General features: G+C 45.5%; 1 protein-coding gene and 1 long non-coding RNA gene across 3 annotated transcripts; one reads left to right on the forward strand and one right to left on the reverse strand.

Annotated features, from left to right (window-relative positions):
* Nucleotides 1-6,473: 6,473 nt before the first annotated feature.
* LOC142563952 (uncharacterized) lies at nucleotides 6,474-30,306 on the reverse strand. Of its 2 annotated transcripts, none has more exons than XM_075674706.1 (8): nucleotides 29,971-30,306; nucleotides 27,685-27,849; nucleotides 18,675-18,776; nucleotides 15,948-16,100; nucleotides 15,664-15,863; nucleotides 12,043-12,217; nucleotides 10,634-10,710; nucleotides 6,474-6,814 (listed from the first exon to the last, which is right to left on the reverse strand). In XM_075674706.1, the coding sequence occupies exons 1-6, from the start codon at nucleotides 29,989-29,991 to the stop codon at nucleotides 12,193-12,195; spliced, it is 666 nt and encodes a 221-aa protein (XP_075530821.1). In that variant the 5' UTR covers nucleotides 29,992-30,306; the 3' UTR covers nucleotides 6,474-6,814; nucleotides 10,634-10,710; nucleotides 12,043-12,192. The 2 variants fall into 2 exon arrangements, with proteins under 2 accessions (XP_075530821.1, XP_075530819.1); XM_075674704.1 differs by lacking the exon at nucleotides 29,971-30,306 and adding an exon at nucleotides 28,387-28,534.
* Nucleotides 30,307-30,385: 79 nt separating this feature from the next.
* On the forward strand, nucleotides 30,386-37,427 carry LOC142563954 (uncharacterized). Its single transcript, XR_012824450.1, has 3 exons — nucleotides 30,386-30,561; nucleotides 33,284-33,410; nucleotides 37,156-37,427. It is a non-coding gene; the product is annotated as an uncharacterized LOC142563954 (long non-coding RNA).
* Nucleotides 37,428-72,089: the final 34,662 nt, after the last annotated feature.

Raw genomic sequence — 72,089 nt, forward strand, 5'->3', positions numbered from 1 at the left:
CAAGTTCATTGGCTGCTGGTTGGTCTGTTCTCCCAGAGCTCTTCAAGCCGAGTCCTGCAGGTGCTTCTTTGCTTCTAAAGAGTGTACCAACTTCAACAAGATAATCGTGGTCACCGGCAAAGTCAAAACTGAGTTTCTCAATATAGCAATCCAACCCTCAGCCGGTGTACTTTTGCAGCTCTTTGTGGAGAGCGGTAATGACACGCTCCTCACAGCGCGTGATAACGCGCACTATCATCAGCTACCGTGAATGCTCAACGTGCCTTCAGATAACGTCGTTCTCCAATGACGTGGTTCCAGGACTTGTGGCCATGACGCAGGAGTACACGACACCTTCCCTTTCGTTCATCGTGTACTTGGTTTGGCAGCCCATCACCTCGAAACCCCTCGCCAGTTGCTCGTGCAAAGGGCAACAGCCTCTAAGCGTCGCATTTGCAACGGCCTGACCAGTGACTTGATAAGAATGCCACGTGCGGAGTGCTTGTCGCTCCGCGAGGCAGCAGTAGAGAATGGCCACGTAGCAGGTACGGTCCTCATAGTCTTCGAAACCTTCTATGGCACGTCGGATGGAATGGATGGCCTCCATATATGTGTGTTCACTCAGGTCTGGTAGCCACCACAGATACGCATCCTTCACGGACCGAAGTTTTTCCATGGGTGTTTGCATGAGGACGCCACACAGCACGTCCAAGTCTATTGCGGCCATCATAGACTTCGAGAAGGTCTGGGGTGAACTTTCTGGAGTATCGGGATCGTCCGTCGCTATAGCAGGCCTTGCCACAGTTCCTCCCCACAGTATCGGTTGGAGCTCTGGTGGTGTTTACCAGGTGACTTGAGTTGCCCTGTCGCAGCTGGTGCTCAGCGCGGTATGCAAAAATGTGAAGGACCCAGCGCTATTGAGCGAGAAATAGTTATGTGTCAGGAAGGGAAAAGATGGAGGGAACACGGCTGAACGCCAAAGCGGAAGGAAATAGATGGAGAGGAGAAGATGAGGGCGTCGCCATGGAATGGACTAAGCAAACCGGGAAGTGGAGTGCATTGCGGGCTGGCCGGGATTGGTGGCCTAGTCCGCGGACGTCAGGCCACTGGGACAGCCCAGCAAATGCTGTCAGTCCATTCCAGAGGTGTGAAGAGTGGAATGGAGAAAGAATGGAGAGGAGAAGATGTCCTCCTCTCTGCCTGAGAGGACATCAATCTGCCTCGCTCAACGCGGTACGGGGAAGAGCCGTTTGTCGCTTGTCGCAATATGCTTGTATGCACATGAGCATTTGCAGTCACAGTTTTGCTGTGAGAGGCACTAAAGAAACGTGGCAAATGAGTTACGTACTGACAAGAAGGAAAACATGGCAGTAATGCGTTCCGGCTGCGATTTACGTGCTCTTTTGCCGTAGGTGGCTAGAGGAGTGTAACTGCGTAGACGTAATACTGCTGCCTAGTTCGCGAGAGAACAATGCACGCTGACATTCTTGTATCTGCAGAGTGTTGCAGATGTTTCGATTAGTCACTCGCACGTTGTACAGTTCAGAACTGTGCCTGCAGCTTTGTATATGAAGTATGTTATTGCAGATGTTTGCAGCGGTCACTCGAGCGTGGTAAAATTCAGAACTGTGCCCGAACACTCGCGTGCAGTTGGTGCAAACTTATTTTCCCACTTTGTAAACAGTGCGTATATCTCTTCGCGGTCCTTGCTCGCATTCTTTCTGCCGGTCAAAGCTTCTGTGCGCAAAACCTCAAATATAAACTGCCGTGGCCGGCAGCCTCTTTTCCTTTTGTTTTATACTGAAATAAAACCACTACCGTATCTCCTGTATGCGACTGTTTCAATATTAAACAATAGCTTAACTAAGAGATTTTAAGTATGATGTCACACTGCGCCGTTGCGCGTCATTCACGCTGAGGGACGCACCCATGATCACAAAGTCAAATTGGCCGTTTATAGCCTAATATTATTAGCGCTATTCAGATTGACGCATGGCTTTCTGCGCTATTGAGACTGAGTTGTCCTATCCGTGAACTTATTATGCGTAGATCGTTGCCTTGATTCGAACAATGAAACATTGCTGCAGCTGGCACCAAGAAGCGTCTGGAAAGGTACGCTGACTTCCAGCAAAGAGCGACCGATATACACAAGTCACCTTCGCTGGAAATCTGTAGCCGACACAACTGCACAAGCAAGAAAACAAGCCTGCTAGCGTCGTTGAACTCAGCGGCTGGACTGGCCCAGAAGAACATGGCGGACTGAAGCAGCTCCCAGCCAGAAGGGGACGCTGTGCAGGAAAAAGCATTGGCGGCGCCGCAAACATGTTCGGTACCTTGCTCTTAAAACTCATAACTTGACTTTACGTGACCAGCGCAAAACGTACAGGGGGCCACCAGACGAGAAGACGACACCACTAGCGCCGATATTAAACAACGTTTATTTGAAATAAACAAGGCTTCTTGTCCATTTGCCCACAGGAATCTCTTGTGTCACAGACACGTTATTGCACTTTGTGTGACACATAAAATTCTGCGAACTCAAGACAATGATCGCACGTTCAAAACCTCGAGATCATTCTTTGCTGGCAACCAGGTCGGCGTGATAGCACACTGGTCACCAAATTTCGCAATCTCGACTTCCTGAATAATCTCCTGAACCAGCTGGTTATTGTGCTTTTCCAGCGCGTTACAGCATCTGAATTCTGCGGCAAAAACTTTGGAGTGGCAGTCTTTGACGTGTATGCCTAAATAGCATCGTGTAAAATGATCGATCGAGTTACTGTTGAAGCTTTCGCGATGGTTTCTGCTTGTGAGGGTGAAAGCATTAACGCGAATCTGGAGCGTAATGATACGTAAAGGAATAGACAATATTAACTGAAACTCTTGAATATGCTGGCACCGATTACCACGAAGAATTTCGGCGATGAACATTACTTCTCTGGATGCGCCTTTACATTCACGCATGTTTGCCCTTAAGCTCATAAGAAGCCGTTTTATGGCAGTCGCTTTCCTCTATGCCTGAAGGGCCATTGTCTGTAATGTCGGACGCTATTTTTCAGAGTACATTATAGGAAAACTTCTGGTGCTTCGTACTCTACGTGAAAGGTAAGAAAATCCTAGATCGCAATAAAGAATTTGTCGCTCCGTACTACAGCGCATTTCATAATGAGATGTTTTATTGCGATAGCAAGTATATGGACACTCCAGGCGCGTTTCTGCAGTCGACGTGATGGTCCGTATAAAATTCAACGGTGCTAAAATCGTCGTCCCGCACCGTATGTTGTATGCGCGAGTGAAGGCGTGTGAGGGTAAACCGGTGATCACGAATCTCGCGATTACAAGCGGGCAAATCGGAGTGGAAGCCCGCCATCTTTCATCGCACGCAAAGCTCCGGAAGCGGGAAGCGGTGGTGAACTACAGCGCTTACCTCGAGTGGTACGTGCTGTCGTCATTCTGCGAAAAATAGATGCGTGCAAGACTGATGGCGAATGTACTGTTTGGCGGGCAAGATAAAATCCCATATGGGAGTAAATTCTTCACAGCGTTGGCTTTATTGTATAAGTCAGGACATCTAATTTTACCCTGCCTACCGACCTCACGAGAGCACTTGAGATCAACAAATTATGTTGTTTGGTTTTTAGTATCGAAAATACGGAGAGAGTCTGTGAGGGCCGCCGCCCACTGTAAATCAGTTTACACCAAAAATATCTTGAGGTTGTAAATCGGTCGGTTTTATCCGCCTTTCTTCATTTTTCATTGTTGCCCTCTGCCGCACGTCGCTGGAAGCGTTTTGGAACTGTGCAAGGGGCTTTCACGGCTTGCGTTCTTGTTTACTCTGCGCTGGTTGTGCGTTTCTTGGATCGCGATTAGTTATTTTTGGTTTTCTGGGGCAGCATGTATTTTCTCGACGCCATGCAGCACCCACCGACTACAGGACGAGTAGAACCGAGTCCGCTATTGTGCCAAAAGCTGCGGCCGATAAAACCATGACGAGCCACATCTGCTGATACAGCGGTCTTTTAATTTGGTGTCGCTCATTTCTGCACTTGCACCTCGCTTTTTCTATTTCTGTTTACGTAGTCTTTAGACAGTTCGCATATTCAAGAAGTCTTCAAGCGCAGCCATCCACGTGTGATTTACCAAAGCGGCGCGTATTTTTTACATCGACATCCACAAGCGCATGTTGTTAGGTTCAAATATTGCGCAAAAAGCACGTCGTTGATATGAAATAATATCAACACGTAGCAAAGCATGCATATCTATGCAGTTCAGCCGCGTTGTTTCAACCTGAGAGTATTCAATATGAGTGGCGCCAAGCCTCCTAAACAAAGGCAACAACAAAGAACATGGCCATTGGATCTAAAAAAAAGTCAGATCCATTTATTACCGGCTGCTATTACGGAGTCTACTTCTCTTTACCTTCATCAAATGGGGGATTTTCACTCCCTGCGGTTCTGTACCGTTCCTTTCAACCTATAATAACAAAGCATAGAAGCATTGCGTTTCCACAGTAATGCTGCAGACCCTGATAAGAATTTAACACGGAACCTGACGCACAAGGAAACCGAGAGGAATGCATCGACTAAGTAAAACGTCGGAACATCGAGTTCCAAACTGAGAACTCTACCTTCAACGCACTATTTGCGGCGTTTACGTGAAGCCGACCGTAGAGAGGCACCCTACACCGGAGTGACTGTGCAGCATTGCTGACAGTAACGTTGCGGGCTATACGTGCATAAACGAAGCCAGAGAAGCGTTCCATTCCACGGAAAAGCGTCAGCTTTCGTTGCTACAAGTTTGTCGTCCACTGAAACCACAGTATGCACCGCGGTGTCGTGAGTACAGATAGCTGAGCGACTCATCATGGAAGTAGCAGCCCAGCCGTTTCTGCGTTGACCGGCGGCGTCCCTCGGTGTGACCGCGTGAACGCGTTCGTGCGACTGCTCGCGCTCTCGTTGTCGTCGTCTTCCACAGTTGGATCCGAGGCGGCTCATCATGCCAGTGTTCCCGAACTGCCCCGCCCTCGGCGAAGGCGCTGGCGGCACTGGCCCACTGCCAGTCGGTGCGGTGAAATCGGTCTCAAATTCATTGCCTCAATCGACGCTGTGAGAGCCCGACGTCGCCATGACCGATGGCGCGAGAACACCTCCACTGTCCCCATAAATGTTATTGTAATATTTCTGCCCCATCGTTTCCAATGTAATTGCGCGTGTCTTATACAACCGCCCATCGTGTCGTACAGAGATATTGGATTCATCTTGAAAGTCTTAGCGCATCAGGAGAAGGATAGAAGAACACAAACGACACGCACCTTCGGCGCGTCATTCAACAACGAGTATTTATTGCGGGGTCTCCGGATATATATATATATATATATATATATATATATATATATATATATATATATATATATATATATATATATATATATATATATATATATACCCTTCTCTTGCGTGCATAGAACACGTGCTCCGGGCAACCTGGTAGCGTCTCTCGTGGCAAGACGGGCAGCCTGTGTTCAAGAATCGCGTTAAGCGCATAAATTCAACCTTTCCGGCCACCACCACGACCATCACTGTGGTTGCCACAAAACTGGATATTTAAGTTCAAGGTGCTGTACGACACGCTTCTGATAAATGAACGCCGTGGAAATTCTGGCAGCGGGCGCCGCGTCAACAGGTGCAAAGACGCATCAGTGCACCGTAGGGTCTACACTCTAAGAAGAAAAGGAGGAAATGGGGTATTGAGGTTACTCCTTTAGGGGAGCAACTGATCTGCCACAGCCATTCCTCCCTTTAGGGGGTAACTGACGGGATGAACTGTTACTCCCCATGGAGTTACTCCCTTCAGGAGTAACAGTTCCTCTTGTCCAATACTCCTCAAGGGAGCAACGGTTTATCTTGCCCAATGCTCCTCATAGGATCAACGGTTAGTCTTTCCCGATACTCTTCAATGGAGTAACCGTTGCTCTCTCCCGATAATCTTCAATGCAGCAACGCTTGCCCTCTCCCGTTACTATTCAAGGGAGCAACGGTTGCCCTCTCCTTATACTCTTCAAGGGAGCAACGGTCGCCCTCTCCCGGTACTCTTCAAGGGAGCAACGGTTGCCCTCTCCCGATACTCTTCAAGGGAGCAACGGATGCTCTCTTCCGATACTCTTCAAGGGAGCAACGGTTACTCTTTGCGAATACTCCTCACAGGATCAACAATTACCCTTTCCCAACACTTCCCTAGAGAGCAATAGCTGCTTTTCCCTGATGCCTTTCAAAGAGGCAACAGTATATATTTTACAATGCTTGCTAAGGAAGCAATGGTTGCTTGCTTCGAGTGCTCCCCAAGCGACCACCAGATCTCCGAAGTGGCAACCGAAAAAATGTTTCAAGGATCGTGACGGCCCCCATTCAAACTGCTTGATTGATTTTTCATCAGGTTGTGTAATGGAGAGAGCAGTAATAACATCCAGTTGTGCAAAGACAGTCCAAAAAGTGCCAAAATACTTTATTATGACTAGTATGACTATGACCACTTATAGAAATCTGGCATTGGCATGAGAGGCTCACTGGCTCAAAAGTGTGTGAGCTACACGGACGAGTGGTGTAGCCCGTAAACCACTTGGAACTCCCAGTAGTTCACACAAAAGATGAAAAGTTCTTTGCGCTTTCTTGTGGAAAACAATGTTTAGCACCCAGTACAGGGTCATTTGGGTCGCAATGGCTGTCAACAGGATATTTTCTTGAATGGAAATGCCCTCCAGACGCACGGTAAATTTTTGCGCAGTCAACAAGCTCCCAAGAAATGTCACTGTAGGCACATAATGTACCTTGGCAGGGTACTGCAAGAAAGAACGCATATTTAAATACAATGATTGTAATACAAGGCTTGCTGCTTCGTTATTAGAGCAGCTGCTACAAGCAGCAACAGACTATCTGGAAGGAAGAGCCGTGGGGCGTTCAAACCAGTCTCAAACCTAATGCTTTGCAACGCACCCACAATTAAGGGGAGACGCTCCTCCAAAGAACTTTTTTTCATTACTTGTACTAGAGGTTTCAAAGTTCAGCCAATGATAAGAGTTCGCTATGCAGATTTCAAATAAGTCATTACTTCTGGTGTAGCTGTCATTTTTTATGAGCTATGTGATGTACCATGGCAAAATATACTCACCTTTGTTAGTACTTCTTTACGTATTAAATTTTCGCAAAAAACATCGTGCTGTAGCTTCTTTAGCTCTTTGTAGATATCAAAGTGCCGATATCTAGCCAAACAGCATGTGCAATTACTAGAACTATGCAAAAAGATTTGAACATTTCAAGTAACTTTTTTTCCTCAGTTCCCTGAAACAGAACTTAGATTCTGTGGTGCGAAGGGGGACAGGGGACACAAGAAAGAATGAGGACAAGCGATTACTGCCACCTGAAATTTTATTGCCTGTTGCAAGGTGTAATGTAGAAAAAAGAGGTAAACAACATATATATATATATATATATATATATATATATATATATATATATATATATATATATATATATATATGTGTGTGTGTGTGTGTGTGTGTGTGTGTGTGTGTGTGTGTGTAAAAAACAAACAATACAGAAGAAAACAATCGCGAAGTAAAATGTTATAAAGATGCCATCAGTGCTCACTGTACGGGCAGGCCTTGTCTAAGAATGCCAACTCGCTTCATGATAAGGCCAGCGAGGGCTTGCTTACGCACAGGCATTATTCATGTGCCATGCTAGCCGATTCAATGATGATGCGCATTCAATCATCTCTGTATGTGAATATTGCTTCTGTTTTTTCGTAGAGGTGCAACCGCATGCGCTACAATGCAGGGCTAAAAAACCTTCCTTTCCATGCATAACATTATTTGCATGTTCACGCAGACAATCTTTGAGGTACCTGCCTGCCTGACCTAGGTAGCATGCGCCGCATTTCAAGGGGATTCTGTACACAACCCTCTGCACACAATCCACGTAACGGTTTCGAACTTCACACAGTGCTTTGTTTCTTGATAGGGGTGCTTTTTCTTGATGACGACTAAAGGTTGTGTGGGGCAGAAAACAACGCATCCGCCAACCCGCGCACCGATGTTTAAAGACGATGGCCGATTTGATGCTTGTATGTAATCGCCGCAACCTTACGGTCCTTTTCTTTGGACTGCTGTTCCGCGGCCATGGCTTCATTCTTAGTTTTCTTTTTCTGCGGATTGCCTCAGCTACAGAGACGAGTAATCCGTCAGGATAGCCCGAAGCTTTCAGGCGTGTAACTTGTGCTTGAAAACTGCCATTTAGGCTGTGGCGGCGGGACCAACCTTAGAGAAGCAGGCTTCAACAATAGCCCTCTTTACTAGTTTACCGTGTGCTGATAAGAAGGGCAGGAGTGGTTCGAGCGCACAGGGTCCATATGTCCAGCAAACATGATCATTAGAGAACACGAGCTTGAGGTCGAGGAAACGGAGGGTATCGTCTTCCTTGACCTCAAGCCCGTGTTCTCTAATGATCATGTTTGCTGGACATATGAACCCTGTGTACACAAACCACTCCTGCCCCTCTTATCAGCACACGGTAAACTAGTAAAGAGGGGAGGGCTATTGTTCAGGGCTGCTTCTCGAACGCTTTAGACTGGCCCTGCCCCCACAAACTTAAATGGCACTTTTCAAGTGCAAGTTACACGCCTGAAAGCATCGGGTTATCCTGATGGATTACGCGTCTCAGCTGCTGAGGAAATCCGCAGAAAAAGAAAACCTAAGAGTGAAGCCATGGCCACGGAACAGCAGTCCAAAGAAAAGGACCGTGAGTTTGCGGTGATTACATACAAGCATCAAATCGGCCATCGTCTTTAAATATAATAATAATATTTGGGGTTTTACGTGCCAAAACCACTTTCTGATTATGAGGCACGCCGTAGTGGAGGACTCCGGAAATTTTGACCACCCGGGGTTCTTTAACGTGCACCTAAATCTAAGCACACGGGTGTTTTCGCATTTCGCCCCCATCGAAATGCGGCCGCCATGGCCGGGATTCGATCCCGCGACCTCGTGCTCAGCAGCCCAACACCATAGCCACTGAGCAACCACGGCGGGTGTCTTTAAATATCGGTGGGCGGGTTGGTGGACGCGTTGTTTTCTGCCCCACACAAGCTTTAGTCGTCATCAAGAAAAAGCACCCCTATCAATAAACGAAGCCCAGTGTGAAGTTCGCAACCATTACGTGGAATGTGTGCAGAGGCTTGTGTACAGAATCCCCTTGAAATGCGGCGCATTCTACCTAGGTCAGGCAGGCAGGTACCTGAAAGATCGTCCGCGTGAACATGCACATAATCTTATGAATGGAAAGGAAGGTTTCTTAGCCCTGCATTGTAGCGCATGTGGTTGCACGTCTCCGTTTGAAAAACAGAAGCAATCTTCACACACACAGGGATGAACGAATGTGCATCATCGTTGAATTGGCTAGCATGACACGTGAAGAATGCCCGGGCATAAGCAAGCCATCCCTGGCCTTATCACGAAGCGAGTTGGTATTCCTGGACATGGCAGCGCGTGCAGTGAGCAGTGATGGCATCTTCATGTTTTACTTCTTGATTGTTTTCATCGTTATTTTTTACATATATATATTTGTGTCGTTTTCCATGTGTTTTTTTTTTTCTATTAACACCTTGCAGCAGGCAATTTCAGTTGGCAGTGAGCACTTGTCCTCGGTTTTTCCTGTTCTCCGTCCCGCTTCGCACCGTACCACCGAATTGAAAATGAAAAACAAACTAGCCCAAACCAATACCCTTCTGTGAAACATAACCTTGTACTTTTGCAACTAATGCAGGAAGATATTGCAATTTCAATTAAATATGAGCACTGTACATATCCTCAACAGTGTGTTTGCCAAATTTCGCTAGTATAAGACAATTAGAAGTGCACAAGGTTATTTTCATGTGATTGTGGAAAAAGTCAGTTGAAATGTCCGAATTTTTTCCATAGTTGCACTAATTGTAGATGCTGTCTGAATATATATTGGCACTTAGCAGTCTTCGAAGAGTTAAATAAGCTACAGCACAACGTTTCTAGCAAAAATTTATTACACAATATATGTCCTCACAATGTGATACTACTTTGCCACTGTGTAGGACATAACTCAACTATAGCGGCTACACAAAAAACTACGGACATATTCGAAATATGCGTGTAATGCCCTATAAGTAGATGAATTTTCATATCTCTACTACAAATATTTAAAAATTGTTTTGAGCAGCGTGTCCCCTTAAATACACTTGAAACATAATCTGCATACTGTATATCGACAATAGTCAACAGCTTAATTTTTGTCACATTGGAGGGAACTTGCTCAATTTAAACACTGCTCGCAAGAACGCCACAAACTTATCCACAGGTTAGCGACTGTCTTGTTTATGAAACCCTGTGAAAAGCTAGAGATTTTCTGTTTTCAGGCAATATTTCATGCTTCATGCTAGCATTTTACAAACTAGGTAACCTGTGCACTGTACATTTTTAAAACTCATCCTGGACATGGATGTACCGTTGAATGCTTTTCGATAACTTACATTGGAAAGAGATTGTAAAAATGTAATACAGCGAGCATCCTCATAATTACAGTTCATATGGCCAGCAATCTACAAGCTATGAATTATATGGTGATGGACTTACAGAATGGCAGGTCAATGCATCAACTCTCTCTTTCACCAGTGTAGGGAGCACACAAAGAGCAGCATTGAGCGTCAGCTCTGAAAGAGACATGAATTACACTGTCTCAAAAAGCAGATAGAGTTGAACTAAAAGTGAATGCTGCTTGCTTCAGTTTGAAAGCCTTGTTTTAGCCACTATTCACTGTAGTCAGCATATAGAGGCCTTTCAAAGCCCACAACTCATGATGTTTTGTGGGGCAGTCACGGTAACTACACCCAGCCAAGCAATATTCACTGCCACAGCCCCCCACGGACCTGCTCCTGACACAACATGTGAAGTGAGAAAGTATACATGGACTTATGACCATACATGTGAACAAATTTCTGCAGCTCACTGCAGTGAAAGCGGCAGGACCAATCCACACGTGCGATAGCAATACGAGACATAGCTCAAATTTTACTGCATCTTGAAATGACGCGGTCGGGTCCCACTTTAATATTTTCAGATGTGAAAAAATTGCGCACGAATATTCATCCCTGCTATTGCCCCAAAACTGTAATGCACCAAAATAATGTGGAAACTCAAGAACAAGTTCAGGAAACATTGTGACACCCACTCTTGCCTGCTTCAATGTTTTATTCTCAGGTTTGCACCCAAATCTAAGTACACGGGTGTCCTTTCCACTTATGGCGTATGGGAAATCGCAAAGGCGGACAGGCTTCTAGAATATTTTGCACAGGCACGCCTATTGTTATCGTGGACAATGGGTCCTTTGTTACTGTACTCTGGATGGTAGCTATCAAGCGCGCATTCAATGGGCTTTAACTGTGCATTCTCATCTTGTAGTATCAAAGGGGTTGTCTGGCTTCACATAAAATTTTTCTACCTACTTTCCACATAATGCTTTGCACTAAAAGGAAATTGCATCAACCGTCAGGTTATCATCAGACAACACTCAAAGCAAGTAGGTCATGTGCCGCCCAACATACTGTTCAAAGTGTCATCAGGCATAACTGACAGAGTACTAAACACGGCCAAGGTGACTTAAAAGAGAAGAACTGCAGCAGAGTACTGTTAAAAGGAGAGTACAGCTGTCATTTAATGGTCCTGTGAAATGGCCACTGATAGCTTTCCTTTTGCACCGAAGGCTTTGCAGTTCAAGGCAAGCACGAGACTGAAGTGATTGAGACCATTTTTTTCATTCTTTGGTGTGTGTTTGCAGCCATTGCAAGCTTTTTCGCTAAGAGAATGCCAAAGGAAATGCATGTTCTTACATACACCACCATAATAGAATGGTGGAAACAAAACTTGCCCAATAAATTCTGTTATACAGCATCCAATTATCCAGATGTAAAATCAGAGGGATGGCAACGCCAGAAAGTAAACACAAACTGAAGCCCTAATGTTGGTTTAGTGATAATAAAAATTACCTCCCGCAGCATCTTCAGTGGTAGCATTTATTAAGGTGTCAAATTCTTCAAAAATATTTTCTGTGTGCCGCTTTTTCCTGGCTGTCTTGATTATTTTTTCGGCAACAGGTTGCAGCACTTGCTCCAGCTTTGGCATTATGGCAGTGATTGTTAAGAGCCTGAATTCCAGCTGCACCTATAAAAAATTCATAAAGCACTTTAATGACATTGAGCTCCGTAGTCATGCTTCATCTACCATACAATATCGCACAGGGCAGCACCTCTGCAAGATATGTAGTCAGATTGATGATTTTACTAAGATGGATAAGGGAGTTGCAGATGTGCTCACATACCTATGTGGTCAGAGTTGTTATGCGCCAAATACAAAAATTCAGATAAAGAGGCTGGGTCTCAAGTATCTGTAAAAAGGCTTTTAAACACCACCCTCAGACCTTGTTATAGTGTACATGCAAGTAATTCATGGTAACTAAACCTTTTTATCAATGTGGGACATATCAGTGCCACATTTCCGGTTAGCACCACAATGCCATAGATGTGAGATGAAACTGCTAACCAACATATTTGATCGGGCTCCATCTATACTTCCTTGTAACATTCTTGTCATTTTTTGCTATAGAATGGAATGCTGTTACACTGTCTAAATCTTCATATTTATTGCCAATCTTTTATAACACCAACCCTTTCTCTGGATTACAAAGGGACCAAGAGAGCGTCATTTAAATACGACTTCTACTTTGGAAAAGAGTAAATAAAAAATTAAATGCAAGGGTTACAATCTACACATTCACACACTAAAAATACAGCAGGACATGTCCTTCTAATAGCCCTGCCAAGCGATTCTGTGTACGGCTGCAACAAGCGACGAAATGAGCTGCCGTGCAAAGAGATTACTCATTCTTGTTGCTTGGTTCTGAAAATTCAACAGGAAATTTAGAATTCATAGCTCGTCACCCAGTAGTGCTATGAGCGACTAGCCAATAGCGTAAAGCCGAACAGAATGTACATCCGTGACATACTATCAGTTCTCGCTTGGAACAAGCAAAAGACCGAATTTTTATACATGCAATGATACAAAGCTTACTGCAACACCTCCCCAAATATTTTAAACTGCTCTGCACAGCAAAACAAATCAGCTTAAATTATTACACCATGCGTCATGCCAGTCTTTGTACATATTTGCTGCCCTCATACTAGCAACACCAGGGAAACATCCCTCAAAGTCAGTGCTCACGTGGGGTTCAAGTAGACACGACAGCCATCTCGATCACGTTGCTTGTCGCCACCTTGCACAAGATCGCTTACAAGGGATTTATACTTTCAGAGTGAAACATCTAGATGCAAGATCCCTAACCTGGATTTACATGTTTTCATTTTTCCAGGTAAAATGTCTTGCGTTCCCCCAAAACCTTTTTTTACTTGATCTCTATATTCTGTTCTTTCCATCTATCTGTACTACAGCTATTTCATTCATTGGTGCATCAAGGAGCTTTTTCTCTATTTCTCCTTTTTAAAAGTTTCATTGCTTTTCTTGGGTTCACGAGGAAGAAATTATTTCATTACTACAGCTCTCTGCCAGAAGCAGGCACTCATGTGCAAATGAAGGCTAACAGACCAAGGCAGCTTTATACCTGCATCACGCAAGGCACCCACAAACTCCTTTAGGATAAGGGAGCACGAAACTTCCCAAGGGAGTTCGGCCTCAAGGAAGTTGTGGCCATGTCATACAGGAAACAACGAGTTTTTAAATGAAGCCGCCAGAGGCGCATTCAGTGGTGTTTGGTTTTTCTACAAGTACAAGAATGTAATTTCTAATCATGCTCGTAGCTATTATAGTTAACTCTCATTCTATAAAAACATTATTCAATATATTGAGGTGAAAAACATACACCTCGTTCAAAATCAAAATGCACTCGCTAAACATAGCAGTGCTTACAGCGATGCTAACCACCCTGTGCTTGTGCGTTTTCCTTGGAGGCTAGACAAGTAGGCCCTGCATTCTGCTACCCGAACTGCTGCAAAGTACATTAAACCAAACATATTGTACACGATGACCTTGTGAGCGCTCCTTTTATTTTGTCTACTGTGCCGGTGTCAGTCCTTAGGGACCACGCCAACCACTGCGCAACTAGCATGACAGAGGCTATCTTTACACGAACTTGACACAAGCAAGTCAAGTCAGAAATCGGGTGGATCGAGCCCAACAGGACTACTTCTAGATGAACTCTCTTCTGACAAGCCTCGGCAACGACCGTACACAGCGTCGAGCCGAAACATCAATGCGTTTGAACTGGGTTTCTGGTTCCCGATGCCATCTGCCAACAGCTCTATTTCGTGGGTCTTATCGATGCTACAAGGTTGTACTGCACAGTGCTTGTCTTGGCCACGTCCTAATGCTGTTCCCGCTGCCGGCACTTAAATTGCAATGCCAGTGTTCCCGTGCAAGTCTCAGTGCAGGCTGCATGTACATGAATGCTGCAAACAAGTTGGGCTGGATCAAGCTACCCCATGCAGTCGGGCTGACTGAGCCCAACTCGATGCTTGTTCAGCCCAACCGGATAATGCTTACATGAATTTTACAAAAGCGACGCTAAGTCACCTAGGCCGAGAGTATTGTGCAGCAGCAAGAACAACTTTTGCTGAATTGGGCTTTAACTTTTATATAGTTCTATGTAAACATTTTAAACACACGCAACATTAATTGTAACATGACTGCAAGTTGACCTAGTTGGAACAGATTCATCTTAAAATTTTTTGTGTACAAACAAACAGGGACGAAGAATAGGAGCAACACAAGGACAAGCGCTCGTCCTTGTGTTGCTCCTATTCTTGGTCCCTGTTTGTTTGCACACAAAAAGTTTTAAGATGAATTAATTGTAATGCAAACAATAATTGAATTCTCAGTGTTACAAGTATTGGCATCTGAAAACTACTTCGAGCCGCAGAGGGAGATTGCCGATATCTCTAGACTAAAAGCTTCATTAAACTCCCCTATCGGAACGGCAATGGTGAGATATCCAGTGCATCTCCCTCGAGATAAAGACAATGGAGTTAAAAGTAGTTTGCGGGTGCTCATGTGACAAGGGTATTACCTTGAGAAGGCTGCAGTGGTTAACCCTATAATACCACTGTACAACTCACACGTGATAAATAAAATTCCCGACATGGAAACAATTTAAAAGGCTTTACTTATACTCAGTGCACTAGAATGCATGAACAAGTACAGGTGGTAAGGTTTAGTACAATCCCTGTAATTTACTTACTGTATGCATCAAATGCCACATGTTTAGGATTGGTAATTCAACGCACCACACAAACCGTGCTTGGCATTGCAGGGTTAAGTTTGCTGTATTGTGATTGAAGCCATTATATGCATCATGGGAGCTTAAGGTGTACATTTCAAACAGTCAGCAATATAACTATTCAATAGTTTGTGTCACCTAAAGTGCAGAACGAGGATTAAGAAAGCATGATGAAATAATAAACTTAGAATGCATGCATGAGTATTATGCAAAATGAGGATCTCAAAAATGGATCGTCGTGAGCAAAGCAGCGTAGCAATCAGTTACTCTGGAAATTTTTCTGTCATTTTTGATTCAAAGATGTATTCATTGAGAAACTTACAATGGAGCTCTCCGCAACAGATGCATCTCCGCAACAGATGGGCTCTCTTTCACCACCCATTCTCTTCTGGTGGCCAACGTCCTATTCATAAAATCTTCAATGTAGGCCATGTCTGGCCTGGCCTTTAAAGATTCTTTCGCCGTGACCGAAATGTGAAAGGCAATTGACTCCGCATTTTCACCTTCGGCCATGGCAGTTGCCTGAAAGCAAACATCAATTTTGTTGGCCAGGTGGCAAAAGCAGGCTTGCTGCCTGCAAGGTTACACTAAATTTGAAATACGTACCGTAGATGGTCTTTCACACCGTACAGGGGCAGCACATTCCTCCACTGCAGCCCTCTTTCTTGGCTGCAAATTTTCAGTATCTTCTTTTGTCAGTGTTCTGACTTTCTTTCTTTCATATTTTGCTTTGTACCTCAAAGGTTCTCGCCATGAATCCTGTAAGGCACCAGAGAGAGTTAATAGATGTGTTATTTAAATAGGCAACTGCAATTCTGTGACTTTCCATCATATCACACAAGAAACTATTGGCCTGCAGCAAGTAGTATAAGGCACGAGTGCCACCACTCAAAGCGCAGGCGCTGCTGTCATCTTTGGATTGAAAATTAGATCACTTAATGAACACGGCTTAGGAGGCTTGTTCCATTTTTAAAAAACAACCACTGCCCTCGTCACTAAGAAGCAAGAAGAAAAAAAGAAATTGACCCCCTCCCACCTACTTTCTTTTTCTTTTATATGATCTCACGCAAATTTACTTAATGGGCTCGTCAATGCAATTAGAACTTCAGACACCTTAACTGCTATGAAGTCAGTTCCTAATGAGTGAAATATTGCTTGCAGATATCCTGGCTATGCCAGAATATGAAAATTGTGTGGCGAATGCTTATATGAACCATGAAGGTTATGATGGAAGAATGAATGCAACGGTGCGCATAAGCTTATTGTCAACAGGTGGCTTATGTACACAATAATTTAAGCCATTACATGAAAGCTTGTTTTATATTCCATGGGACAGGAAAGAATGTGCAAATATCAGAATGTACAATCATTTAATGACACACGTTTACTGCATCAACACATGCTTATGTTGTGGTAAAAGATGTTACTTATAATTTGTATTGCTCAGCAAATTTCTACATAAGCTTAGGAGACCACAGCTGTGCTTTTCCGTACCAGAAGTGAATGACTCGGTAATCATGACATGTTAGGAAAGCCTCCTAATAATGCTGAGAACTGTGGTCTCCTCCACACTGCTGCAACAGGGCAACATACGTCAGTCTTCAACCAAATATACATGCTTTTCATGGCTGAGAACTCCCAATTCCTTGCCAACAAGTGGGTTGTCAATGTAATTATCCACCATAAGTAAGTTTTGATTTTCCTGACTGTTTCTATGGTGCAGACATGACTACTGAATTGCACTGTTTAATGTTCCAAGACATTTAGTTGTGGCGTACTGGGAAAGGGGGGAGGGGAGCTTTGGACTGATTTTGACCACATGGAGTTCTTTAATGTGAAGCCAATGGCCACTAAACTAGTGTTTTTACATCCCCGTTCCAACGAAGTGAAACTGGTGCAACAGGTAGATATGGCTATAGCTTAGCTTATCGCAAAACCACTGTGTTGTAGCCTAATTTTTAAGATAGCAAGATCATACATGGTTACAAATGGAACAGCCATGCACCCACCACATACACTTCAAGTACACTGCACCCATTTAATGAGCACACACAGCAGGCTAAAGAAAAACTCTTACACTTAAGCTAGATAAGTTAAGCGGAGGACTCCAAATAAGCCATAACATGGCTTAAAATGACAACTGACTTTTTGTAGAAAATTTCTTTTTAATGCACATGAAGGCTTATTTTATTTAATGCCCATTCCCATAGTCAAATAAAAATCACTATGGGTAAACTTTGAAGAACAAAATACTTAAACCTGTGGGCATCGTTGTATTTATGAATACAATCCTGTAAAAGTTATAGGCGAATTCTCTAAGTATCGCAAGCTGGCTTAAGTGAGAAATTGAATAGTAGCACGAGTGCTTAGCAAGACGTAAGAAGCGAATTTGTTTATCAAGGCAATCGCCATTACAGCTCAAGCCCTCAGGAACAAATTATTGTTGTTCTGATATACAAGGTTTATTAAGATTTTAAAAGGAAACTGCAGGCAAACATCGAACCAATTCATACTGTCAACCTCATTGAAGAAAGCTCGAAATGTTTGCTCATTCCAAGACATCACTCAGTACCAGAAAAAAATTGCAATAAAAGGGACCACACAACTTTCCCTCAATTAAAATTCTATGTGAGAAGCGAGGTGTCTCATGGTTGCACCATGCCAGAGGTCATCCTCTGGCATGGTGCATGGCATGGTATTGCATGCCAGAGGTCATCCTCTGGCATGCAATAGTATTGGTAAGTTGCTATGCAAGCGTCTTGACAACTGAAATAACAAAATTAGACGCGGCTACACACTAGTGCTATGTGTCACCGAGTATGAGGAAGCAAAAGGCTGTTGTAGCCACAAGTACATATTTTTAGACACCCTGATAGCCTTTTGTAGCGCAGGGGGACACTTCGAAGCTAGAACATACAAAATCACTATTCAAGCCGCCGTGCAGTGACCTACCTGTTCACTTTTTGGCATGAAGACAGTGCAACTTTAGTTACATCAAAAAACACATTTGAAGAATGAAAAAAATACAGTTGTTAATAGATTACAACAAACAGCTTTTTTACCAAAGTGCAATGAATATAACAACAGCAAAGTTATGCTTGCATCTTTACTATCACGGGAGGGGGGGTTGCAGCATTTCACCATAGAACGTTGTATCGATCACTTGTATGCAACAGCCTTTGCTGATTTAGACTAGCTAATTGAACACAGACCTATCTTTTCATTGCCATTCAAAAGTCATAATATATTTTGCTTCACTGTTCGTCCTTTAAAGTGGGTACTCATTAGGTACTCTTTAAAGTACAAATTAGTTCCCAATAATATGTCACTCACATGGCCGGTCCCCGTGGCATCAGCCAGGTTAGGGAACTTGGTAGTCAGTGCCCGTGCTGCCTCGGTATATAATCTCCCTGGGTACCTGGTAGAAATCATACACTACAAAAACAATCATGCAAGGCACTTTCTAGCAGACCCAAGGTTTATCTATTGAGAGTTTGGTAGGAAAGAATAAGAGAGCAAAGGCAGCAATAATTCGCAAACAAATGGAATTATGACAGACTTGGACCGTTCCCAGTACACCAAACAGTGTCTTAAAGAGATTTCAGATTAAATGCTAAATGTAAACGCACACTACATTACACTCCTTTTAACATGTTCACTGCAGCAGCACTTACTGAACTCTTGATTTCTGTGCATCGTGACTAGAAACCAATGTTTAGCATTAAAGAAAATGCTCGTTTAGGCACCTAGAACAGGCACTAAAGCTGTCATTTTAAGCGTATATATGCACCGAGCACCATCTTATTGAAATGTATAGTAACCAATAAGTGCATTTGCGGGGCAATTGAGGATAAATTCGTTTTTTAAGAAACAGCTCACTAAATCCCTGTTTAGTGAAATTCACATCACTCTCTTGACAAAACAAATTTAGCTAAGTTGCGTAGGATAAAAGATTTATCTGAAAGTTACTGTGCCTAAGACACCACGAGAAAAGTTGTGAAAGTGTTGACAAACAAACATGATCTCAAGGCTATTGGGTTTCCGTGCCTTTTTTCACTGAGTATTGGTTTGCGTAAAGAAAGGAAATGCTCAACACCCACCATACTTAGGGGCACATATTTGTATACTGTATTCACTTGCATAATGATCACACTTCTGTGTAAAAAAATTCACGCAATTTCAGGGGTGCGATCATTAGCGAGTTAAATTTTCTGCGAAAATGTTTTCACGCCACATTTGCTGTGGGAACACAACAGGCCAACAAACAGCCGGCTGCCGCTGTAGCAGTGTGCGACACCAAGAAAAAATGGCGGCTGAGCAAAGCAAGTCTAAGACGATTTTTTTTCTTCTTGCGAGTACATTTCGCGCACTGAAACAGTTTCTTCCGTATCAGTAATGAATAATATCATTTATATGGGCAAGTTTGTGGCAATAACATAGCCATGTCCCCCTTGAGGGGACAGAAACAGATGGGCATGCTTACCTGCCAGTGACATAGAAACACATGGCAGGCATGCTGCAAAAACTGCAGCATGTGTCTTCACTACTATCCTAATGCAGCATGTTTCCGTCAAGGGTGGGCAAATATCTTAGCTGTGTTAGAAGCGTGAGCCTATGAATAGGGTAAACTTCTAACGTATCAGTGTAAACGTGGATATTATTGTTGCCGCTCGCGATTTGTTGCATGCCCACGAAGTACAGATGAGAGGAATCAAACGGTGCCTTTTGTTGTTGACCACAGCCATTACAGAGCCTACAAATAATAAAGCCAAGGCAAGCTTGGCTGTAGCATTCTTTTTCGTGGAAGGGCAGAAAGTGGGGTGGGGGGAATGAAAGGAATGATATGGGGCATCTGCTTAAGAATCTGTTTGGCGCATGCAGACCACATGGTATGTCTTGAAGAGTCGTTCGCGTAGGATTCGACAGATGTTAAGCGCGATCATAATTAGCTAGACTTGGCACACGACATATCACTGCGGCAAGTTCGGGGTGTGATCATTACGCGGCAAAGGACAAAAATCTGATTTTGACAACAAAATTAAGGGGTGCAATCATTGTACAAGCAGATACGGTACTGGAATCTCCGATGATCCAATGCTCTATGGCGTTCCGGAATGTTCACGGGTCAGAACCTTTCATATTCCCTTCGGTACCAAAAATCCAGGCTTTTTGTACGAGGCAGATTGAACTTTCGAACTTAGTGTATCGGCAACAGGTTCATTGCAGATGGTGACAAACCTTTCTTGGAAATCGTAAATGAGCCCCACATTCCAGGTCAACATTGCACCTAAGCATTCAAGTTTCTCAATGATATCGGCTAAATATATGAAGTGAGCACTAAGTCACCTTTAAGTGTATCATAGTGTATAATGGAGTTTGAGCCCTTCCCACAACGATGTTCTCGTTGCTACAAAGCTATTAATAACAGATTTTACACTGACAAAGTATATGTAGTAAAATCGGTTGCCTTCAGCCAAGTTCTCTAGTGGGTGATAACATCACAAACAAAGTAAGGCTAGGACAGAAAGTAAAAAGGATCTGTAGGCTCCGAAAATCGCGTTCATTGAAAGAGGCATTTAAAAGCACTATAAAGATGCCGCTAATGTTTCTAGACCCATAGTTGATGCTTATATGTTAGATAAGGATGTGAGGAAAAAATAGGCATTTTCCCTAAAGTTCTGGTCTCTAATCATGACCCACGGTGTGTCAACAGGGAGCTGTGCTCCTTTGAAACTTCGTCAAAGTGCAGAGCGGGAACCATGGCACTTCAGTTATTTCCAATACTGTTGGAATGATGTTTCTGTAGTGTGTTGACACACAGTGGACAGATTAAGTATTTCTTTTTCTTTTTAAGTTTCAGTGGCTAGGGCATTTCTGAATGCCTGCCCAATGAAAGGGCATTATCCTCATAAGCAACAATTGACCGATTACAAAATTATTTCTGCGCTTGCGCCAAACCGACACGGCATGTGTTCCCCTTGGGGTGTTTATCGTAATTAGACTTGGTTGGAAAGCAACGCGGCTGCTTCGGGCGGTATTGCTATGAAACAGGTGGAAGTTGCGCTTTTTCTCCTTTCTTTCTTTTTTCGAGCACGCCAGTTCATTGTGTCACCTTCGGGTGCAAGAATTACTACTATGGAAATGCAAACGTGAGCTTCTTCCGATTTCCACCAGCAAAAATGTACGAAAAGATGGCTCTGTGGATATCTGCAGCGAGGCATGCAAACCCGGACGGGTCATTGTGGCAGCCAGCAGAGCATTCTCGAATCTGTCGGGTGCATTTCACAGGCAAGTTTTGTTTATAAAATACCTTTGTCGCAACCTTCCTCTGTCAAGCGTACACCTGCCGTCGAAGCTGGTAAATCATCCGGACTACGTGCCGACAGTGCTGACATAGAGCAAGACTCCACTAATTCACTCATATAGTGCTAAGAGAGCAGCATTCATGTACCGTTTTGTTTGGGGTTGCTGCTCCATTCACAGTAATGTTTACTCAGACCACACTTTCTGGGGGTCAAGCTTTACTAGTCGATTTGTGGTGATGCTGAGAACGCTGCTCGCATCTTCAACTAGTGCTTCATTTGAAGCCCTTCTTGGATGTCTTGGAGACTTGTACCTTCTGGATGGACATGACTGCACTACATCCTGCCATTTCCTCCCCCTGCTTGTTGAGTGCTCATGCCTAGTCTGGGTCATGAAATGTGTTGCTGCATTGATAAGTAGGATCCAGGGCACTCATGTGATGCCTACAAAAGCACAGAGGGAAATCTGGTTCCGTGAACAGTATGTGAATTTAGCAGCACTTCAGTAAATAGAGGGTCTTTTGGTCTCCATAGTCATTCACTCTTGCACCTGTCATGTATTGGTGATCCAGGGTTCTCACATGGCTAGCCCTAATGATGACTTGCATGGCTGCTTCTATGTTAAGTCTAACTGACCTGTTCATACCAAAATAACGTGGCCTACAGAAGACCAGTACCCCTATCAGAAACACTTCCTGGACATACTGGGCCTTGGCGACGGAAAATCATGTTAAGAGCAATGTATATCAGATGACAATGGCTGCTGTCTTCACTATTACTGTGTGAGCTCCTAGATGCAGTGCCTCAGGGTGTCATATTCTGCTAATTCTCATCTAGCAATAGCATGTCTATTGTTTAAGCATTGCGGCAGGCATGTTTTACACGAGACACATAAATCAGGAGGAAAATTCACCCAACAGCTGACTGCTATAAAATAGAAAGAAATCACGATATCGCCATACTCCAAGGCAAGTGTGTGTTAAGTTGCTTGGAGTGTGGCGATATCCAGCGAGGGCTGAACGAAACCCCCCACTAGATATTTCATGGTCAACTATAACGAGCTGTCTCATCAATATATATGCTCACTATGCTGAAACAGGGTGTGGGCCTGTACAGAGCATCTTGCAAGCTAGGCCTAGATCAATACTCCAAGATATTGCTGTAGGTCTTTAATTGTAAATCTCCTGATATATTTCGAATGCATTACTTGGAAAGTTAAAGTTAGTATTCATCAAATCGCCATGGAATGTCCCAGAGCACTACCTACATTACATTTTTGGCATCTATGTTCTTTGCGAGCGTATGTCACTGCACATTACTAAGCATGCAAGTGTTAAATGGATTGTTGTGAGTAGTTTATTTATTAGATACTGCAGACTCAAAGCCCAAGTAGAGCAGACTATACAAAGAAAAATAAATCAAGAAACAACAAAATAAACAACAGCAAGGTAAGCACAGTAATGGTAATTCGAAGTCTGACCATATGATTCAGTGGAACAGTTCCATTCATGTATGGCCTTCAGTAAAGAAAACAAAAACTTGAACAGGTAAGTATGTGCAAAAGTGTGCTTTGTATGTCCTGAATGCTCCGCGTGCATTTCCTGTTCACATGAAGTTGGTATTGGCTCTTTATTGGATGGATCAAGTCATACTGAAGGTTCTTGGGAAGAATCTAGAAATTTTTCTTCCCTTGGAGAGAGAGAGAGGGGGGGCAGCAGGGCTGGCCAGGCGGCTGCTACATGTACACAGATTAATTGAGAAGGGGAGGGGGTGATTGAAGCACGTGTCCACCTCTCTCCTGGCATCGCCTCTGCAGGCTGCTGGGTGTCAATGGGCATACTGCTGAAAACAGCACGACTGACTGCATAAAAAAACGAAGAGAGATAATGTGTCAAAATTAAACACCATTTATTTATGATGCACATCGTAGAGGGTGACTTCAGAATAATCTTGACCACCTGGAGTTCTTAACGTGCACGCAGACCTAAGTTGACGAGATTTTTCGCATTCCGCCCCCGTAGGAATGCGGCGGCGGCCGCCGCCGAGATTTACCTGCGTGACTTCAGCAGCGCAACGTATACGCCTGCGTTAACGCGGCGGGTGCACTGACTGTAGCAGCGGATAAAATACAGTAACGTATGTAGTTGCAAGGCTGCCGATTCTGTGGCATTTCCAACCTGTACCTGGCAGACATTTCCACCCTCGATCTTTACGGCATCTGTTTCATTAAGTTGGGAGCCAGCAGGCTTCCAGTAGAGGGATAGCGTGTTTGCCCTGTGCAACCGGAATTACAGAGACGATGCCTATTCGTCATGTGTGCATGTCCGTTTGGCATACACACATAAGGACGGACACGAAGGCATGCATCGCCTACATGATTACACAACACGAGAAGCCTCGGTCACTTGTAGAGCGAGGGTAGCATATCTTGTTTCACAGGGGCGTATGTGAGCCATAAAAAAAGCCGCCGAGTGGGCATTTCGGAGGGTTTTTGATATGAAATATAGACAATGTTACAGCAGACAGATATAACTCGATTGCAGCGCAAGTGAAAATGAAAGCAAGGAAACAAAGCGGGCACAGATCGATCGATCGAGAGTGGGCCCCGATCTCGAATCACGCTATGAACACGGATCAAGTATTTGTGTGCTTACGTAGTAGGGCTTTTTGCAAACCTAGTCCACCTCCAGTGTTCGTTAAAGATCATCTCTCTGATAACCGTCTCGTTCTTTTTGCTGTACAATTGCATAATAAATATAATACATGTCTATGAAACGGTGGTTATTTGGGAATTCATATATATATATATATATATATATATATATATATATATATATATATATATATATATATATATATATATAAGAAATGAACAAGCAGTGTTTTATTTATTGCTTCTAGTAAAGAGGTGCGTTGTAGTGAAAGCAAATTTCCTCCTCTCTCACTCTTTCTTCCTCAAGGTGCACGGGGAGTAAGTGCGGCCGTTCATCCTCCCGTTGCTCTCTTTCTAACGAGGGACTAAACACTTACCCTCCGAAATTTGTACACCGCACGCATACCTCTGCAGTTCGTCCCTTGTGGGAGGAAAGCGCCCTATTTAGGAGTAACTGTCCAGTTGCTCCCGTTTTCCCCGGTGTTCTTCTTAGAGTGTACGTGACAGACACTACGAGCGCAGCGGCACGTCAAATTATTACTCTGCGTTTCAAACAGAGAGTAAGCAAACTCGCATATAGTTTAGGCCTTGCAAAAGAAAGCGATACCACTGATGGAAAAAGCATCACACAGGTTTCATGCGCCGCCCGTTTAAAAAATAAAATGATGAAGTTCTAATCATTACGAACATCGTGAAAAAAAATATTGAGGACGGTTATTCGCAACCAAGTAAAACCTAACAATTTAAGCTTTTCCTTTTTTTAAGAGCCCTCTTGCGGAAGTCTACTGTCATAGCCCACGCCATAATAATTGTAGAAATCAAGGACGATGCACCTATTAGGGCCCCTCAAATACTAAGCTATCAAGTTCGGCATTTTTTAACACAAAATTTTTTGTAGGTACCTTGATTGAGAAGATCCAGCGGATACCGGGTTTTCAAAGGAAGGTTCATTCATATTTATTGCCATTGCAAACAAACCTTGTTTCATGTTGTGAAAAAGTATTAGCTGTTTCTATTCTTACACTTTGTGCCATTTGTAAGCAGCGAAAATAAATATTTCGTTGTCATTTGCGCGCATTAACTTTGCCATATCTTTACTTTCAATAGTATACTTTCTGTAGCGTAAATGAAATAGCTCTTATTTACGTGTATGTATGTACAAAAGCGTTACTTTACTGCCCTGCGTGTGGCTTGTGGCTATCGCTTTTTTTTCTGCGCATCCTTATAGCTTTCGTGCAATGGTAACACTGAGTATTGGGTCATTTTGGGGGATAATTTGGGTCTTGGCGCGTCGCGCGCCTTGTCCGGCTTTCCCTTTTCCCTGCTCTCCTATGCAAATGCATGTATATTTCTTTCACTAGATGCCTGAAATAAACGTCGAATTTCAGAACCCACCTTGGTAACTATGCGACTATGGCACTGTTCGAGGTTGGCGGTTCGAACCCAATGGCGGCAGCCGCCTTTCGACGTCGGCAAAATGCAAAAATGCCGGTGTACTTAGGTGCACGGTAGAGAACGCCAGTTTGAGAAAAAATAATGCGCAGCCCATCGGTACAATCTTTACATTTTTAACCTTGGTAAAGGTTACAAATGAAAAGGTTACTTTTTTGTTTATATCGGTTACATTCTTTTTTGGGGGGGAATGTAACCTTTACGAAGCAACAACACCTTCAGAAAAACATAGGTTACTTGCTAGAGCACCTGTAACCTTTGGACGGCGCAATGCTTCTGGTAAAACCCCTTATTAAAATGTCCTTGGTGTTTGGTCAGGGTCACGGAATACAGAACTCCCGTGGACTGCGATTTGGCGTGCACGAATAATACCCATCGAAAAGAGAGGTCTAGAGACAAGACAAAGATATTCAAAAATGCTCACCGCCTCTAATATCACTGGTGACAGACATGAATACATAATGTACCTTAACCCCAATACCAATGCATACTTCCCACAACGACGCTTGCTATTACACAATGTAGCCTGAGTTCCTGAGTCAGGGCAATATTAAAGAAAACCTACGTTATACAGGTGATGCATATATGGTCGAGGCACTATATTTGTAAAGCATATTTCTTATGTAGTGAACAGGTAAGCAAATATCTATCACAATAAGTGCTGCATATAATGCACTATAAGTCTGAGCTCATATTATATAACTGTTTGCAGCGCGAAAAGAAGAACCAGGATGACGGCGCCGTGTAATAAAGCAAAGTTCTCACATGAAATCACAATTTCCAGAAAGTCCGCAACAGATTGCTCCCTCACAATATAAATAAAAGTAGACACTGCTATCATGATGCAAAAATATGCACACAATAAAAAGCCGCGCTTTAAAAAGAGGTAATAAGTCAGATTGACTTCTTTATGAATGCCGCAGTAAACATACAACTGGCATAAAAAGAGGCAATGTTATATTGTGACTATAGACTATTACATTTTTGAGGAGACATTAAAGCAGCCACATGTTGAAAGCTCAAAAATGGTGCTATAGGCACAGAAAACACAAATACCATCGAAGCTTGTAGCCAAATACAAAATAAATGGAAGATGGCCGTGATTTTAAACAACTATGCTAACCTAAATGTATGTCAGGTGCATGCGCCTGCAGTTTTTAGAGTATCAGTTTAGTAAATGCAGCACGAATCGCCAAGAGTATACCAACATATACCGGCACCATAAATACCTTAGTGAAATCTAACATCTCGTATCACCTCGAGCAAAGATGAGATCAATTTGTCTCTCAAATGGCATTTTAAGTTTGACAACACTCAATGCAACAAATGAAACAAAGACACTGAAGTTCAGAAAAAGACTGAAGCCATCAGTTCAGAACATACTTCAGCATCTTGGGACGCACCCTGTCTTAGCACATTTGTTTCTTGAACTTAACACAAATTCTTCTTTTTCAAGAATATTAGAAGATTATTCAGGTGGTTTGTGAGCAGTCCACGAGACACTTTTGAGTCCGGCAGGGTAATTTTTTGCAGCAGCACAAGTGTCCGTGAGAATGCAGGAGGGCACTCAAGGTTTCTGACATAGTAGATAAGCAGGCAGAACATGAGGGCTCGCTCTATGTTTCCACTTGGAATCCATATAATTTCATCAGCACTTCCAGCATAAACACAAATTTGTGCAAAGGAGACATACACATGAAATACCATGATATTCAGCTCATTAGACAGAGCAGTCTGTGGAATGTCACATTAAAGACATGAGCAAACATGCATCAAAATACCATGCAAAGAATGCTCACCAGTGTGAAATAAAGTCATAGAAAATGCTACGTTAATTTCAGAACATTCATATATTAACTGAAAATAAATTTTAAATCGTGACAAAGCACATGTTGCCACAGCAACTGATGGATACATGTAAAATTGTCCCACAAACCTCGTTAATGAGTGCGCGCTTTAAATGGCCTTGTAGATGCTTGCGAATGTCGATGAATGTGCACTCACGTTGCTCCTTGCATGAGAACACTTCTGCTACTGCTTTTAGTTTTTCCTCCAGGTCACCAATCTTGCATTGAAACTTGAGTTCGACTTCGATGCAGAGCTGGAAAAAGGGGGTATGATGAAGCGAAAGTTGTCAATAATATTAAATGCAAAATCAAACTTTTGATACCCCTCGTGCCGTCAGGGTGGAAAGCAATAAAAATATTATTTCAATCACTTCACTAACAGTTGACCTGAAGGCAAGCATTCTTTTCACAGTTGATAATTTTATAAATCAGTGACCTTCCATTCCCTACAGTAGAGAATTAGAGAAGGCTGTGTTTCTCTGCTCTTCTAACACTGAGACATCGAGATGCACCCACAGCGTTTTCCAACAAGAAATACTGAAGCAAACATTCACTTGTTACGCACCGAGCATTCTTGAATAGCACATGGTGACCTATGTGTACGAATGTCCTACACATCGTTACAGCAAATGAAACACTCTAGAAACAAATTCTGTGTCTATGGTGCGTTTACGTTCAGAAAACACTACAAAACCTGCACCACTAAACATGCAAAGTGATAGGCGACTAAGGCGTAGAGCTTTAAGAAAAAAAACTTTTACAAAATTTGCATTTCTGTTCACCCCACTAACCTTTCGGGCTACCTGGCTGTGGGCCCTGCTGGGGTACTTCGGCCATTCCATTATTTTGCTCTCAGAATACCGTGTAAAAACGGGGTAATTTCACAACAAAGCGCTATACTATGCCATGCTATCCAGAGTCGCTGCCGCGGTGGAAGGAAGTGACCTGCTACGACGGCACGGCTACGCTATGTGGAGAGCGCGGCACTTAAAGGGCTACTGAGGAAAATATAACACATTTTTGTCGTTACCAAAATGTCATGTTGAGGCTTTCATAGCTTTCTCTTTTTTTTCGCTTGTCCTAAGCCGAAATACGCACTTGTTCCGGAGAGATATTGATGTTATTCCCGCCGCTCTGATTCAACCCCGGACTCGCTGGTGATGTCAACTTGAAGAGTGACACACCATGACGTAAACGCGTTAATTCACACTAACCGCCCGCACCTTGCACAACTGTCGCATAACTTCCTTCTTCCACCGTGGTCATACCGTTCATGCGGCACTGACAACTCAGTCGAGCGGTCTTGCTTTTGTTTTGCATAAAGAATGGAGTGCGCCTAGACCGGTTCGGTATACAGCCACAAGAACACGAGCCCGGAGTGTGGCGCTGAAAGCTTGCGGAACAGAAATCAATACACAAGATGCGAACATACGTGCAAAGTTCTATAAAACAGGTCGACTAATACTAATGCAGTAGCCCTACACTGAAAACGTGCGCATTCGTGAATGTACAAAAGCATGGACATCACCAGTAGCGCAGACGCATGCAATCAGGCAATACTGGCAGGTGAGGGGCAGTGGTTTCACATAAGTTCAAGGTGTTTTTTTTTTTCACAGAAGTTTAAAATGATCAGGTGTGCTGAACCCAGTAATCTTTCGAGCTGCCAAGCTGAGGACTCTGATGTGGTACTGCGGCAATTCCACTCCCTTGTTCTGAACCACCTAGGTAGATTAAAAAATTAAACACGCGATGGAATTTCTTCACAGCATAACGAGAAATTCTGTCAGGCTATCCATGTCCGACGCACGCCATCTATGTTACACGGAAGACTCAGTCGAGCACGTTTGCTTACGTGCTGCATAAAGCATGGACGATGGTTCTGTAGTGTCACACATATTTTCAATGGTACTCGGCGCACAAACCAATTCAGAAGCAGCGAAATTACGCGTTAAGTTCTAGAAGTCAGGTTTAAAACACTAGTACTGCAGTCGTGCGGAGGAAGCGTGCGCATTTATCTCTGCACGAAATCTCGCACACCACCACCACGTGCGCACACAGGAAATGTATAAAAAAGTGTGGATTACCACCATATTGTTCAGAGAACGCACGCGATGACACCAGGCACCTGAGGCAGTACTTGGTTAAAGAAGTATATCACAGATAAGCAGGTATATCGACCCAATGTGTCGCGAGCTAGGTCAGTCATGCACTCGTATAAACAGAGTAAACCTCCTCTATGTGCGAAATGCACTCACAAGAAGAGCTCTTCAAACAAGCCCGCTTTGGAAAGCAACGCACACGCTCGATTTGAGAAGCATTAAGCCAACGAAGACATTGCACGCCGTAAATGCGGCTCTGAAACAAAGGGCACTTACCCAAGCCCGTAATTCGGCCATGGGCACCTGGACAGCGGTTGCAATAGTCGCAACGGCTGGAGTTCTCTGCTGTGTCGTCCGATGAACAGACAACAATGTACCGCCCACAGTCGCAAAAACGTTCGTTGCAGCTGCTGCGCAGCACACTCAACAAGTCCCTGCTGCTTAGCGCCATTACAGATATTGTCGCGCGCACACACAAACCAAAAGAATTCAAAGCGACGAACAAAGCAGAGAAGAAACGCCGTCAGAAAGCGGCGCGGCTCAGCCGAGCGGTTTGAACCGTTAAAACGACGCGTACGAAGCAGCGCGGGCAGCGCCTGCGTCGTGGCGCCTTCCCGCCGTCTAGACTTCCGTGGTTTCTTTGCGCATGCGCGTCTAGCGCGCATCGGAGCGACCGTCGTGGGATATTTTGAGCACCTTTCCTTACAGTTACCCGTTTCTCGCGTGCTTGCTGTTCAGATTTTAGCTTAATTCCGACTCGCTATGTCGACTCAAATATTGGAAGAGCCGACGGAATGTAACAAAACAGCCCTTCAAGTGGCGCACTCGGCCTCGCACATCCGGTTGCATTTTCTGCCACCCTCTCAGGTGCTGACTTTCTCCTTCTGTGCTATTAGAACGTTAACTGCGATGGTGGTGCGATGCATTTCGGCTTACATGGCGAAGAGACACAAAAGCTGTATTATGTCATGCCAGGATATCACGTGTTAAGTGAATGAATTGCGATTTTACGTCAATTAAAGTGGAGAGCTGAACGAGTTGGTGCATATTTGTAGGAATATAAACCAGCGCAGAAGACGGAGACACACTATAGCAAAACAGAACGACGGTTTGTTTTTGTCGTCGTCTTATCTATCTACTGTGACTCTGCCCTATGTGCTAGTTTTTCTTCCTGCAAAAATGAAATTTATTTGCAAGGTAAATCATCTCGTCCTGCAGTGAGAGCGGGCTTAGAATAAATAGCATATGGACCTCGTTTTACAACTCACTTACGGATCGAATAATCAAGCTGTGCTCTATCATACTGAGCCGCAATATACTGCCATTGCGTTGCATGTCACAGCTTCTTTCGACGCAGAAGTCAGACTTTTAATCAGGCGCAAGTCTGCTTGTAACTGCCATCCAAAACGACAGTACTGAGCTCATGCGGCAGATTGTCACAAAGAATTTGTAGTATAATAACATTTATCCTATAGCCAAAACCACACCCGCGCTGCCTCTGAAATAAATATATTTGCGCACTTCAAGCAAGAAACGTCCTCTCTACGCATGCGCAGCTCCTTGCTTCTAGAAACATAAGTTGCAGCGCTGCTCATAGGTTACGGCGCAAAGGTTACATGGCGTCATTTGTGATGGTAACCTATAGATTGCTTGCATGTTGTATGCTGTAACCTTTAGAAGACACAAAAATATAAAAAACAAGAAAACAAACCACTTGTAACCTTTATTTCATAAGTTACTGGCGCCCAAAAGTTACATTATAGGTTACTGTGTTTAGAGTGTACCGCGAGCCAGGTAATCCAATTGTGATATTGGGACATACAGCCCCAAAATTCAACGAAAGTTTTAACGCTTCTCTTACGATGCTCTGCTCTCTATACTGGTGGTTGGTTGAGATTACCGGTGTCACGAAAGCGTTTGTGCTTAAAAACTGTTATTATACAATGGAACTTGCTTTAATTTAAGAGGTGACAAGTGAACTTCCGCATTTATACACAAATTTTTGTCTTGTGTCGGACGCCCTCTATATATAGGGGCAAGAGTGCCCCTTTCAGATTGCAAACGACAGACGTGGACATATTTGACTCAGAGCTCGCTTCCTCCAGGTCCCCTTTGATGCACCCGCGTGAAACCGCGAGTCATTCCTTCAAGTAAAGAATCTTTGGTGAAGAGGCCTTTGAAAGTACCCGTGTGACAGGTGCATAACACTCTTCTGGGTGGAATATAATAAATCTTTATTAGGCAATGTGCTAAATATCCGGGCATCTCCAATCTTAACTTAGTTCCTTTGTGTAGTTTGTTTGGTAATGCAGCTCAAATGACCGTTATCTTTGATGCATATTAAATGACAGTGCATCTGCACAAACACTTGTGCTTTGGCTACTGACCAGCCTGGCTTCCTTGCCACCGCGTCCTGTGTAATGCTGGATTCATTTAGGGCACGCAATATATAGACAGCTTATTCTAGCAATAGAATCGGTTTCCTCTTTCGTTATCCTATTGGAAACGCTCCCTTTCAGACTCATGGAGTACCCACTTCTACATCGTCATTTGGAGATTTTTATATAGTGCTTGAAATGTTGAAGCACATACTCACGATTTTCGACCAGCGGCGACAAGTGGCTCGTCCATAAAGTTATTGCACAACAGCAAATAAGCAAACACTCCCCCCTTGTCCGCCCGCTTCGATCTGAATTCGTTCTTACAACTCGCTTTCCGGGGTGACAGCGAAACGTAATTCAATATAAACCGTCACTTTGTCTCATCTCAAGCAGAGGCCAAACTGGAAGCGTTGTGTAGTCGTGATTGTTGAGATCAGTTTGTTTTGACACTTTTAAGCCTGTGACGTTACCAAGAGCTTCGAAAGTGCTTGCATGTATGCTGACCATTTTCGCTGTCACGAAAGCGTTCGTGCTTTGGAACTTTTATAATACTATGAAACTTGTTTTAATTTAACCGGTAACAAATGAAGTTCCATATATACATACAAATTTTTGTCTTGTCTCGGTCCCCCTCTATAAGTGCAAGTACCCCTTTGAGAGTGCAAACGACAAACGTGGACAACTTTGACTAAATGCTGGCTTCTTCGAGGTGTCCTCTGATGCACCCGTGTGAAAGCGCGCATCATTCCTTGAAGTAAAGAATTTTTGGTGCAAAGGACTTTTAAAGTACCCGTGTGACTGGCATTCTTCTGAATGGGAAATATGAAATGTTCAGTTTGGGATGCGCCAGATATGCAGGCCTTTACTCCAATCTTGACTTAGTTACTTATTGCACTTTTCTTGGTAATGCAGCTCAAATGACCGTTCTTTTTGATGCATTTTAATGACAGCGCAGCTGCATTCAAACACTTGTGCCTTGCCTACTGACCAGCCTGGCTTCCTCGCCGGCGTCCTGTGTGATGGCAGATTCATTTAGGACACGCAATATTTTAGGCAGCAAATTCTGGCGACAGAATAGGTTTACTCTATTCATATACCTATTGGAAACGCTCCCACTGAGACTCATGGAACACCTACTCCTACATCGTCATATGAGGATCCCTATATTGTTTAAAAGGTTCAATGAAGCACATGCACGCTATTTTCAGCAACCGCTATAAGAGGCACGTGGATAGGATTATTGTGCAACAACATATCAGCAAACAGCCCACCCTGGTCCGCCTGGTTCGATCTGGACTGGGTCTTACAACTCGCTTTTGGTGGTCACAGCGAAACGTAAGTCAAAATAAACTGTCGCTTCGTCTCACACTAAGCAGAGGCCAAAGTGGAAGCGTTGTTTATAGTCGTCACTGTTGAGATCAGTTTGTTTTGACGCTTTTAGGCATGTGACGACACCAAGAGGTGCGATAATGCTTGGATGTTTGCTCTCCGTACACTCTTAGGCAAGGTTACACCCTTTGGCTTGCCCCTTCTGCCACGCAACAATAATCGCTATCTGCCTTGATGCGTTTCCTTTATTTAACGCTGCGAGCCCGGAAGTTTCCAGTAACGAACGGCACGTGCGTTATCAGAAGGGGCACTCCAAAGGGTGTAAACTGTTGTATGCTGATAACGCGCGTGCCGTTCGTTACTGGAAAGTACCGGGCTCGCAGCGTTAAAGAAAGGAAACGCATCAAGGCAGATAACAATTATTGTTGTGTGGCAGAAGGGGCAAGCCAAAGGGTGTAACTTTGCCTAAGAGTGTATGGCCCCACGATATTTCATGTTGGCAGCATGGTGGCCGATTTGCACTCAGGATAACTGGAATGAACAATAGATCTATATATCTTGCCTGAAATATTGACCTCGTGTGACATTTGTGGTTTCTTGTTATTGTTTTTCTCATTGCCGCGTCCGTGTGGTTGCTAATCACTACGACACGACAGCACGAAACAGCCTGTCGCGACGCTTGACTATTGCATGCACGTGGTCTACAATGTAGCACGTTTGTCGCAAAACAATGCAGCGTTGCGGGCAGAGCATCGCTTTTTGTGTTTTCTCTTTTTAACCTTCTTTCTCGCGAATACCGATCTGTCTAAACGCGACGCTGCCTTAATATTCAGAGCATCCGGCTCGTGAGCCAAACGACATTCGTTCAGTTTATGGCAAATTCAACGCGCGAAGTTGTGTATGATTCTTCGATAAACACTTAACATTCCCTTAGTATTTAGCTATGAGAGACATTGCATTTTACACGGAAAAAAACTTAATAATTGGCGTGAACATGTTATCCGTGTTAGAAAGCCACTGTCCAGCGAAGCTGTCATCATGATTCTTATTACTTTGGTGAGCTGTTCTAGTCAAGCATGGCCATTTATTAATGCGTAAAAGAAAGAGGCGCGCATTTCTTATGAAAATGTTTGCTACTACTATTATCCCTCTCTGAAACAGGCCCCTAAAAAACCAATTGCTCATGGCTGCTAACACGACGGCGCGTCATGTAGAGAAGCCAGTTCACAAATACCATAGTAGCAATCACCTCAGAGAAAAGTTTCGTGGCTAAGATCGACGGCCAATAAATTGCAAGCGATGTAATAAATGTTTCATGGTGGACCTCAGTAGCCTTTTTCGACAATATGGCACACCCCTAATGCAACGGTAGCACACTGCTGTCGGTATGGCAGGCACCCATTCTTCGCGAAACCCATCAGTTCACTAGAACTTCGTATTGAAACCATAAAGCATTATTTACAGCGCCAATTGGAATGCCTAAAGCACTCTCGAGGTACTACAGCGCAGCTTATATTGCCTAGAAAAGGAAAATTCAAGCACCTTCTGCCTCACCATGGCTCGATCCAGCGTTGTTTAATTATACAAACGGAGACCTATTCGTTTCGTCGGTACATAAAAGAGAACCTCGCTAACCTTCATAAAAAAACACCACAAGCCTTACACATTTCACGATTTTTGAACCTCCAAAGGGGAATTATATCCAATATCTCCCATACTACGAATGATTGACGCCTCGACTTCTGTCTGGCTGCAACCATACGGTCCAAAAGGCATATTTCAATAAAAAACTTTGTAGCGAGCAGCTTGTGTCAGTTCGCAAAACAGATTCGACATGTATATTCCTCAAGGAACAACACCAATCAATTTCTCAAGTGAGTTGAACATGCAGCACGGAAAAGGGAATATATATTGATACATTCCTTCTCGTATTCTGCAAATAGCTGCAAGCTTTCATTGCCTTTACTTCAAATTACCGCCAGTTAAATTAAACACGTGAAGAACGGTCTAATTTTGAGAAGCAGATAAAGAAGCAAGTGGTGATTGTAGAATCTAAACTGCAGTGTTAAGTCTTCGAGTTACTGTCGAGCGTTTCTGCGAAGAAATGCGAAAATTCGATATATACCATTAACCACTCGTCGTGAGCAAACCTAATTTAGCGGATTAAAATCAACGTAACTTTTGCAGTTGTCATATATAGTCAGCGTTTGTGACATACTTGTTGCACCGCTGCAGGTATGGTATCATAACTCAGTTCATACATGCTATGTTCTTGCGGTTCTGGATCCGCGCATGAAGAAACCGCAATGGGCTGGTCTGCGCTCCTTCGGTTGGCACTGCAGCGTTGCCTTTGAGAGCTGCATTGTCGTCTAAGAAATTAGCTCTTTGAATAAATTTTCGCAAATTAAGATGTCGTAAAAACATATTTGAGGCAACCGCCATAAGTATACAAGCAGAGAGAACGAGGGCGAACAAACGAAAACACCGCAGAAAGCACCCTGACACCACCCCTACTATACTTACTGTACCCGAACTATAGCAGACGACAGGCGCGAGTCCGTGCCCTGACGTCACGCGAGCGGCGTTCGCTGCGCCCCTGTAGTTCGTTCTCGGGGCTAACAGAACCAAAACAGGACCATAAGATCTTCCTTTGTCATTCTTGGCCATTCCGTACATGTACACAGATCCGCGTGAGGTGAAGCCTGGTAGCAGGAAAAGCGACTGCTCTTGTGGCTGTTGCAAGAAAGAAAGAAGGAAAGGGCAGAATTAATTGACCCATGCCTGAACAACAGACAAATGTGGGCGCTACCCGGCTCTGCTATCCGCAAAGAAGGAATAGGGCTAATATTGACATCACAGACTAATAGGCAGATTTACTGGCGGCATTGTGCTTCCAATACCAACCGAAAAGGAAGTTTATTAAAGCGAAAGCTTTACTGGCCGCGCACTTGCAATTTCGCCGTGGCCGGGTTCCGAGGAGGCACATGCCATCACACCGCGTTCCTCGTCGTTGCTCCCGCCTCCGCTCGCTTCGCCAGCTGCGTCGCATGCCTGATAACAATGTCGGCGGATTGAAAAGGAGAGCTTGCGTGCGCCGCAACTACAACTGAGGCGGCGGTACGGACGGCGACAATTCTGATAAGCAGGAGGAGGCCTGGAATCGACATGGGAACGAGATGAAGAGGAAACAAATCGCCCAGGAAACAGACGAACAGCGCGCCGAACTACTGGCTGAACGCCGTAACATAGCTAGACAAACATAATAACCGGGATTTGCAATCAAGATTAACCAATGCTCACCATGCTATGCCTTAGCTTTCGCTACGTATGTCCTGGCATCGCCGTGTTAACCACTGCCAAATTTTTTCATTACGTTTCGAAGCCATTAGCTCAGGTGCTCTGTGGGGGGATTGACGACGTGGATGTGGAAGCGCAACTTTTAAGATTTCTTAGTCCAGGAGGTGGAAAGGCCGGAGCGGAGCAAATTTTAGTTGATGGGAAGGTAATATTATGGACCGTGTCTTAGGAGTGTCCGGCTTGGGAGGGAAGAGGGTTTCAAATTGCCTACAAAAAAATTGATATTCTCACAACCGAGACCAGCAAAATACGAAGGCTTAAACTATTCCAAAGGAAGCCTGTATTAGGTTATATTCACGGTGTAAGCGCAGAATCATATCACGCACCACCTGGCATACTGCTCTCTAGTAGCCAAGAAAAATTGTACAAACACTCATCCACTCCTCTCTTCCAGACTCTTCCCCACATGGACAATGAAAAATTCAATTGGCGCCTCGACATCGCCGTCGTCACTCACCCTTCAAGAAGGAGCCGCGCTGCTTCCAAAACGTCGGGAAATTAAACTTATTTTTTGATGGGGCCACTTAGGGTCTAGGTTAAATGAAAATCCTTCTATATACATAGAATGATTTTGATTTAACAACAGGTATAGGGCCCTGTAAAAGATACCAGTTGAGGATCCTGTAAAAAATACCAGGTGGGCATGACCTACTCATCTGTAAATAAAAGTTTTTGGGAACATAATAATTTCAAAAACATTTTTACACTCTGCGATTATGAATCGTTATGGAGCGTGTGGAAGGACCCAATGATTTTATGGTGAGGTTTTCGCAATGGCTTTTGAATGTGGGTGTGAAACGTCAGCGCACATCTGTAGTGTGGCGGTACCTAAAATAATTGTTTGCACGAAAAATACTGCAGATAAGCATGCAGAAATTCGGGGATGAAAGATAGTTCTGTGCATGGGCCTGCACGGAGGACCAGCGCTGCAACCAGGAAGCGCTACGGCAGTGTGGGTATGCAGCTCAAATATTTTGACACCATCCGATAGGGACGCCATGAAAATTGTACGTCATTTTGGATTACAGACGCGTACCTTTATCAATGTTTGCTTTTGCTATATGCATTGAGCCAAACCGTGGCCATACGGTCATACCTATGCGCGCTGAAGAACGTTCTAGCACTGGTTCCCAGTCAGGTCATATGCTGTACACATGCGCCTCAAATTGAGCCGTGAAATTCATAATTAGCAATTGCAGCATATGCTACTGAAAGCTGTTTCCACCGCTCGCTAGGCTGTGTGTTTCGGCGCTACTGCTGCCCAATGAAGTTTCAAACCTGGTGGCCCATATTCACCCATGTCTTCAGAACAATTAAACAAGGTCGCCATTTCGCCAGAAAGTCCAAGCATCGATTGCGATAGCACATAAATTGATAGCTGTACGAAGTAAGGATTCTAGCTTTATTGGTCGTATGAACTTGTAAACACAGGCATACTAGTCAAATTAACAAGCACAGTGCCACATGCACACATGCAAACATGAACACATATCTCACTCGATGACCGCGTAAACTCGCTGTGAAAACACTGGAGCACGGAAGCGCGGCAGCAGCAGCGAGCGAATGGACCTTCGGGCTGCGTCTCGCATCGAGGCTAAGCAAACTACGGAAACACAGTGCGCGGCGTAGTGCGTCGCCTCTCAGATGGCTTTCAAGACACAGCGGCCAGGGCGTGCGCGCGCTGCCGCCCGGGCCCCTTAAAGCAGGACGCGCCCCTCCCCTTCGCGCAGCCCCCCTCTCCTCCGACCCACGGAGCAGCGCGTGATGGAAGACGGCGCCCCTCTTCCCCGCTACCCTCCCTTGCGAGTCGGAGCTTAGACCCGAGATCGCCGACTGACATTCGCACGCTTTCGCTGCCACATACAGCATACGGAGTGTGGCGACGATTTTATCGCCCTCGGACTTGAATGTGCTCAACCCTATCAGATGTTATGAAGCGTAACACACAACAACGGCTTAGGGAAACACCACCTCCTGTGTGCTCTGCGTAATACACAGACAAAATAACAGGGGTGCACGCAAGGCAACGTTGAGCCGCAACTGAGCACTCTCTTGTTGGACAAAACTCTGATTTAAATATCTACCGTCGACATCGCGCCTAATTATCATCAATCAAAGCAAAGAGCACTGAAAGCTTCGCTCACGTTGGTTTCTACAAGGCCTGTGGTCGGTATGATTTTCTTTTGTGGGTGATGTGGAGAAAGAAATGTGGGCATAAACTACGGTTAAAGAAATTAAATTATGGGCTTCTACGTGCCAAAATTACTTTCTGAATATGAGGCACGCCGTAGGGGATGACTCCGGAAATTTCTATAACCTGGCGTTCTTTAACATGCACCTAAATCTAAGTGCACGGATGTTTTCGCCGTCAGCGAAATGCGGCCGCCGTGGCCGGGATTCGATACTCGCGACCTCGTGCTCGGCAGCCCTACACCATAGCCACTGAGCAACCTCGGCGGGTCTAAACTATTGTTACGTTCAAACTTATTAAGGACAAACGTGTTTAATACAAAATATTAGGACGCGACGTGTCTAACGGGAGGAAGAAACAACGGTCGCTGCATAAGTTGAAGGCAAGAGTTTCACCCAAGAAAACCATGGCGGCCTTGAAGAAAGATGAGGATGCAAGGGCCAATAAAAATTATCTGGCACGCCTAACTATCTAAAAAAAACAAGCTTCCTAATATTAGCTGCACATTCGCTCTGAGTGAATGTACTCAGCGTTATATTTCAGCTGTACATATGCACCGCGCACTTTCTCCCCGCGTCTCTTCAATATGCGATATTTCCTGATTCGTCTGGCTTATGTTTTATATTTTAGAAAACCGCAGAAATCTCTGCATGCCATGTACACTACTTGCTTTCCAATATTTGTCGGTTTTATTCCCCTTTAACACCGACATTTCCTCCGTGCTATGTTGTATGGAGATATTGTATTGTCCATAGAGAATAAAGTACACTTGGTCCATATAGAAGACTCTATCTGTTTTATTTCTTTTATTAGGTTTTAGCGTACATAGCGTAGCAACAAAAGAAGTTATGCGAGGATGGGCGTCTGTCCAGCCTTCGAATTACAAAATTCATTCAAAACAAAATTTCTCATGGCACACTTTAATCTTCTCAATCTCATGTTCTGACTCGTCTATGAAGACAGTTGTCTAGAGAAGCAGATGCGGTTACGGGAGTAGTTAATCACTCTCACTTCCATTCTGCAACATACTGTACTATAGTATTCAAATTAAATTTTAATTTCAAAACGTGCCTAATTAAAAAGGTGGGGACTTTCGTTATATGCCTAATTCTTAGTGGTAAAGAACACTGCGCATGCAACGTTTCATCAGTGAATTCAGGCTGCTAGCGCGAAAGTAGCGCCTAATGAGCACTGTGCAATAAAGTACAACTAATTGCGCAAGCTCCCCGTGAGACACCCTACAGAAGTGCAGTATTTACTGCTTTGAAAATACGCAAAACTAATTTAAGTCAGAAAAGAAGTGATGGTCCCTGCTATTTGAACACCTATAGGCTATTTAGTGACTGAGTTGACCACAACTTAATATGTGTGGAGTGCTATATGTGCATTAACCCTCGTTCTCCAAAGCTTCAGATGACCAGACCTTTATACTCCCAACTATGCCCATTTGTTTACTGCGTCATTTGCAAACACAGCTGAAACATCTTTTTCTCTTTAGCGCCTCATTCTCATCAGCCTGGCTTCCTCGCCGCCGTGTGGTTTGTGAAGTCAGCGTTATTGAAGGCACACAATATTTGAGACTGCCAGCTTAGTCTGTGCTATATTGGCGTGCTTTATTCACATTGCCATCGTAAACGCTTCCTTTCTGGGACTCAACGAGTGTTACTTTTAAATCCTCATTTCAGAATTTCTATGCTAACCGTAATCATCTGTGATTGTCTTTTCCTGAAAAGGTTCGAATGAGTTGCTCGAAGAATACGTACGACTTATTCGCTGTAGACAGCATGGTGGAAACTAGCCTCCGCCAAATGGAATCATTTTAAGGAATCAACCTATTTATCACGACATGTTATCACCGATTTTAGCATAGATGAAGCAATATCGCATTTTACTTGTTTTAAACTCAAGGCAGCAGAAAAATACATTCCACAAACACAAGGACTCTCATGCAAAAAACTGGTCCCCTGGTGGAATGCACAGCGCAGACTGGGACGAAAGAAACAAAACAAAACGTGGAGTTTTCTTCCTCGCTCCCCGACTGCAGAAAATCTCATAGAATTTAAATTGGCAAAATCACAAGGAAGGCTCCCACGGAGACAGGCAAGAAGGGCTAGTTGTGAGAGGTTTCTCTCAGGCATCATTTCCTACACCCAAGAGTTCAAAGCAAGGAATGGCGTCCGAAAGGTAAAGGGGCAGCAAATCCACCCTTTGCCCTTAGTGGACCACCAAGGGACTACCTTGAAAGGCCCGGCCAACGCTCTGGTCCAACACTTGGAACATGTATCAAGCTTCACACATTACACAAAATCATTCCTCAAGTATAAAAAATTAGCTGAACTTAAGGCACTGCATGGTAAATGCCGTCCGGATGAACCATACAGCCGTTCTTTTAATATTGCCGAGCTTAAAGCTGAATGGAGCACATGTAGAAGCTCTGCACCGGGAGCTGAGAGAATCATGTATGACATGATTAAAAACTTACACAAAGACACACAAATGACACTTCTGGCACCTTTCAACTCTATCTGGGCTGCCGGATAATTTCCATCCTCATGGAAGGAAGCTATTCTTATTCCTGTCTTGAAGCTGGGTAAAGACCCTTCCTTGGCGGCAAGTTATCAGCCATTAGCTATCACAAGTTTCTGTGTAAGCTGTTTCAAAACATAATTAATCGCAGGCTAATGCATTTCCTTGAACTGAACCACACGTTTAATCCCCAGCAGCGTTACTTCAGAGAAGGGTGGTTCACGACTGATCATCTTGTGCGCATTGAAGAAAATATGCGTGGTGCATTTGTACATAAACAATTCTTATCGATATTCCTCGATATGGAGAAGGCGTATGACACAACGTGGCGATACGGGATCTTGCGAGACTGGTCGGGAATGTGCATTCGTGGGAATATGTTAAACATACTAGAAAGCTATTTGTCCCAACGTACCTTCCGGGTGAAAATGGGCAATGTATTGTCGCGACCTTCTATATAAGGAACTGGTGTACCCCAAGGAGGGGTGCTTAGCTGTATGCTCTTTATTGTGAAGATGAGCACGCTTCGTGCTTCATTACCGCCAGCCATTTTTATTCTGTTTACGTAGATGACATACAAATAGGCTTCAAATCCTGCAACCTTGCAGTGTGTGAGAGGCAAGTACAACAGGGCTTGAACAAAGTGTCCAAACGGGCAGAGGAAAACGGATTTAAAGTGAACCCTAATGAAAGTTCTTGTGTGATTTTCACAAGAAACAACGGGCTCATTGCAGATCCCAATATCGAACTGTATGCTGAGCAAATACCTGTGAACAAAGAGCACAAGTTCTTACGCATCATACTTCACTCTAGACGAACTTTTATTCCACACATGAAGTATGTCAAGATAAAACGCTTAAAAACAATGAACTTACTGAAAAGGTTATACCACACAACATGGGGCAGCGATAGGAATTGTTTAATAAATGTTTACATAAGCCTGATTCGATCACGATTGCACTATGGTGCCGTGATCTACCTTTCTGCCGCCCCAAGCACGCTAAAAATGTTAGATCCGGTCCACCATCTAGCAATCCGACTGGCCACGGGTGCTTTCAGAACAAGTCCCTTTGAAAGTTTATATGTAGAATCAAATGAGTGGTCACTCCATCTGCAGAGAACATACATCAGCCAAACATATTTTCTGAAAGTTCACTGTAATCATCAACATCCGTGTTTTAATACAGTTAACGATATGAAATATGCTACACTCTTTCGTAATCGTCCCTCTGTAAGACAGCCCTTTCCACTGCGTGTGAGGGAGCTTAGTGTTGAAATGGATGTCCTTTTGAAACATCGCTTAATGCCTCCAGCTAAACTGCAACCTCCTTGGGAGTGGCAGCTGATACAATGTGATATATATTTCCTGCAAGTTACGAAGCGCCCTCCAGGGATTGAAATCCAAATGCATTTCCTGGACCTCCAGTACAAGCCCTCCTGCACGGAGTTCTACACAGACGCATAAAGGTCACACGACGGGGTGTCGTATGCAGCTGTCGGTCCATGCTTCTCGGAATCCGATGTACTGCATCCTGAAACAAGAATATTTACGGCTGAGGCCTACGCACTATTGTCAACTATGAAGCATATAAGGAAACCAAAACTCCAAAATTCAGTTATATATACGGACTCCCTAAGCGTTGTGAAGGCCTTGATATCATTTTGTAAGGACAAAAATCCAGTAAGCAATGAACTCTATTCCATCCCGTGTAAAGCGTATATATCTAGCCAGCGTGTGGTTGTATGCTGGGTGCCTGGCTATAGGGGTATCGAAGGTAAAGTTCAGACCAGAAGGCGACGTCAATTCGATCGCAGGCTGTCAATCCTACCGCTACAGTCCCTGTCACAGATCTGGATCCCTCCTTAAGAAGTAAACTGCGAAACTACTTGCAACGCTTGTGAGACATGGAAACAAATAGTAAGCTGCACGTAATAAAGCCACAATTATGCTCCTGGCCTAATGCAACAAAATTACGCCATACAAATGTCATATTCTGGCATCTAAGAATAGGACACACATTTGGCAACCATAACTTTTTACTCACAGGAAATGAGCCTCTAACCTGTGGTAGATGCGGGGAGAGGCTGAGAGTCCTCCACGTCCTCCTGGAGTGTCGGAAAGCCGAATCTCAGAGAAAGAAACATTTTCACTTAACCCACCGACAGCACATCCCCCTTCATCCTGTAATGTTACTTGGCCCAGAAGCGCTCTTTGACACCAACGCAGTCCTAGGTTTTCTGAAAGGTGTTGTGTTACATGGTATTAGCCTCATACATTCGTAGTGCCTCCTCTCTTCAGAGGAGGCCACTGTGGTAGTTGTTTCGTATACCACATGCCTCTAGGCCCTTGTGTTTCACGTGCTCTGGCGAGGCAGTAGTGTTCTAGGGAATTTGAGTATCTCACATATTTTGTATATTGCATCATAGTTTCCCAATGCATTTTAGTGTTCATAGTACACGTCAGTAATCATTGCCATAATTGAATTACGCGTGGTTCTTGTGCAATTTACACCAACTCTTTTAGGCCCCTTTACAGCCACACCACATTGACTTCACTGAACCGATCAGACCACCACGAACTCATTACCACTAGCATGGCGCTCTTTGGTCAGACCTGGCCCTTGCGCCACAAAACATCGACTATTCATTATTTTCTCTCGGGAGTATTCCCTTGTCACACAAATGACGATAAACCCTATGAAGTACCGATGCACTGCCTTGTTTTGAACGTATGTGTCTATGAACGCTTCGCCTACCAGTTGTATTTACATTCACAACACCTCAGATCCATTACATGTACTCAAGAGGAATAGAATGAGGCCTTGAGCAGATGATGAAACTAATTACTACGCTTACTGAAATCATCTTTACGCAGAACAATAACAGGTGGTAACAGGATGTAAAGACAGACCCAGAAAGATCATTTTTACCAGCGCGAAAAATACTACACACAAAAATTTTACCGAGAATTACGACATTCCCTAATGTGAATGTCGAGCTTTTTTGAATTCCTCATATATTATGGCAAAGAATTGGATTCTGAAGGACAAGTTGCTCTCGGCGGCGGCACTGAGTCGCTGCTCGGGGAGCTCGTTCAGCTGTAGTGACAGAGAAAGCATTTCCACTGGTTGCGTCTCTGATTCTTAAAAAGAAAGCGTGAATACGGTAACGTGCGGCTCGCGCGGTGCGTATTCCTAAAGCACGGCAATAAAAATAAAAAGTGGCGCCATTTGACGACCGCCGCGGTCCTCCTCTTCCCGCGCTTTCCTTCGACGCTCGGCCCTCTCACTGGCTGATTGCCCTCGCGTGCTCTCTCGTGCTTTTTAAAGCGAAGCTTTCTTTGCCTCTTCCTTCGACTCTTGCACTGCTGCTGCTGTGGGCTGCTGTGGCTACTGGTGTCACGCACACCGCGTCGCGGGTGGTTCAGAGTGTGTGTATATATATGGCAGGCGCGAGTCAGAGAGGAAAGGCGACAAGAGAAACTCGTTTTCTCCCCACCGCGTCCGATGCACAAAATGCCGTCTGCAGCTCCCTGGCCGTCGCCACCTTAGCCACTTGACAGCACTAATTATCCGCGACTCTCCTCGGAAGCATTGCAGAAACAGCAGTGCTTCCCTTTCTACTAACGTGCGAGGCCAGAGGGGACGCAGGAGAAGAAGGAGAGGGAGGGAGAAGAGCCAGTTCCCGTACAAGAGAGGCGGGAGGTCACGCGAGAAGGCAAGGAAACCCCACTGCCATACGACAGCGGTTGCGGGGAAACATGATAAGCTTAAGTTCAAAGTACGGTAGACTAAGTTTCTGATATTTCTGAAAAATAAACGGCATGCATATATTTCAAGCGGGCAACTTACGCACGGCGCGCAGAAAGACAGCCGTAATAATTAAAGCACACCACAGGGTCCAGCAGACACTACATAAGCGGTCAACCATCAAATCAACACTTGTATGTCCGCCGCGTTAGCTTTGCGGCTTTGGTATTGCTAGAGGTTGTGGATTTGATCCAAATCACGGAAGCCGCATTTCGAAATAGAAAACGCACGTGCATTTAGATTTGGGACACGTTAAAGAACGTCACCGTGCCAAAATTATAGCGGAGCCCGCCAGTACGGCTTGCCTCATAGTCCGAGTGTTGTTTTGGCACGTACAGCCCCATGATCCAATTCAAGTTTAATCCTTCTGCCACAATGCGATGTGCCATGTGAGGCAATGAGAACGCTCAACCCTCTCACTGGTAATAAAATATGGCGCACAACAACGCCTCCAGCAAACATCTCTCCCTGTGTGTTCTGCGTACTAAGCAGACAAACAGCAGTGGTGCTCGCAACAAACGTTTAGCATCAACTCACCACTGTCGTGTTAGCATAAACGTTGAAGAAATGAAGCTTTAGCCGTGAACATCACCACAAATTATCGTCAATCAAAGCATCCAGCACGGAAAACTTCGCCTACAACGAGTCCCGCTGTGCGTGAGATCAGCATAATTATTTCTTTCTTATTTCTTGCTTGTGCCGCCATCGTGGGGCCAAACATTGCAAGCGACTTGCGTAGGCACCACATTCTGCTCCTTTGTGCAATGTAGCGTATTTCCGTGTTCGCAATGCCGCGTTGCTGTGCCTTTCAGTGGAGCACAAGTGAAAGGGCCGCGAGCGATTATTCGGTATTCCATCTGCCAAGAGAGACGCGGCACAGACATAGGTCTGGCTTTAAAGAATTAGTTGGGCTGATTTCAACCCAACGCAACAATCCCCGCTCTGTGAGGTAAGCAAGCGATTATTCGCCCACCACTAATTTCGTATGCTGTCACTTGTTGCATACGGTCTCGTTAGTTCTTCGCTCTCGTTATTGCCACGTGTTCCCACTGCGCTTATTTGCAACTTTCGTTCTCGACTTCAATCAAGTCGTCTTCAAAAAGCCGTGGTTTTTATTAGCTTGATCATACATATCATCCCGTTATCGTTGATTGGCCTGCATGTTTGTGAACCACAACTTTTCAGCGTATTTTGCTTTAAAGCAGCGACGGTACGTATGTAATCGGGTGTGCTGATGACGTTGCAATCATTATGAGCCATAATCGCTCTTTAGCGCCTTATCCATCCGCGTCCAACCGTTATAAACCGTGACCAAACGTACTCGGGCGCACCGCCACGCCGACCATACCTTGAAACCAATCTGTGATGCCGACTAAGAGTGCCTACTGCCTGTATAGCTTCGCGCTTTTTGTTCGCACCGCTCACTTAGCGATGAAAAGAGATCCGCGGAGCACGCAGAGACCGTCTTCGGAGAGCGTCTTCGGAGAGCAGATGGCACTACCTTTATTTTATTTACGGGCATTACACATTCCATAGACTGAGCGCCGCCACAGGCGAAGTAGCGCATGCGCAGTGGATCCGAAGCCGACGTCAGTGATTTCTTTCCGCACTGGCCGCATGCCTGCTAGTTCAGGCACTCCGCTTTCCACCTCCTTGTCGCGCTGCACCCTCCTCTAACCCATACCTCCTGTGTCTTTCATGCCCCCGCTGCGCTTTGCGTTCGTTCTCATCTTTCGCTGTGCTCGTTCACTCGGTTACGCAGAGGCCGACGCCGACGCAGGAACGCAAACCTAAGAGCTCCACTCTAAATTGAAGAAGGCAAGAGCAGAAGCACTCATTCGCGACCAAGCTTTCTTTTCATACGCAAAAAAGTATTTACTACTGGTACCATGCGGTTCGCCGGTAAGGATTGACATTGAGAGCCTGAGATGCTTCCGAGGGTAGCAGGGAAGGAATGGCAACAGTGACAGCACAAATACATATATTCAAACATAAGCACAAATAACGGACACATGGCATGCGGGCAAGCCGGACCAGTGTCCCAACAAAGCGTTCCGACTGACTACGGCAGAGCTCTCACAGCTTCGCTGGTGTCCCACGAAACTGGCGCGGTGCATCACTCAGTGAAGTGCATGATGACCGTCGGCAGCCGAGTTCTCGCAGGCTCTTGTTCACCGGCTGGTTGACGGGAGCGCGAAACGTCTCGTTAAGGGTCTCGTGCATTGTCGGTCTACCGGGTCCCTCCGACCGCTGCCGTGCTGCGTCTCTCGATGAACTAACTGCATGAGCGTACACGGCCGGCGAGCTCTCGCAGACTCTTATTCGTCAACTGGTTGACCGGAGCGGAAGACACATTGTTAAGGGGTTCCTCGGGCGTTTGCGTTCGGTCGTGTCCCTGTGACAGCTGTTGGTCACTTAAGCTGTAACTTCTAGTGTGCCGAAGTTTTAGCGACGTTGGGAAAAGCAGAAACAGGGCACCACACAATTCATTGTCATCTTTTGGCGCTGAGCGCTGAACTCCAGCTGTCCGTGATTTCCGTGGTGCAGGTTTTGCGTCACCTCGAGAGATGGCGCCACTGAGGTGCGCCTACCAGCCGCGGTGGCTTAACGGCTATGATGCTGCGCTGCTAAGCAAGAGGTCGCGGGATGAAATCCCGACCGCGGCCACCACATATCGATGGAGGCGGAATGCAAAAGTGCCTGTGTTCCTCCCATTATGTGCGCGTTAAAGATTCACGGCTGGTCAACATTATTCCGGAGTCCCCCACTACGGCGTGCCTTATACTCAAATCATGGTTTCCGCGTGTAAAACACCAGAATTCAAGTCATTCTTCTTCTAGCTGGGCAGCTTCTCTGTCTCCCTGGCGTCTTTCGCTGCTTCTCGTGCAGTTTTCAGCTGGTTTTCAGCCTTAAGCCGGTTTTGTTCTCCTAACTAGCCGGCGTCCACATGAATCAGTGCAGAGTGTTGCGTGGTGCGGTGTCGCGGGGTGCGGTGCACAGTCGCGAACATGCACTACATGCATTTTGAGATGTGAAGTTTCATCTCCAAACAAATTCATTTGCCGGTTGCCATTTCATCCTTAGATCTACTCTCGATTGCGAGAGAGACAGGAATTTTTTTTCAGACACGTCGCACTTCTTCTTCAGTATCTTACAACCTCACTTCGCTGTTTCTTTGTTCTGCGTTTTGTGTTCGGCGAATGAAGAAATTCCCAATTCAGCAGAAAAACTCATAAACGACAGTAATGACGTCGTGCCATGCGTCCGTGCGAGCGCATGATCAACCTCGGTAGCCCAATTTGTTTGCGGTCTTGACACGCTCGCTATGATCGAAATTTTGATCGCTCGCTATGATCGAAGTTTTTCATTCAAGTTGCGTAGAAAGTCTGATTGTGAAAACTTTTATTTTCGCAATCAGCTTTGTAAAAATACTTATTGCATAAGCCCCCTTTGTTTTTATCACATATCACCACAAAAATTGCTTCATATTGCGAGGATTGAATGAAGTTAACATTCCATTGTTACTCTTATTATACACTATGCCCTCAATGATGTGAGTAAATGACATAGATACAGACGGTTGGCAAGAACGTCACTTGGACGAAGGAGCCAGTGTTTATTACGTAGTTAGTCGCCTATTTCATGCCGACCACGGCGGCCGCATTACCGTGATGACTTAATGCAAAAAAATAAACGAATAATTAAGCAAGTGTAGTTTACTTTCACTGCATGTTAAAGAATCCTAGAGGGTCAAAATTATTCAGGATCCCCGCTAAGGAGCAGCTAATCATCACAATAATGTTTCTAGCACGTGCGTAAAACGCGAAAGTTACATTTCATCTTTGTTATCGTGGCTGCAGTCTCGGTCTACTAGCAGATCGAGAAGCGACATAAACACGAAATCTGACAGCATTACAAATATCCGGTGAATCGAGTGACAAATCAATAGCAGTGATAATGAATCAAAAAGCATCGCCTTTGAAAAGCAAAATAAATACGGGTTATAATATGACGCACTAACGTCACCCTGGGAGATTATTTTGGGTGCTAGCAAGCTGGAAATCTCCGTTCGTTACGTCACTTGAAACCTGTTTATTTGTTTGACCTAGCGTCATGACACCAGCGGGGTGCGATCGCGCACAAACTCAATGCTTTTTGTCATGCGTATTCTGCAAGGTTACGATGCGGAAAGTATCTCGTGTTCTAGATACTCGCAGTGCAATCGCAAAATCTGCAAAAGATAGCCTCACTTGGAAGCGATACAGCAGCCGACGGTATTTCAAGGGAATATATAAAATGCCAAAGTTCGAGTGCCGGTAACTGTTCAGTGGCAACAGTTTGCAGCTACGTGCAAAAAAGTGACAGCTTAGAAAAAGCTAATAGAAGTCGTGATCTACGCACGCCGAAGGAACATCATGGCCGACGGAAAGCAAGGACGCAACCTTCCCACGGATGACCTAGGCACGGCGAACGAGGACTCGAAAGCCGCCGGCTCCGAACATGGCGAGCAAGCGGGACTTCCACGGCGACGGCCCCGGGAGCCTCATGTGCGGGAATCAACTGCATCCAGCGCGAGCCGCGAGGTGTCGATGTCAGAGCCTTCTCCCACAACCTTGACTCCAAGTTCGGATAACCGGCGTTCACCCTCCACGTCACCCGCGAGGCGCTTGGCAGGCGCCGTCGCTGACGCAGTATCCACCGCTCTCAGGAAAGCCATAACGTCTCCGTGCTGCGTCAAATCAACCGACGAGGCTCCTTCGCTCGAGGAAGCTCCGCCGCCGTCCGTTTCATCACCGGAAGCGCTGCTAAAGACGTCGCCTGAAAAACCCTGCCTGCGCCGCAGCTCACCGTCACCGAATCCTGACGCCATCGTGCCTAACCTCAAGGTCAGCTTCACGGGAGTGCCGGAAGAGGCGGTCGCTTTCAGTTTCGGCGCACCTGATTGCTGGCCGAGCGGTGAAGACCAACTTGATGAACATCGCCAGGCGGGCAAGCTACAAAGCTCAAGTCAGTCGACGCAAGATTCGTCAGTAGATCCAAACATACTCAGGATAAGGGTAGAAATTCATCCACCGCCTGTGGAGTTTGAACAGCCTGAACGATCCGCCCGTGGCGAATCCAAGGAGGATCCGGAGAATGAGGACGCGACTAACAAAATCAAGAAAGAGCCAAAATGACAGTGACAAAGTGAGTGACCCGTGAAGCAGCGCACAAAATGAAATATCGGGAGAACGAGCGCCGACATGGGCTAGCTTACAGGAATATCCCCGGGGGTCAAGGAAAAGCCAGGAACTCAACCACTGATGCCACACAGTGACCCTGTGTGCAAGAGAGTACCGAAACAAGGCTCGGATTAGCAGAAATGCAAGAAAAATGAGAAAAGCCGCTTCCTGCAGGCACGTGCGAATACAAAGCGAATAAGGTGAAACAAATCCTGACGCGAGTGGCCCTGATGTGGACATGCGTGCCGAACAATCGGAGAAGTAAGCCGAAAAGAAGCACTGAACTAGGCCCGCCATTGAAATTCATACTTATTGCCCACATGGCCTCATTTTCCCCTCTCGTGATGAAAAGGATTTACGCCTTACTCTTATTGGTGACGAGCACGTTTAGGTAAACACCTTTTTTATTATTATTCACCTGTTATTATTGCGGCACGGGTCCATTCCTGTTATCCGTGTTGTTTTACTCCGCCGCGTACCACGCATTTTTAAAATTCGTTTATTTTAGCCAGTGCTTGCATATTAGCTGCATATTATTGCGTCTTTGTGCCATGGACTTGTGTTACAGTTTTGAGTGGCGATAAGCTTCGAAGCAGTAGTGTCGCATCATTTCCCATCTACGCACTTGGCGTAGCTAGTATTCTGTACGTTTATCCCTCGTGAATAAACTTCACCTGTTCTTTCGAGATTTATTGCTTTGTTTGTTCATACCGCTCGATCTCATTATCGCTTAGCGTGACTGCTTCCTACACAGAAATGCATAGAACATCTTCACAAGATAAAGCTAGCTATAGGTTCCTAACTTACCGGCACAGTGGATAAAGATAACATATCACAGACCCTGACTAAAAAGCTTGCTTATTTATTGCGTCGGAGCACAAGAATGTTCAGCAAACATTACGAGGTATCTCCAGAAATGTACAGAGGTGATTTTTATATTTGCCGTGACTAATATACTCTGCGATGATTCGGCGACTTCAAGCACGTGCCATACGGCTCACTTGTGCCGGTAAATCTCCTTTGAGCATCTTTGATTGGAACTCCCTCCCTGTCACGTCTTCTTTAGCTTCCTCTCTGTATCTCTCTCTCTCGCATTCCGCTATTTCCCCCACTTTCGTGCAGGGTACCAAGCCGGAAACTTGCATATGGTCTCCCCACCCTGCCTTTGCTTCTCTCTCTCCATCATTTCTTGTTTTCTACCATTTCTGCCTTTTGGAAACGGTGCTGCTTGTTTAAACTTCTGCGTCGTACCTCAGCCACACGAGCTCTTCATTCCTGGCGCAATCGCGACTTCGCTGAGACAAGACAAAACGACGAAGTGCCTCTAACGGCCGGGCTGAGGAAGGCAGTGCACGTCGCCTACATCATTAAATTATGGCCTTCTGTCTCCAGGAAGCGACAAGCGTAGCGCAAGGTTGCGCAGCCAAGTAAATCGAATGCACCAAATCCTAAAGCAATATAAACAGCAAATCTAATCATCAAAGTATTCTTTTATTTAGTTTGCAGCATAATGTTGCTGTTCCGTCCCTGACATTTTTCTGGTCCCCATTTTCAAATCGCAAGATTCTCGGTAAAAACAGGGCGCCCAAAGATAAACTGATGAACAGTAGATTAGACCACGTCTACCAGGCGGCGCCACTGCACCTAGCTCCGCGAGCACCGCGTTCGTAACAAATTTATATCGGCGCTCTGTTTTCACCGTAGCTGCCTGCTCTTTCTCTTGTTGCTCTTAGCGCCCGCGCTGTATTATGAAGGGCAGTGCGTGGAATGGTTCGAAAATGACATGGTGTACGACGCGAGTGCGGTTTCCAGAAGCTGTCGAACACGGAACAGGTTTTTTCGAGGCGGGAACATCCAGGTAAGCGTCTCATGCGGCACTCGTTCACGGTCATCAAACACAATTTATAAAAAGACGGCACAGTATGTGCCGAATGTGTTTCACGCGCCGTCGACATGTTTTCAACAACATCGAGCTTGAGGCACCCGCGCAAATCCAGAATATGCAAGGAAGATGCCGTCCTTACAAATGGGTGAAATGAGGACGAAGTGCAGCGGTGGCAGAACGGCTATGAGGCTCCTCAGCACGAGGTAGCGGGTGCATTCCATGGCAGCCGAACCCGCATTTTGTTTGGGGCGAAATGCAAAAGCTGACGTTTACCGTTCAGGCGCTCCCAGAATAATTCGGAACGCAACACACGCGGCTGCTCGCCGGCGGAGCGCGCCCGTGAAAAAAGTAGTGCCATGGTCTGCGCGTGCGCGGTCTCCCTAGCGAGCAAGGTTGACTCCCTAGTTCTAGTTTGTGTTGCGTTGCTCCAGAACGGTAGCCCTGTGCCCCGTAGCGTTTTGTCAAGGGGGGCTGGGCCGGTGGTTTCTGTGACAAGCTGTGTCTGCACATGCACTCGCGTTGGAGCATAAGTGCTCCAGTCTGCATGTTCGCGTGCTTGGGCGCTACTTAAGAGGAAAAAACGAAATCGGGAAAGAAACAATTTATGATAACTCAAAGGGAAGCTCATTACTTTTCGAAGCGCGATGGGGATGCCTTAGAACACGCACCTATAAAGCGAGATATAAGAATGAAGAACAAGCATGTGCTTGCTGCGGTAAAGCTAGGGAAACTATGGAGCATGTTTTCTTAGAATGTGAAGACGTCTACCCAGCGGTCAATTTAGGCACCACTGGCCTCCTTGAAGCCCTTGGGTTTAGCGAGAGCAGTGGAAAAGTAAACATGTCCACAATAGGGATTAGTAAGAGGCGATTCCAGAATTGGTGGAATAAAAGTAGGGAAACGACAAAAAACGGAGACATAGAAAAGCACAGTTCGCAATAGGGAATCAGAAAATTTAGTTGTGGGAGTTCATAGTGTTTTTTTATTGTTTAACCTAGGTAGGATATGAGGCAGTATAATAGCAAGAGCTTTGTGGCGCAACCCACTACCCCATTCCAAAGCGGACGCTCATAATGTCCATCAATCCATGCAGCCACTGTCGGCAGCACTAGTGCACAGGAATATGCCTTCGGTTATACGATGCGGCACGCCTATGCTCGTGGTAGGACACTACAATCCGGGCACCCATTCCACGTCAACACGTTCATCGGCGCGATGCGTGCCGATCTCAACTTAAATCTGGTCTCTCTAGTAGATGCAATTGCCACATTGCGAGGCACCGGAGTGGACTTTGCGTTCGAAAACATGCCACGCATTGTGCACGATATAAGGTACGCATCGACATACTACTGCGATCACAAGCCCATGCTACTGTCAGTCAATTTGCACCCGTAGACGTCGCGACGCTGGAACCCACGGGCGGCGACGACGAATAAAATGCAACGCGCTTCAGCTACCCATCTGACAACGACTATGACATCACGCCAGAGTAAGAGCGGGAGTTCGCCTACGAAACCGCTGAAGAAAAGTGGTGTAAACGAGAAAGAACTCTCAACGCAATGTGCATTAACCACTAGTTTAATGAGGGTTCCTCAATTAAAACTCGCCTGTGAAGTCCCCATATGGCAGGTTTGTCGTCTTGCTTTGTTGTGGCTTCATAAGCGGCTACATTTCACTCGGAAACATAACGCAGCGCTAAAGTCAATACCATTTTGCCACAACACTGAATTCGGCGACATAACTCAGCGACAATTAATAATCTCACACATAACAATTCTGAGATGCCCCAATATTTTTGTTTACCAAAATGACTGGTACATCTTTGAAATCACTGTTTCATTTTTCTGCAGAATATACACAGCATCATTAAAACGTAGTTATCAAGGTACTATGGTTTGCCTGTGTTTACGGTGCATAGTTTCCAATCGATCAACAGCGCGCAACCACGACAGAAATGCGTTACTAGACGGTACATAAGCAAGCAATATAAGAGCGGTCATTATTGCTCTACGAATGTATAGAGTGGCGAACCTGTTCACTCGGCACAAATGAAATGCACAGCTCGAAAGGAAGTCAATACAATAATAAAATAGCTCAGAGAAGCTGAAAGCTGATAAGTAATTGCACTATGCGGGAGAGCCAGAATAAACAGCCTGAAAACAGCTACGCATGTGAAAGAACTGGTATATCTTCACCGCTACCGAAGGGACTAACTTTTGACAAAAATATCAGGCACGTCAAGCAGCGATAACGCAGCATATCGCCGTGATAATACACAAAAACGAAGCCGCAAAGCACACGGGAGCGTATGAAAGCGTTGAGAAATCCCTGGTGCCATCCTCAGCTACTAAAGGAGAAGAGAAACCCTCTTGATCGTCGTCCGCTTTGTTTCATATAGAAGATCTGACGCTTTCGATATCTGCAATCCGCAAAGGGCAATAGTGCTGGTGAGGCCAAGTAGGTGGGACAAGAAAGCCCAAGAGTCCGCCCCGTGGAAACATCACGTGCATCAATATTGCTGGAGGTCGCTTAACGGAGGCAAGTAATAAACGTGTTGACAGGTCGAGAACCGAGAGTCGATGGGCGTATTTTAAAGAAAAAATGTTTGCTGAGTTGCTGTGGTTAAGCCCGAGCGAGGCTTCCTGAAAGAGCAGAGGGCAATGACGCCCATGTAGAAGCAAGGCGAGGTAATTGATTTCCTAGAAGCATGGACAACTTATAGTGACGGACGGTCTCTACAAGAGCTCCCCCCCCTCCCCCAGAACGCCGGAGGCTTCGGTGTGAATGACGGAAGGAATAAGGCCTTAATGTTCAAGATAGGCTGGTTTCACGCGGTCACACGACACTCTCTCTTTTTGCGTGTAATCTTCAAGGTTTTCTCTGAACCTGAACGCGAAACCACCATGCTGTGGTTTCGGAAGGAAAAAGTCAATGGTAGCTTGATTGAGACGTGCCGCAGAAAGACTTGAGTGGTTGGGTCCACTGTCAGGATGCTGAACACGGGCTGCCCGTGCGCGAAACGTGGGGGTCTAGGTCGAAGCTGGTCGAGCAGGGAATGTAGCCCCTCGAAGTGGTGCGCGCCGTTGGCGGATTGCTTCGTTGGATGTCATAAAACTGGCCGGGACGTGTATTACAGATCGATAGAGCATCTCGGCTGCGCTGACTTCGAGGTCATTCTTCATTGTTCTTAGCCGCCCAAGTAGTACTGGGGGTAGCCTTTCCGCACATTGCAGTCTGTCGTGCATGGCGTTCAATGACAGCTCCAGTTCTCGGTGGAGAAGCTCTACCATGCCATTCCTCTGTGGGTGGTAAGCCGTGGTGTTATGAAGCCGCGTACCGAGCAGTCTTGCCAGGTCATAAAGAAAGCGAGCTTTTGGAATTCAAGGCGTCCGACAGTAGTTATTCGCGCCGAACAACTGTACCGCGACACCTACGTATCACAAATGCTTCTACTACTGTTTTGCTCGTGATTTCTTGTACAGTTGTACAGGCGTCGCTTAAAGCCACCTTGAGTACCGGTAGACACACGTGAGGAAGAACTTGAAACCTTGGCAGGGCAGAAGGGGCCCCACCGAGTGTAAATGCACATGATCGACAACGCTCCCGAGTGGTCTCAACGGCTGCACCGCTGAGCGCCTGTGCAGGGTCACTTTCGCTGCTTTACAGCCTTGGCAGCTTCTTGCCCAGCTTCGAATATATTTGTATATCTCTGACCACACCAAGCGGTCTGTGACAAGCCTCGGTGTAGGTCTGCTGCCCGGATTGATTAGCCCATGCTGTGAATGAAATATTGAGAGAGAAAGAGAGAGAGAGAGAAGCAACTTTATTCAGCCGAGCTTGACATCTTCTTAGACGCCGTCGATGGAAGTGGTTCCCTCTTCAAGGGACCCATATGCTTCCCTAGCCGCCTGGCCCCTGGAGATCAGGACGAGCTGGTCTTCCAGGGCGGTGCTGGTTAGCAAGGTCTCCCATCGCTCGGTAAGGGTGGATGAGGGATGGGGTAGGTTAGCGAAACTAATGGGGCACGAATGGCGAAGAGCTGCGTGCGATGTGTCGCCCATTACCAATGTTGTTGTGAAGGAAGCGGACCGTCCGCAACCTGGAGTGACGAGCCTTTTTCCCGTAGATGGCGCAGCTCGGCATCGTTTTACTGTGTGAACGCTAGAGCTTCGAAATCCAGGGGGCCAGCAGGCACAGCGCCAATAGACGACAGTGCGGCAGCTGCTTAATTTTCGGACCTAGAGATATCTTGGATGCCAGTAGAAAACTTCGGAGATAAAGGAAACTTGCCGAAGCGCTTGGTCTGATTACGAGTAAGTATTGTTATTTAAAGCGAAGGTTAAGGGCTTGTGGTTGCCCAGGAATTGATGCAACGGGTGCGGGAGTTGCGACGGTCGTTGGTCGCCGAAGTCCTTGGAGAGGAGCTGTTGGATCCTACTCTGTCACGATGACTCGAGGTGCGACAGGACCGTGCGTTTCATGTCGTAGTGTGCGGTGGCCTAAGGCGTACCAGCTAGCAAGTCGTCTATGGTACCGGCGATGTTGGAGGGTAGCGCGGCGACGCCGTAGAGGTACTTTACTTTCTCTGAAGTGATGCACCGGAGTTGAAAACGGGCTTCTATTTGCATAAACAAAACTCTAGGATTCTTGTGCAAAAGCTGGCAACCTGAATCTCTGCGGCGATGGCAGGGGATGTAATCACCGCCTCTTCTCTGTCAGCAGTAGTAGGAGCCGCGTCATCCATAGCAGTGTTTAAAATAACGCCAATATCCTGAGACCTGTGATGCATTTGGGTAAAGAGACTTTTTAAGCTTTTAGAATGGGTGAGTAGGCCTATAAAGATGTAATGTGCTATTTTTGTTTTTTCTATTCGCCCTGGTAGTTTCAGCTGAGTGCACTGCCCAAGATATCGAACACTGGGATTCTACCCGGTCTTTTTTTTTCACACAGCGCGCATGTAATGACGTACCGCAGGTATTGTGCTTAAACTCGCGTTGAAAAATGTTCGAAGTCAAAAGCTATAGTGAATATAAACGACATAAAAAAGAGCCTTCCTGTTGCCAGCAAAAATTTTGCTCTTCTGTTCATTTCAAGTGGGCAAATGCAAAACAGGCTCTGTCCTTTTTTTTATGCAGATTAAAAGCCAAAATTAGGTGCAAAAGCAGTTTTCTTTCATGACGCAGCCCTGTAGTCTGCAACGGGCAGCGTTGGCAGAGTCTTGTCTTGTCTAGTCTTGTGTCCCAGACAGTGGCGCGTACCCACTGTGGGGGATTGACCAAGAAGCAGGCGGTTTTCCGCAAGGTTAGAAGTATAGAGAAACTAGATTTGAATAATAGAGCGCGGGACGATAGAACTGTAATTTAGACTTACAATGAAAATATTGGTAAGAATTTTGATAAAATAATTTAACGCAAAGAAATGAAGTAATAGAAACTATGGTTAGCCGGCCTTGGGATGTGGTTAGAGCTATTTTCTTCGTCGTCGTCTTCACCATCGCGAAGCCGACGTGTTTCCTTCGGCAATTCTTCGAAAAATGGTGTCAGCGTTTTCATCAAACACGCGTGGCCGGGCTCGTACAGCAAAAAAAAGAGACGCGGTATCGTCTACAGCGCCAAATGCCAACAGTAGTCCTCTGCTGTACATAACAAGGCCTATTTCGGTTCTAAGCAAATGGCGTGTTTGATTTTCGGTATGTCGTCGCCTCACTTTGGCGGAGATCGAATAGAAAAGAATATTGTATCTGACCTGGGGTGGCTTGTTCCAGAAGCCCAGTCGGCGGAAATTCAAGCCAAACCTACCAGTGCCCTGGCTTTCATAGCGATATTTCACAGCAAAGCGTTGGGACTCAAAATTAAGAAATTAAATCTTCAAAATGTGCAAATCGCAGTGTTATGCTCTTGATTTCACGTGCTTATCCGTTATATAGTTGCCTCGGGCAAGATTACCTTAGTCCTTAGTTAATCCAATGTTCATAACAATATGCTCGATGGCACTGTTATTCGGTATTTATTTTGCTCCTGCCCCATGCATAGTGGTCTTCGCTTCGTCATACGTCTTTGCGGTTCCGTCTGGCGACGGTGGCCATCATCACGTCGTGAAGCACGTCGGTCGCATTGCAGCCGAGTATGAAATCAGTGTGGCGGAAGTTTGGTACCGGCACATGGTAGTCGAGGATGACCGTGGAACCAAGTGTATGTACAAGATCGGTCACGTCTGCTCGGTCGGCAACCGGGTCTCCGTCAGAGGAGAAGAGAGCCACGGGGACGCTGATGCGCTTCACTGGATATTCAGGGGGCTTCGCCTGGAAGAGATTGATGCCGGCAAGGTTATCTCGTAGGCGCCCCATTTGCTGCGACATGTCGTCGCGCTAATAAAACGCAAAAAAAGAATGTAGCAAATGACTAACAAGTAAGGGTGTGGGAGTAGTAAGTTATGAGACAGTCGAATACGGAATTGAATAAAGTAAAAAAAATGTATTGAATATCTTATGCTTTTTGTGCTGCTTGAGAATGAAAACCGAATGTCTTCACCATATATATAGAATGGTGTTCATATCCTGATATATAAAGTGTTAGCGCGTTTCTGTCATAACAATGCACGTTATCAAGCATTGCTTACTAAAAGTCCCACTGAAGCATTCGCAACTATTTGGCAGCTTACTCGCACGCCCAGTGTTCTTCAGGCAGCGCACATGATCGTGGTCTAGAAAGAAACGTCGACCTCCCTATGTGAGTTGTAGAATGCTCTACTATTTTCTTCGTCGCGTTCTTTGGCAAAATATGGTCGCCAGGATGTAATCGCACAATCTTTATCAAACTTTTTCTCTTATGCTTTATGGGCTGCGCAAGACACGCTCTCCGAAAAGTAGTCAAAAGAATGTTGCGTTACGATAGCGACTATTTGATTTAACTACTAAATAAGTCTAGCGTTATTGAATTCGTTCTTGAGAATTTTAGGATTTTCGCACAGCCCTTACTGACAACATAACTACTATTTCACCAGGCCTCAAATACTTTGAACAATACTCTGGAGCGAAGAAACAACCTTTTCTATGTCTTCACTTCACGCGTGCACGATGTCTCTCCTTTTTCTCTATATGCCCTATAGAAAATTCCAGCATTGCCCATCGTAAGTTTTATGCTGGGCTTGATGGAAAATTTGTTGGTCGTGATGGGACACATGGTGGATATGATGGAAATAATAGTGGGTATACTGGGTGGATGGTAGGTGCAGTAGTAGATTCAGATGGATGGTAGGTGAAGTAATAGTGTGATGTATTGGTGCAACACATACTGGGTGCCTTGTCTCAATAGTGCGGATTCTGAGTGAATGGTGGCTGTGCTGGGTGGATATAATGGGTGACTGTATAAATGGTGGATGTGCTAGATGAAGGGTGGGCATGCTGGGAGGATAGTGGGATACATACTGAGTGACTTGTGTAAGTCGGGCGTTAATGGTGTGTGTTCTGGTTGAATGGCGGGTGTGCTGGATGGATGATGGGATACATAGTGGAGGACAATGGTGAATATGTGACCGCGAGAACATAATAGGTGGCTTATGGGATAGTAGTGAAACAGCGGCGATGGCGGGTTCATGATGTGTACACGTGGCTATGTTTGATTTTCCAAAGAGTATAACTATAGTCCCATTTTTGCATTACATAAGCGTACGTACATATGCACATTTCAAACACTTATTGAAGTATTTCTGTATATATTTCCTGATGCCTAATCATTAAGTATTGTTCCTTGCCAAATCTTTGTCGAGTAATAATATTTGTCATTATTGTAGCGATTTTGGTATTTAGTGTTGATTTTTGTTGACAATAAGGTGTCCCTGCATTACCACCTTTTGTAGGCAGTGAGAGCTGATCAAGCTGCTTCAGTGCTGCTTTTGTTCCCGTCGTTTCTTCTGTAGAGCACAGAAACTTAAATATTGAGTTCAACTAGGGAACAGTGATGGTGTGGGTAAACCATGCTTGACACGTATGTGCTACTACAATGTACCAGCTGTGGTATACTAAATGCGCAAGAGCATGTGGGAAGCACTACAAGCTTTCTCTCAGTGGATGTTGGTAGGCCAGTTGCCTGAAGGGAATCTTCATAACAAACTGAATTCCTTTCTAATAGAGTTTATCATCTGTAATGAGTAAAATGTCAATCCTACATGTGGCATATTAAGAGAGAATGCGACAATGAAAAATTCGCAATTTCTCCCAAAAGGCGAAGCATCGCTTGCGATAGCAAATTAGCGGACAGCTATAGGAACTAAGGACAGTGGTTTTATCGGCTCTACACATTTGTCAAGACAGGCACACGAATTAAATCAACAAGCATTGTATCACACGCACACAAGCAAACATAAACACATCGGACTTGATGGCCGCGAAAACTTTCTGTCCGAACGTTGGCGTGACGAAACGCGGCAGCAGCAGCGAGCGAAGTGACCCTCGTGCTGTCTATCGCTTCAACGGAAAGTTAGCTCCGAAAACCCACAGCATGCACAAAGCTACGAGTCGCCGACGCAGTTAGACGCTGCCGCCAACGCAGATTGCTTTCAATATAAGGCATCGCGATGGCCGCGCGCCGGCGTGCTGCCGCCGCATGCGTAGTTGCAGCCAAAGTAGAACGGCGCCCATCTTCTGTCGCCCTCCTCTCCACCCCTCCCCCCTCCCTGTGCCTCGGAAATTTGGGTGCCTCGCGTACGCTGGAATACTGCGTGCTTCCTTCATGCTTTTGTCTCTTTAGCCGCACATATAGCGTAGGGTGCGCCGTGACGAAGTTATCACCCTTGGACTGGCGATGGCGACGGCCATGGTGACGCCGACGGCGAAAATGCGCTTTGGTGTCCATAAATTGCTCTCGCAACAAATGTTTCCCAAGTGATAACAGAAAACACCCAACGAAAATTCTAGAACAAATGAAAAGCAATGTTCGTTCAGGCAGCCACTATTTATTGCGAATGGTTGTAAAATCGTTCTGCAGGTGGTCGTCAATCAGCAAAAATTGCATAAACAGTGTTGTTTTCAATGTTTTTCTTTCAATGCACTGTCTGAACTTCCTCATCTCTCTGTATAGTTTCAAGATCCCCGGTTGAAAATTTGTCTGCGGCTTAGCTAAGCTAACCCTGAATATGCAAAGCGAAAGCTTCGTTTAGCACGGTTAAGTGTTGGTTTCACTTGGTTAACCTTCGATTGAGCTGTAATTATTATACTCATGTATACAATCATCATTAAGCCAAGTATCACGGCTGTGCCTAGGTGGGTGGCTCGACATGACTGTCATTAGGCTTGGATAACCACGCATTGTTAGACGGTGTGACGCCTGTTGTGCCACAAGGAAAGCGCAAGTGCTACACATGCAAAGAGACGCCGCGAACATGCTCAGCGTCGAAGCACGAATGGACGATGCATGAACGCGGTCGCTACATTGATTTCGATGGTGCCACGCGCATTGCGGACCCCTTCCAATGAAGCAGTTTGCCGGGCGATATCCCCCTGGGTGGTCAGGCGCCGCATGGCGACGACGGCTTATAGCCTCCCGCTCCTGCGCAACGCTTAGAGAAGGCGGCCCGTCTCGCTCTCATCCACGGTCAAGCTCGTACTGACAAGTCTAGTGCAGCGCTCCTCTTAGCCAGGCACGTGGCGAGTCACTGGGTCAGGCGGCGACCCAGCTGGGAATAAGGCATGCTCCAAGCCAGCGGTGGCGGTGGAGCTCCCGCGGCGAGTCACGTGATGCATTGCCAAGGCTACGGCGCAGCTGCGGTCAAATGAAGGACAAAGTGCTGGTGACGGCGAAACTCGGCTCGACGCGGATAGTAAAGCTTCAGCTTTAAAACACATCGGACCGGTTTAGTCTATTCCAATAGTTTGTAGTGTAAGCACCAGCACAATCTGGTGTCATGTGGTGTGCACACCACAGCAGTCTAGTGTTACTTGGTGTGCACATCACTGTGCTCTAGTGCTTGTCAGGCGTGCATGCCAGCGTGTTGTGGTATGTAGCGGCAGCCAGATCGACGCGATCAGCTTAGGAAAGAAGACGAGATCAGGCGAGGCCACGAGCGGCGCGGGGGCTTAGCAGGCACTGGAAATCGCACAAATAAAAGTTAGTTGAGTCTGTGCTCCGGTGCTGGAACAACCTCTCATTGTCACTCTTTCATGTGCTCTGCAAGTGGGGAACGAGGATGTCTGGATCAGCGCGAAACTTGTGCTTGGTAATAACGTGCCACACGGAAAGGAAGTGGAGCCATGTCGAACACCGACAAAGAACACCAGCAAGCCTCCACCAATCCGGAAGCCGCGGAGCTCGCTTCAACCGCTGCTTCTGTCTCCAACATCATCGGCCTGCCAGAATTTCGGGAGTGGAACCCGACCTCTTGGTTCATCCAAACAGAGGCCCGTTCAGAACTCTTGCGGATAACGTCTCAGACCCGCAAGTACCTCATTGTTGTCGACGGGCTCCCTGCGCCCGTCATCGACGAGACTGCCGGCCTTCTCATTTCGATCGCGCACACCCTCCCTGCGTTGCCTCATGATGTAATCGAGGCTGCTACACGAGATCGTACAGCTACACCGGAACACTCACAAATGCAACACCTACTCTCGTTTGAACATCTGGGCAATGAACCAAAGCGAGTTACTGCGCTCAGTGCTTAACCATCTCGGCCAACGCGCTTTCACCACGTACGACGCCTTTCTACGTGAACTATTTTTTCAGCGCCTGCCCACCTCAGTCCAGATGGTGCTGTCCACTTCTTCAACCCAGAATCTGTCAAGGCTCGCTGCATTGACCGACAAGGAGATTGAAGTTGCCGATCCACTTCCGTTGGTTGCAGCTGTGATGGCGGCGTCAGCATCGCGCACTGCGCGTTCTTTACCTCCAAACCAGCGAGATGCAGCATCGACAACATTCCCTACTGTTGAGCTCTGCGATAGCCTGAACAACCTTCTGGTTGCGACCACTCCTAGGAACGTTTCTGCTCGTCCCCGTCATCTTAGCCAATCTCCATCTTGTCAGCGCGGCCCGTCGAGCGAGCGGATCGCCCAGCTGCTCCCATTCTGTACTTGCAAGTCGTCAGTGGATCTCGCATTCCTGCATTTCGACGGCGCTCGTTCAGACTTCACCTGGGCCTGGGAAAAGCTTGCCTATGGTTGTTCTTGGCTGCTGACATCGGTTCTGCCATTACCGGTGCTGATTTGGTTACCGATCATAGCCTACTTGTTGACGTCAAACGACAACGTCTCCTCGACGATACAACTTATCTCTCTGTACAGGGCATTGCTGCGCTAGAAACCAAGGTTTAGCGCTCTCTTGAACTACGGTTTCCAATGGACCCTTCGCGAACTTTGTAGGAGAATTTCCCAAATTCGCTGCACCGCCCAACTGAGAAAGACCCGTCTGCCATGATGTGCGACATCACATCACTTCCGGAATTCCGGCATTCTTCCAACAATGCCAACTTGTTGAGGTCAAGCTCAAAGTTGCACGTTCAGAGTTCGGGTATATGTTGCGATCAGGCATTATTCGGCCATACGCCAGTAACCGGCCAGCTCCTCTCCACATGGTGCCTAAGAAATGGGGTGACTGGAGGCCATGTGGGGATTGCAGATATATCAATACTAAGATTATCTAGGATTGGTACCCTTTGCCCAACATACCAGATTTCACCGTCACTCGGCACGCCGCCAACATCTTTTGAAATACTGACATTCTCCGCGCTTACCACGAAATTCCTGTGGCTGAGAACGGCACACCTAAGGCGGCCATTACAAAGCAATTCGTACTCTCCGAGTTTCATCGAATGGCGCATAGTCTCAGAAACGCCACCCGGTCATTCCTAGGCTTTATTAACACTAACGCCTTGGCTGCCATTCGTCTTCACCTACGTGGACGACATGTTAGTAGCGAGCAAATCTGTCGAAGAGCATTTACAGCATCTACGCCCTTTTCTCCGACGACGCCCTGAACAAGACATTGTCACCAACGTGTGCAAAAGCGAATTTGGTGTTGCATAAATCGAGTATATAGTACACCACCGCAACGCGAGCTGAATTCGTTCGCTTTCAACAAAAAGCGAAGCAGTAGAGAGATTCGCCAAGTTCACAGCGGTCACGAAGTTGCGACAGTTCCTTGGCATCATTAATTATTACCGCCGATTTATCAGGAAATGTGCCGCCTTAGTAGCGCCTCTGGATCGCCTCCTTACCAAGAAGAACAAGACATCCTTGCTCCATTGGGACGCTGTCGTTAAAGACACTGTCATCAAGGTTAAGGGTGTACTCGCAAACGCCGCACATCTTGCACATCCTAACCTCACGGCATCCTTGGCCCTCATGACGGATGCGTCTAGCACAGCCGTTGGAGCAGTTCTCCAGAAGCACATCTTTAATACGTGGGAACCACTAGTATTTGCCCCAGTAACTCACCCCTACCCCAGCTCGCTACAGCAATTTCGGTTGAGAGTTCCGTGGCATTTACCTTGTCATCCATCACGTTCGTCACATCAACGAGGGCCGACCCTTTACCATCTTCCCGGATCACACGCCCTTGACGTATGCGCTTTCCAGAGTGTTGTCGACATATACGCCGCGAGAAATCCACCATCTCTCGTTCATTCTGGAATTTTCGACCGACATACCACTCGTCAGCGGCGGACAGAATGTACCTGCTGACACCCTGAGCAGTCTGAACGCCGTGACACTACCTGCAGCTCCTACGCCACTCGATGTGCTGACACTCGCTGCACATCAAGCTAATGACGCGGAGCTCCTTCTATGGCGTTCATTGAAAACAGTACTGCGATTGGTTGCTATCAGGCTTGATGATGTCACACCACCTTCGGCTGGTCTGTCGACTCTCGTATGCGTGATCCTTCTTCACGACCTTTTCGGGGATCTAAAACACTTTTCTGCGACACTTCTACAGGCACATGGAGACCATTTGTCACGAGCACGTTACGCAAGCAGCTTTTCGACACTCTGTGCGAGCTAGCTCACCCCGGTGTTCATGCCACAAAACGCCTTAGCTGATTGCTCTACGGATGGCCACGGATGAATGCCGATGTAACCGACTGGGTTTATGCATGTCACCCTGCCACCCTGCCAACGTGCAAAAGGTCATAGCTATCCTCTTCTCCGAGCACGCCAGTTTCTCCTACCTGATCATTGTGTCGACGTTGTGCACATTGACATAGTTGGACCACTAGCACCGTGTCGGAAATTTCACTTCCTGGTTAACTCTAATGACAGTGTTACTCTAAGAGAGCTCAGCTGCAAAGCTTCCGGCAGCTTTTGTAACAACATGGGTTGCCCGCTTAGGATGCCATGCCAAAATGGCTACTGTCATGAGGACAGAAATTGGAGTCCGCTCTCTTTCAAGAGCTCCTGCGCTCTCTTGGCACGAATCACCTGCGCACGGCTGCCTACCATTCTCGCACCAATGGCCTCATTGAACGCTTTCATCCACATGTCAAGTCAGTACTGGGGACGTACTCTGAAACGTTCGCCTCCGCGACAGTTTCGCCCTGGCCACGCCTCCGCCAACGGCGCACGCTGATTGGAGATTTTAGCAAAACCGGAAATTAAACAGCGCTGTCTAGTAGTTCCGGCCTACGTCATTTTAACGTCATGGTGCCGATGGGTGCTCTCGACATGTATTGAATAAATGAACACGTCTTTTGGCGTCTCTTGGCGTTCGGTTGGTGGTGGAGTGTAGTAGAGATAAGATGGGTGGTAGCTTATAGTAGCCGTTTTGGTGGCGTTTTACACGCGCTGTCTTGCGGCGATGTTTCTTGATTCATATAAAATAGAACATTTCACACCTCATTATTCAATTTATTTTACCCAAAGAGGCCGTAAGCAAACGTAGTCAGTGCGCAGAACCCGTACTGTGGCCACTACACTCGAAAACAACGCACCCGAGCCGCTCTGCACTCGTCGGGCGCGATCTCTCCTGCGATGTGAAGCGTTCGAGAGCGCGCGTTGGTAGTGCACGCTGACGTCACGGATAAGCAGTCGCTTGCCTTACTGAATGTGACTTTCGCGGAAGGCGAACGTTTCAGAATACGTCCCCTGATGGCTCATGGCACGCCATCGCGATTGGTTCACCGTCTACCATTGGTTATTATGGGTATCACGTGCGCCTTGAAGTCGGAAATAGAGTGGTCGAGCACGGAGCTCGTCTACGGTACTACGTTTCGTCTGCCCAACGAATTCTTTTCACCACAACCACCTTCGGCTGCTCTGTCTACTCATGTACATGTGCACCTTCTTCACGACCTTTTCCGGGATCGAAAACTCTGTACGCCGCGTCCAGTTCCATCAAGCTCCCTCCCGCTCCCTGGCCTTCTCAACGCGACGCACATCTTCGTGCGCTACGGACCCGTTCGGCCGGCTCTCCACCCACGCTACCTTGGACCCTTACCCGTATTTGAGAGACGCGAGCGCACATAAATCGTGGACATTCATGGTAAACCTTACACCATCGCATTTGACCTGCTGAAGCCAGCCTACTGCAAGGCGCCTCCCCGAGTCCCATCCCTCAATTCATTTCCGGACGTCTTCATTGCGGTCGGTGCTCACGCTTCTTCAGTCTGCCGAGTTTTATGGAGCTGCTGATATCGTTCGCGCCAGCGACATCGACGCGATCGGCCTAGGAAAGAAGACGAGGTCAGGTGATACCCCGAGCGGCGCGGGTGCTTGGCTGGCGCTGGTGACCGAAGTAATAAGTTGGTTAAGCTTGAGCTCCGGTGCTCTAGCAACGTCTCTTGTCTCTTTCAATGTGGTTTACAGGTATAAACTTAGTTTTCGCACACCAGACCAGTCTTGGTCTATAGAGGTCCTTCCCGTTTTCCGCATGATAGTTCTTACCGCGACTTTGCCTGCTTTCAGTAAGCACAGCCATGAGATGGAATGTTACTTATTTTTATTTATTTCAACATACTATAGCCATAAAGAGCTACTGCAAGAATGGGGAGTACAGAATACACATAAAGCAAAGAAATAAAGTAAAAACGAAACAAGATTCAATGCAGGGCAAGTGGTGTAATTTTAGAAGAGGAATTCAGCAGGTGACAAAGAATGAACATAGACCCGGTAAAGTATTCCACAGATCTTTAACCTGGACAAAAAACCGATGTTTAAATGATTCGGTTCAGTGATGAGAAAAAAAAACATATTCAGTCAGGATGGTGTTAAGTCAATGTAGATCCAGTAGCTGTGATGAAGCTGCTGAGTGAAGGAAATTGTGTAGAGGTAATCACAGCATGGAAAACTTCAAGGATTTAGCGTGGCGATAGGAAGATACATGTACCACCAAACAAATTGTCTGTGAAATATGAATAATATAATCAAAAATAAACAATTAACCTAGACAATTTATTTCAATATGGGGCACTAAAACATGGACAAAACACAAGACATGGCTGCGATGAGTCATGGAAGAGGAAGCGTCCATAACCTCGGGGAAGTGGGAAAAAACGAAAAAAAAATCGTTTCTGCGGTGGTGGATGCGGACGAACATTTCGGCGGCTGCGGCGAACCGATGCTAAGGCAGCGCTTTCCACAGTCCCAAGGAACCACCATTGTTTAAGGTAAAAAAGACGCCATTCTACCACAGACCTGCGGTGAGAAGGGGGCATAATACGACATAATACATGCTCCAGAGTAAAAGAACGAGGACACGCGGACGCGTAAGCACAAACAAGACCATTTTACATGCGTCGTGGTTAGATTACAAGGAATTTCCTTTCGGCTATAACCACATCGTTTCATTGAGAAGGCAAGCTCGTGAGTTTCGTGGTTTTTTCACTAATACCCGAGGTGGCGGTATTAAGCGTATGAATAAAGTAGGATGCATGATTTTCCCGTTCCGGGTATTAGCGAAAGCCTGATTTCAATACTGTCGATTTTAGGTTATTGTAAGAGTGACCGGAGAGGTTGGCATGCTCTAATACGGCAACGGTCAAAATGGATTCTGGTGTATAACGTGTGGTCATTCAATCCTAACCTGAAGGATGTCTCTCTCTGGACAATATGCTGTTGATTACAAGTAGTACATTCAAGATCGTAGACCACACTGGCGGTTTGAAATGTAAAGTTTCCTTTCATATGAACAGAGAAGTTGGACGCGGCACTGATTACTTTCTATGTAGTTATAATGTGAAGCGAAGCCTGGCAACGTGATTTGTTTCAGGGCATACAACCTGTGCTGCGGATACAATTTAGGGTTGACTTGGTCAAACTATCGCGTAATCTTTTTTTACTTTTTTTCTACAGGGCTGATGGCTGATATTTTCGGCATCGAGGCAAGTCAAGAATAGATTTTTTAATTGTTCATTATTAGGCGGTTTAGATTTAAATATATTGGCACGGTTGAGCTTGTCAACATGAGTTAGAGCATCATCAATTAAATGCTCCGGGTGTTTCTGCTTCAGATGGACGTCCTTCATTAGCGCACAATTAGCACTGAAATCTTCTTTGTTCAAACATATACACTTAAAGCGGTGTGTTTCCGTGCGTCTTACAGTGTCTGATATGGCTACTATAGAATTGCAAATACTGGCGGATGTCCGCTGGCTTCCTTCAAAGTTTCGTAATTACTCTGCCTCCAGACAGTCAGACGGTTACATTAAGAAAGGTAACTTTTCTCTGTGAGTAGTGGTGAAAAAAGCCAGTAATGTGCTGAACATGATAGAAGTCAGTTATAAATTTTAAGAGATCTGTTTCCCCATGAGTCCACATCATAAAGATGTCATCAAAAAACGTTTGTAGCAGAGTGGCTTTAAGCTGCGAGACGCCAGAAATCCTTCTACTGCAGCCATAACTATAATGCCGTAATTGTGCCGTACCACCGTCACATGCCCTTCGCTTCTCGAAGAGGCAGGATCTGTACCGAGTGCACTCCTGAACAACATTTTCAAATGTGGGGAAGATTTTTTAAATCATGGATCCGGGTCCTCAAGGAGCTGCGCACTAATGCGAACACATTTTTAGCATTAGTAGGTAACGCACATACCGCTAAATCTACCCGAATTTGGGTCTTACATGACTGCGTCAATAGAGGTGATTTCATCTTCCGTCAGAATTTTCAGCAATACCTGCACAATATGCCCGATTATCTAAACAACTATTTATTGTGCAGCACTTCAGGAGCATCTGAACACGATTTCAAGCTGATGTGAAATGGGACATGTCACCATTAACTTGCTGAATATTGTAGTACCTATGGGGTTCAAGATAAAAAGAAATGCCGTATAAGTATACTTTCGGTTTAAAAGGCTCAGAACTGTCGTCAATTTCAGAATTCAAATTTATCGGCGCGCATTTCACTCCTGAATCCTCGTGGCATTGTCATATAGACTACGTTACGAGGAGGTTTCTCGTTGTTTAGGCTTCCCGCGCAGAAATTATTGGAAAGTTAGCATTGAAGTAAAAGAAACTCCTCTACGAGACACACTAGCACTCAATACTAGGACACAGCCGTTGCGTATGGGATCTCTCGTGGCTGACTCATATTGACGAGATACATCATCGGCCTGTGCGTTTTATATTCAGTAAATTATTACCGAAGTTTTAGTGTGCCTGCTTCTACGCGTCACCTAGGGCATGACTCTATTCAGGGATGAATAAAGCTCAGTGTAGATTTTTTATAACATATCCATTGTAGGACTGGCATTGACTATGATGCATATTTTGTATTACCTCACTACATTTCTTCACACCTTCACCACGTGTGTAAAAACATACCGACGGCAGTCATCGTGAGCTGAGTTATTCCGTAATGTTATTGGCTTTCGAGCAGTGCAGGTATACACCGAATTCCTGTAGTCGCGTTCATTTTGCATCTCTGGTGGTCATTCTGAGAGCTCCATTGCTATCGCTATAGGCGACGTACACCAATATGGGCCCACTTTGCTATGGCACTCACATGCTAAGGTCTGCAATGAGCATGGCCGCACGCCGACAGCCATATTACGCCGACGTAGTGTCGACGATAAAAATGCAAACGACTGGCGACGATGACAGCAACTCTTTGACAACGATGACATGTAAACGGCGGCGTAATCACAATTGTATGACGACAGTATGATTACGATGGAATGGCGAACAAGGAATCAGGCAACGCTTTCTTGATAGCGGGCCTGTGGACTCTGCCTTTGGCGTCATGCCACTTGGACCGAAATTTTCATTGCCAAGCCCGGCGCGACGTAAACGGTGACGTCCAAACCACGACAATTTCCTTAGGAGCATTTTTGTTAGGTTTTATGGCAGTCAGGCGAAGTAGTATGATGTCATGGGTCGAAGTGTACATTCTTTGTACATTCTGTGATGTGTTCATTGATGTCATTGGATTGATAACCCAGTGAAAAAAATTAATGGGTCTAATCGGAAAAGTAGCAATTCTGCCCACTCGGTTTTCAACCAATTGGAATTTCGCCACCAGTTGGAGTGCACCAATTACATGCAATTGGTAAACCAGTTGATAAACCTATGGCAATATCAGCTCAAAAACTTTAACGCATGTGGTAATCCCTTTGAAAACAACTTGCGCCCAACTTGTCGTCTAATTAAAAGTACATAGTGCCCAACTGGTCAACAAGCTAAAGTAGACTGGTACAAAACTGGTTACCCAGTTGAGCACATGTGGTCACTCAATTGAAGCGAAACTGTGAACCTCTCAACTAGTTGAAGCAAACTGGTGTCCCACATTTTTACCAGCTGGATACACACGCTCATCCAAATGAAGCTGGCGGCAAAAAAATCATCAGCCCTTCCACTCTGTGAAGGACGAACGTAAGATCAATGTAATGTGTCAATGAGTGTAAAGGTAGTATACTGATCATGGTGCTGAAGCATGTAGTATAAAATCACTTATCATTTACAAGGCCGACCAGCGTGCTTGACCTTTTCAACAGATTTCTGAAGGCCGGATATTGCCAGATTCGTGGTACCAACTTTCCAAACTCTTGTGTAAAATGGGCACAAAAATGTAATATTTTGTTATTTTTGCCCTAATGCTTCACACATATAAAAAATCCTCGAATAAATTCTTGTTTTGGCCCACGCAGTACGGGCACAAATGCAGTTTTTCCACTGTATCATTTTTGCCTTTTTGGTGACTCTAGATGTGAAGTCACACATGTACAGATTCTTAAGACTGTACACTTCTCGACCTGACAAACACTTCGTCACGATAGTTAACTTGCAGCTATATAGAATGGTAGAATGTACTGAAGATTTGCAACTGCAACAAAGCAGTGGGGGCTCAAAATCAGCTCCACAATAAATGCTGATCGAACACCACCATTCAAGTCAACTGTCATGACAATTTGGCCCGTTCAGTTGATAGTGAATGAGATTCCTGCTAAACCGAGGATGTCCATATTAGTTCTTGCAGCCTTGTGGTTTTGTAAACAGAAGCCACACCTGAAGCTTTTTCGAAGCGCACATCTCAAGCGAGTGTGCCAGCTGAGTGAAAAATGGCTTTGTCGTGAAGCATTGCATTTGTTGTGCAGCTGATTCTTTTGGCAGGGCACGCATGCAAGGTGTAACTCAATTAAATGGTTATTTTGGGTGTAATTGGTGCTTAAAAAAGGTGAACGAGCTGGTGGATGAGCAAAGTACCCAGTAGAGTCAGCTAAGTCCAATGAGAGAACAGAAGGCAAGATGCTCGATAACATTAAAACTACAGTTACAGA

This window comes from Dermacentor variabilis, chromosome 11 (assembly GCF_050947875.1).
Source record: "Dermacentor variabilis isolate Ectoservices chromosome 11, ASM5094787v1, whole genome shotgun sequence".
Taxonomy (NCBI): Eukaryota; Metazoa; Arthropoda; class Arachnida; order Ixodida; family Ixodidae; genus Dermacentor; species Dermacentor variabilis.

What these genes read in the sequence shown, in the direction of transcription:
- LOC142563952 (XM_075674704.1), bottom strand. Translation starts at nt 28,437, where the DNA reads ATGGAATGGCCGAAGTACCCCAGCAGGGCCCACAGCCAGGTAGCCCGA. An exon ending in GGTGTGAAAGACCATCTACG is followed by an intron (nt 15,864 to 15,947) that starts GTACGTATTTCA and finishes GTTTGCTTTCAG; the next exon opens with GCAACTGCCATGGCCGAAGG. An exon ending in CTGTTGCGGAGAGCTCCATT is followed by an intron (nt 12,218 to 15,663) that starts GTAAGTTTCTCA and finishes AATTTTTTATAG; the next exon opens with GTGCAGCTGGAATTCAGGCT.